Genomic DNA, 72,089 nt, shown 5'->3' on the forward strand with positions numbered 1-72,089 from the left:
TTTTAAGGAATGAAACTGGGCAGTAGAGGGGAGTGAATAGTTAGATATATCAGTTCCAGGGTTTAGCCTTTGGTCTGGTCTAGAATCATGAAAGACTCGCTGAAACGGACATCACCTGTGAGAGTAGGGTGGGCTGAATTATAAGTGCAAGACAGTCAGTATGCCTCTCCTTTCCAAGATTTCAGGTATGCTCTGCCTACAAGGAGAGGCATTTCCAGAAGGGTTCATACTGTCTTGCCTTACCAGGGCCCTTACCTTTGTAGAGATTCATGAGTCCTCCAGTAACTACCAAATTATTAGAGTACTTGTTTCAGTCTTCAATGGATGAGGGCAAACTGGACAGAGCCTTCTTCTGGAAGAGCAAATAACCCTGAGAAAGGTGCAGGTAATACACATAAACATGACCTGATGAGCACTAAGCAAACGACAGTCAGCCAAGAGAAAGGAATGCTTCCAGGTTGACGCTTTACCACAACGGCCCTTCAGTATAAGGTCCAGTCCAGAGGGGGGGGGGAAACAATATGGAGAGGGATGTAAGTGCAATGTAGTATGATACTGACACATTAATAAACAGAAGACTAAAGGAAAAGAATAGCATCAGAAATGGAACCACGTCCACCCGAATATTTAGAATCTGATATAAATATGAAATCTCTAGGCAATGGCAAAAATGTGAGTTTTAATAAAAGATGTTGAGACAAATGATAGTGGAAGAAAATTAAGCTTGAAACCATGCTTCAAAACCTTTAAAAAACGAACTCCAAATAAATCAGAAGACTAAATGTCAAGAAAGAATAGAGAAATACTAGAAGAAAACATGCAAATTCATTTATATTCTGGATATAGAGAACATCTTCCTATTATCCAAAATCAGGAGCAAAAAAAAAAATGTTAGGTAAATTCAACTACCTTAAAAAAAATGCTGCTACATGCCCCCTAAAACTCCAAACAATGACAACCAACAAACACATTCAAAAGACAAATGATAAACTGGGAGGAAATACATGCAATATATGTCACGGAAAAAGGGCTATTGCTGTTAACAAACTTTTAAAAATCAACGTTAAAAAGGCTAGATAAAACACTAGTAAAGGGGGAAAAAGACTCAAATACAGAGATGCAAAAGCATGGCATACGTGTAAGTGAATTTCCAGAAGTAAAGAGAGGATTGAAAATATATCTGAAGAAAAAAATGGCCCCAAATTTTCCAAATTTAATAAAAATTATAAACCCATAAATCCAAGAAGCATGATAAAGCCCAAGCAGGACAAATACAAAGAAAACCACACCAAAGCCCATTATGAAAATTTGTGAAAACTAGTTATAAGGAGAAAATATAAAAGCTGCCGGGAGTGAGGTCAGATACATTACACATTGTTACGGGGAATGTGTCTTCCCCTCAGATTCCCATGTTGAAGTTCTAACCCCCAGGATCTAGGAAAGTAACGGCATTTGAAGATAGAGCTTTTAAAGAGTAATTAAAATTAAGTGAGGTCATATAGGTAGATAGGCCCTAACACAATCTGATTGGTGTCTTTATAAGAAGAGGAAATTTGGACACAGAGATGCAAGAGGGGGCACACAGGGGAAAGACCACGAGAGGACATGGCAAGACGGTGACCATCTGCTAGCCAAGGAGAGAGGCCTCAAAGAAACCGACCTGCCAGCACCTTGACCTTGGACTTCTAGCCTCCAGAACTCTGAGAAATACATGACTTTTGTTTAAGCTGCCCAGTCTGTAGTATTTTGTCATGGCAGCCCTAGTGAACTAACGCACACATATGAACAGAGAAACAACGAGCGACCCCAGAATCAGCTCTTGCATTCTGTAAGGCATAGAGAGGCCTGTCTCAGGGGCTGTGTTGTAGAGAGTAGGGCAATATGAGAACACACAAAGAGATGGAAATCAGTCGTTATACCATATAGAAGGAGATCTTGTAACCATTAACATTTTCCAAAGTATGATCCCAAGAACATTAGTTCTATAGAATATTTACAAGTTTTCTTTGGAAAATAAGAAGGGCTTTAGAAAATGTTACAATTTTCCATAAACCAAGTACTTTTCATATTTCAGGGAAAATGTATCTACCAAACAGCATAAGATAATATGCGATGAACTTTCACCAAATAACCTACAAACAATTTAATTTATCTATTTGGACCTCAGTAAATGTTCACTGATAATATCTGAAAACTGCAGGAAGGAAATATATTTTCCTTCTAGTTATGTTTGGGTAATGCTGATCTAATCAAAAGCTAACCTCAAATTAAATATTTGAAATATTTTTAGTAATTCTTGATTGATTGTCTCTAAATCTTTGCTTAATTGTGACCAGAGATGTGAAGTATGGGGGAGATGAAAACAGCGTTTCTGCTTTAATTGCATCTCCATTCCCAGTCTGGCCTTTTAAGACACATTAAGACTTTGTTGATAAGCATTTTACTGATCATCTCAGAAAATCCTATCGTGACTAAATTCACAGTGATGGTGGTTTTATGACAAAAGGAGATTTAAAATGCGTATAAAAATTTCCTTTAGAATCAAACCCAATTGCCTGCTAGACAGTATTCTAGCATATCTTCACTATGACTAGGATAGCCAGTTCCATTTCTATTACCTTAAATCATTATTTGATGAAGTATTTCTAAAGATCTGTGGTAATTCTAAATTCTGTGGATTTTGCTCTTGTTGTGTTTGTTTCCCAATCCATTTAAGTTTCAAGTGCCTCAAATTCACTGTGGTTTTAATGACTCAGAATACTCCCACCTGGCACAGAATATCGTTTCTTTATTCAAAGTGACCTCCATTTTCTTGGGAAAGAATCCTATACTGATGACGTGGTTTTTCTACGTTTCCACAGCTGCTTATGAGAGCTAGTTGTCAAAGGGAAAAATTCAGACCGAAATATTTACTTTTTAAAGCAGGATAAATGTAAACAGTTTTATATGAGTTTTAGTTTCAGAAGGGTTGCACTCTCCATCTCAATTATTTAACTACGAAAAAAAGTGAATTCCTTCAAGATTGGTACAAAGCCAAATCCTTGATTGAATAAACAAACTTAAGCACAGACTTCTTTATAGGAAAGTAAATGGGGCAGGAGAGGGGAAGGAGTTGAAACAAACAAACCAAAAATCCCCATTAAATCATAGAACGTTAGAGCTTGCTGTTTCCTTAGAAACATAATTTTCACATAAATAAACTGATAACTAGATGGTTTAATTGATTTGCTCAAGATCATACAAGCAGGAGATTCTGTGGGATTGTCTTGGAGCTTGAACAATTTGCGTTCCAAATAAACACCATTACGTAATTTGTTCCATTTGAAGTATATTTCAACATCTAGGAGGCTGAGTGGTAAACTTTGTCATTAATGTCTCCTATAGCCTGTTCCTCAAGACTAAATGTGGGACTCCCTGCTATGCAATACCTCACTGAACAAGATCGTTTGTTTACAACGGGTACCCCAGCCAAGGACTTATTCTCGCCAAGCAACCGCTGCCTTCGGAATGGTCTCTTCCCTCTCTCCTCATTCTCTTTTCCAGGCTCCACAACTTACTCTCTGTTACTTCACCCCCGTGAGCCTCAGTTTCCTCATCTGTAGAATGAGAAGCATAATAATAGAACTTCCTCCCTCAGGGTTGTTATTAACTTGAACTGTGATCACATGTGTAAAGCACCTGGCATGTTGCCTGGAGCATGGTAAATGCTCAAAAATGTTTGCTCTTGATTCTGAGTGATTTTATTTAACAAGAAAGTTAATTGTGTTTAGGATTTCTCATTTATATTTGTTTCACCTTCTACTCTTGCTTGCGAGGGGGAAGAAGAAATAGTTGGCGATTGAGCACGCAGAATCTGGTCATTTGCTTTGTTATGACAGTGTATTCCTGTCTTCAACTATCTGATTATTTAAATGGACATGAATCAAAGGAAAGAAAAGAGAGAAAAAATAATTTTTGTCACTTTTGTGAGGTTTTTTAGTGGCATTGCAGCATATAAAAGATCAGTTAGAGTTACGTGTCTTATTTCAAATATCGAAATCTCTTTGCCTCTAGATATCTGTTATTTATCCAGGAAGCACTATTAGTGCATGTGTAAAAATCTAGTTCCCATGGTGATGTCTGTTTTTGCTCTTAGCTGTAACCTCTTTTCTTTATAAGTTTATCCACAACATTTTTGTAAATTTCAAATTCTACTTATTTGACAAAATAATTATTCCAAATGATGAGATAAAAATTTGTATAACTCCATGGTAAAACTCATTAGAACTTTAAAATTGATGATTTATTCTATAAGCGACTCTCATCCTCTTGATTTCAGCCATCGGACGTGGATTTGGAACTGGAGAAGGAGAAAAAAATGTGACCAACATTCGAGGTGGCATTTATTAATCTTGAGCTGCAGGATAAAGTCTGGCAGTCGGTTAGATCAAAGCTAAAATAACCATCATAGCCTATTCATTCAATTATCGTTTCTAAAAGACAAATTATGAACCTTTTTAGAAGACTGGCCCCACCCTCCTCCTCTTCACTGGAAACTTCTCAGCACCTTCGGTGCCTGGTGCCCAGCGGAGTCCAGTCAGCTTTGTGAATGGCATGTGACCAGGGAGGAGGGGAATCCAAGAACAGCAAAGCAATGAATGACCAGTGACCAACCAGAACACCTTCCAGGCGAATTTGAAGTAAGGCATCCACAGAACGGAATTCAGGGCTACAACGGCCAGAGTGGGCCATGTGAATCTTTGTGAGTAACACCAAACCAGTTTGTGGGAAAAAGTAGGAGACACACCAAGAAAGAAGCAATGAGAAGTAATGTGACTCCTGAGAGACAGAAAGAGTGGCTACTGCAGACCTCATGGCTTCACAGTTCATGACTCACTTCCACAGGCTTCTTGAGCTTGGCCCCCATATCCTTTCAGCAAATCTCCTCTTTGCTGTGATCTGAATGTCCCCCTCCAGTTCGTATGTTGAAATCCTAACCCCCTAGGTGATGGTATTAGGAGGCGAGACCTTTGGTGATTCAATTATGAGGGCAGAGCCTCCTCAATGGGATTAGTGTCCTTATAAAAGAGGCTCCAGAGCGATCCCTCCTCCCCTTCCACCATGTAATGACACAAGGAGAATTCTGTCACCTGGAGGAGGGCTCTCAACCGACCATGCTAGAATCCTGATCTTGGACTTCCAGCCTCCAGAACTGTGAGAAATACATTTCTGTTGTTTATAAGCCACCCAGTCTGTGGTATTTTGTTATGGCAACCTGAATGGACTAGGACACTCTTTGTTTGAATGAATTTCTCTTCTTTGCCCCCAAAGAAGCTTCAATACTGCTACTCTGGGTGACGCCCTTTGCTGGTGATCTAACGGAGCTTATGAATGCAGGGCGAATTCTAAAAGATGCTCCGAGTCTGTGTTGTTGGCACAGACATCCAAATGTCCTGCTCAATGGCTTAAATCATGCAGTTTGTGTGGAAATTAGCAAAATTTGGAGATATTTCTTTAGGGATTAACTCCTGGAATTAAGTCATATTACCAGGACTTTTATAAGACAACAAGATGTGCCAAATGAGAGTAATTTCCCTTCTCTAATTGGCTTGGGTGTTAAATAACAAAAGCTGACTCTGAATGTGTGCCCTTCTATTTCTCGCACACTCTTTTAAGCTGAATGCAATGCCAATTAGCGACATAAATGTTTAATAAAAGTTGAGATATATTCCTTTTAATACTGAATTTAATACAAATGTCACATCTTTCACCTTGTGAATCTCCCCCTTGCCCATAGAGTAAAACCTGGATAGAGCACAACACAGGAAACAAATGCAGCTTTAACATGCCTTTGTGGATTCAGTGCCCTCACCCTGGTCACCCTCTGAGCTGCAGTCACACAGAAGCACTTGCCACTTGCACAAAAGACTGTGATTTGAATGTTCCAATACCATCAAATAACATCCAAGTCAGTCCCAGCTCCTATCTTCTCAATCTCAAGAATGGCGCAACAAAGAGGCCAGCGTTTGAGTATAAACTACTGCATGAGGAAATCAAAGATTTTCGGGAACTATGACAGCTAGGGTTTGTGGTTTGCAAGCAGCGTGATTCACTTGGGCTGCAGACTGGGCTTATTTAGGCCCTTAAAATGAGAAAACAGGGATCACACGTTGTTCAGAGATAAGTAGTTATTTTCTTGTTCTTCTTCAGGGACCCTGGAGACAAGGAGAAGGAAAGATTCTTGCTAGTGACTGGTTAAAATCACCATAAAACACTTTTTTTAAAAAAATCTTTCTTTCTTAAACAAAGTTGTCAGGTCCAGAGAAATCTCTAGCAGAGATGAAGTGTAAAAAGATTTTTGGCATCTGTATTGCTAATTCCTGGAACTGGTACGTACCATGGGATTGCAAGCCTCCAAGTCTGGGGCTTTGTATTTTATTTTCAATGTTTATATGTGGGTTTCTTTTTCTTATCTTTTCTCCTCCCTCCCATTTCTTGAGGCTAAGAAAATGACTTGATTCTTCATTTAAAGTCGAGTCTTACTAGATCCAAAACTGAAGGGAGAGCCAGGACTTTATGATGCCTCAGGAATAAGTCCTTAAAAAGAAGAGGAAAGGCAATATTGGAGGACTAACATCTGATAGAAGGCATTGCTTCAAATATGGCTTCTAAAATTGTGGGAAATTGAGAAAAGCAGACAACTGAGCAAAGGGATTTGGCTACCACGAGATTTGGGAGCAAAACCCATGGCAGAGGTCATATTAACTCTTATTGGGCCACCAGAGGCAGAGATTATGAAGGCTGAACAGCAAAAGCACAGAGCTTCGGGTTCTACAGGGCAAGGTGAAAACACATGGTAGGAAAATTAATTGCTTAACAGAATTTTCCCCAGTTGAGTTTAAGTTATGAATTCTGGACAAATAGTATGCACAGATTGGTACCCTGGATAATGTTAAACCAAGAAAATTTTCTCTTTTCTCCATCCCCCCATTTTCCCAGAAAACATATCTCTGCTCTGATCTTTGATGAGCATGAGATATGTCAGTACAGCGAGGCTAATCTTAAGTTTTTTTTTTTGAACTCAGGAAGAGCAGATCTCTTTCTGCTAGAAGTGCTACTTTGAAGAATTTTGTACACTTGGAGCTGTTGAAAGGCCTGCCTGTGATTGAAGCCTGCGTGTAAGAAGGGACATTCCAGGAGGTGGAAAGGGGAAGAGAGAGGCTTGATGACACAGTTTGAGCCCCTGGATCCAGAAGCATCATAAGTTGTTCTGCTACATGGGATAGTACATTTCATATTTTTATATAAGCTAGTTAGAGCTGAATTCCTGGCTAATACCATCATTTTGTTTGAAATAGTTTCTTATAAGAGCTTGCATTTTTCCCATGAATTTTTTGAGTAGAGGACTAATTTTGTGATAGACTTCTAGTTTTTGTTAACCATTTCAGATATTGGAAAATAGGACAACGTGAGATTTGGGATTGAATTAATCCATGACTCTAGAGATAGGTGCTGGAAAATAAACTAAAATTTTAGCAAGTTCTTGAGTTAGAACCTATTTGCTAAGAATGGGAAAAATTGAGGGGAGGATAATTTTAGATTTTAGATTTTTATTTCTTTATATTATAATCTGAAAGAGGAATTAATTTTAAATTTAACTTTTTGTGAAATCTTAAGGAGAAGATGATTCCAATTTGGAAACATTTTTATTTAACTGGCATTGTGTTTGAGCTAAGCTACCTTGTGGTACTAACTGAAAAACCTCCCCTAGTGAGTGTGGTTAAATAATGTGGCTAGGTACTTTGCAATTCATAGTAGATTAGGGAGTGATTTTCCTATCTAGTATATGCTGAAACCTTGGAAATAAGCTAACTAATGTCTGTTCAGACACACTTCTGAGGCAAAAATGACACTTCCCATTTCCCTTTTCCCAGGATCATTTACAAAAGCAGTGTTGTAGACACTAGGGGAGTGGTCTTAGGAGAATAAGAACAGAATTACCTGGATGAACTTGGGATCTCGTTCCAGTGGGGGATCAGAGGTTGAGTTCTACAAACCCAGTGAGTATAGGAGAGATGACAGTTGTCAATCTTCTTCCCAAGCCGGGTCCACATTCCCTTCCTAGCTTTCTGTGAATGATAATAAAGGTAAAATCTAATACATGGTACTTATTGTATATATATGTATGGCATTGTTCTAAGTACTTTATACATGCTTCTTCATTTAACCCTCATAAGAGCCCAATGAGCTGGGTAATGTTATCGGGTAATTTATCCCAAATTTATGCATGAAGAAAGAGCACAGAAAGGCTAAGTAACTTGTCCAAAGCCCCACAGCTCATAAGAGGTTGAGCTGGGATTTGAAGACAGGTGGTCTGGTCTCCAAATTCTTTGTTCCTCTAAGAGTAAAAGAAGGTGCTCATCTGATGGAGTAGGGTGTAAGATGTTCATTTGGGCTACATTTCACCAAAAAGTGGGTTACTGTACTGTCTAGTTTTTTCTGGTACAATGTAGTTTTATCAGGAAATGGATACAAGGTCTTTCATGGGGCCCAGTTATCTGTCTCTCTTATCTATCTGGTCTCTCTCTCTCTCTCTTCTTTCTCTGCCCCCATCTCTCCCCTCCCCCAATCTCTCTGACTCACTTTCTCTTTACCATTAAGATACATCTGGACATGTTGGTCCCAATACTAATATTTAAAAGCAATGCAGGAATCCGCTTAAACCTTTAAGCTTAGATTATGTGTGGACTCTGTGTATCAACCAAGCCTTTACCAGAAATCTGCATTGACACCTGTTCAAATATGAATTAAAATGCCATTTTATCCCCATTCGGTTTGTGTTCTTTGTGCAGAACTATTTGGAAACCAGGTGGGATCGATCATGAGCGATTGGCAGGGCAGAATTTGGGCTCTCTATGTTGTTCAGAGTTAACACCATCAGATGGTATCAAAACATCATTTGATTTCTGTGTGATTAACTTGCCTTACATTAATGAAGACTTTATTAAAGATTTAGGGCATGTAAATAGTTGTATTCATTGGTCATCAGACTATGGGCCCCAGTTGAATATGTAAAATATCCTAAAGTAGTTCTTGCACTCAAGTATATGCATATTGTAAAATGACACAGTGAGGGGTTCCTTGATCATTTTCCGTTATCTTGCAGCCATGTCTGACTTGCTAATTAATGCAAATCCTAAATACACTTTTTAAAGCAATTTTGACTTTATTGTCTAATGCTCGGAGAGAAGGCTGTCTATTAGTGGCTCAAAGAGAATGGTTTATCTATAACAGGCCAGAGACATAGTACTGATAGATGGAAAAGTAAACCAGGCAATTACAGCCTTTCAGGTTTGGACTTAAACCTGCATGAAGAATCTGGATTTGAAACCCTTTAGATTGTATGAGGTTAATCAAAGACTATTTTGTCCTAAATAATGAAATATGCTACGCTGCTGAGGCTAATGGCATAAAGTTGGTGGCCATAAGTCAAAGACCACCAGGAACACACCTGTAGTCAAACAAACTTGGGTTTATTGATGTTTGCTGCAGCACGGGAGACCCTATACCGTGGGAACCTGGGGTGACCTCAGGAAGAAGGTAATAGAAGGAACTTTGGGCTTGTGCCAGGTGATTTTGGGGAGAGTTCAAGGAAGCTGTCGGGAAGAAGGAGTAGTTCTCCGTTTGGATATGTTAACAAATTTTCTCTGTGAAGCCAGAAGAGGCTGAATCTGTAGCTGATTTAACATTCAAAAGTCAGTCACTCACATTAGCTGGGAGAGGGAGGTATTTGGTGACTTCTGTGGTTTCACGGTGACCTAGTGTGCATCTGTGCTCAAACATCATTATGAACTGAGTTTGTTTTAGTCTTGCTTCGCCATGGTCACAGAGTGGGCTTGTCTGATGTTGGTCATCTGTGGGATTGTGTTCAACAGGAGAACACCATGGCCTCAACGTGTCCACCAGGCCAGCTCTGGGTACGACTTTGTCATAGTCAGCTCAGGCTGCTATAACAAGATCCAGTAAACTAGTGGCTTATAAACAAGAGAAATTTATTTCTCATAGTTCTGAAAGTTTGAAGTCTGAGCTCGGGGTGCCAGCATGGCCAAGTGAGGGCCCTCTTCCAGGTTGCAGACTCTGCCAACTTTGTGTACCCTCACAGGGCAGAAAGAGAGCATGCTAGCTCCGTGGCCTTCTCTTAAAGGCACTAATCCCATTCATGAGAGCCTCATCTTTACAGTCTAATTACCTCTCAAAGTTCCACTTCCAAATACCACCATTTTGGGAGGGACACAACATTGCATCTGCTGTACCTTCCTTCAAAAGAATGAGTATGACGAGTAGAAATGGGGATAATTACTATTTCCTTCTAAGAAAAATATTGGAGTTTGATGTTCCTTCAGCTCAAGGTATGGGGAAATAAATGTTTGCTTCAAATGGGAAAAGAGCTACCCTGATTCCAATTTAACCACGTTCAACAGCCCTTTCCTTCAGAAAATGGAATTCCTCTAGTTCCATAGAACCACCAAGCACCCCTACAATCACCCTTCTCTACTCCTTAGCAGGAAGTGTTCACGAGCAGTCAGATCATCCTCTTAGGAAACCAGTGGATATAACAGAGGTCTTCTGCAAAATGTAAAATATCTCATTAAGGAACTGTGAACTCAGCAATGTGATATCCTAACATTCCAAAATCTTACTGGAACTTTATATTTTTGTAGCTTATTTCTTAAATCTCTAACTTTTCCTTTCTGTACAGGAAAATTGGAAAACTTCAACAGTGAAGTCAGTTTCATTACGTACAGTACAACTTTCAACCCCTTCTGCTCTTTGTATGAGTTGAAGACAAGCTCATGGATCAGTGTAGATCAAAGTTTTATCTAGCTTAAGGATCAGGGTTTTTTTCTGTCAAGATTCCATTATCATGTTGATATTTGGAAAATGTTCTAAATACATTTTTTCAGCATTTTTAATCGTTAGCTAGAAATTCAAGAATAATAAAAAAGAATAAAATACTATTTTCCTGTATTTGGTTGAGCTGAAGAAAGGACTGTTTTTTTGTTACTTATGACTAATTTTTAAGCTTTCCTCCACCACAACCACTTTATTTTCACAGCTTTTAACCAAAGTCACATTCAGGTTGCTCAAATCCACTGAGTGCACCAGAATATATTGTTCTTCCACTGAAAATTTATTTAAACATCCATCTGGGATTTTAGTCCTTCAATCTAAAAAAAAAAAAATTTCATGTGAATGAAATATTCTTTGCCGTTATTTATAAAAGAAATATAAGGTATTCCTTAGACAATTGTCTGTTCAGTAACATGATTTGGAAAACTCTGCCTACAATTAGGTGGTCATTTCAGTGTGTTAAAATTGTTCTTCTGATAGTTAATCTCTCTGCATGGGTAGCAGGTAAAATGATTATCCAATTCCTGATAACCTGCTGGACTCACAATGTCCAGATTCTGCAGGTGCAGAAAAATAAATAATTCTTAGAAGAAAAATGAGCCCCTCAGGTTCCTAGAGAGTCTGTACTTTGTTTAAAACAATTCATTTTTTTTATGTTTGGTGTAACTTTTCCTTTGATTATATGGTGTTTTTTTCCCCAATATAAGCACTAAACCCTTAGTAAAACGATTGAGTTTTAAGTTGCCTGAGGGGAGAGAGTGCATCCAATATCTGCTAGTTTACTAGAGGCCCAGGAACAGAACTCTTCACTGGTAAATCCTCAAAATATTTTCCTTGATTTACTTAGAGGTAGTCTGAACTATTGTCTGAGTTCTATTTCTATTTCTACTCTCGTATTCAATAAACTCAGAAGACTGTGTGCCAAATTCTGCCTTATTGAGCTGCAGACATTTTCCTCACTTGGAAGTAATTTTATCTCCTCACTCTATTCATGATTAACTTTGGAAAAGTTTAAATTTGGATACTTTCCAGTCCTTTCTTAGGACCACAGTAGAATGCTACTATCTTGATTCCCTGCAACTGCAATTATAAAGATATGCTGGGCTACTAGAATCTCAGATAATGCATTAAAAAAATTTTTTAAGAACCCTAAAATTCACCATAATTTACAGGTAAAACAATAGAGCCAAGGAGAGGTTAAGCCACTTTTAGTAGGTTTTAGAATAGGATTTAGAACCGATCTAATTATCTCAGGTAAATTACGTTGTTAATTGATACATGATTTTCATTACCGTTGACCCATTCTCCTTGAATATACATAAAACATTATCATTAGGGATCACTTGAAATAATCGAGGTGTTTTTATTGTTAGTGAGAGATATTGCTATAACATTAACATTACATTTTTAACAATGAAAAGGATGTTTTACAAGGACATAGTTTGTCATAAGTAATATTACTAGAGGCCAAAATGATGGAAGAAGCAGAGATATGCCTACCAGTATATCATATAAGGGACTTACATATTAAAATATAAGCTGTACTAATGAAAAAATCAACTGTATCAGAAACTACGTACGTAATATCAGAGAGAGAGAGTGAAATGTTCACAGTTACCAATACAGGAAAGGACAAATAAAGGGTAAGTAGAAGAGAGAAAGAGAGTGGATTGGCAGGGATCTACAAATTAGTTCTTTGCTTGTGCAGAGCAGACATTAAAAAGGATGTTCTATCCTATCGGCTACTTGAAGTGGACTTTTATCACCTGCAGGCCAGCCAGTCCCAGATTTACGTTTCTGGCATAATGGGAAGCTGGCTTCCTGCTTACACAGTCCAGGTATAGCTTCCCCTATACCTGGGCTACTTAACCTCCACCAACAGGTTCAGCTCTAACCCAACCGATTGGATGATTTGGGCCAAGAGCATTAAAAAATACAAAGATCCATGGATTCACAGCTTGACAATTCAGCGTCAAATTGGCTATACTGCTTTATTGCTGAAACCCTGTCCATCTTGCATCCTGGTTCTGTTTAGTATCTCTTTGCCCTGCTCTTTGTGGCTTGGCTTAGCCTCGTAACCTGTGTCTACCGATTGGTTTTTGTCTTATTCTTCATGAAATTAGCTTTCATCTAAAAGTAACAGAAAACACAACTCATGCTATTTAAGCAGTAATGGGGATTTATTTGTTCCCATTACTGGAAGAGTCAAGATAATCTGAGTTTCAGGGATTATTTGATTGAGCAGCTCAGAGGAATCATCAGGGTCTTAGTTGCTGGTCCATCGCTACACTGTCTTGCTTGTGTCAGCTTCATTCCAAGGTGAGTGATTTAGTTAGCTGCTGCAGTAGATAAATCCTGAATTCTTGGAGGCTTTACACAGCAGAAATGAACTTCCTGCTCACATCATCATCTGAAGGACGCAGGTTCCTCCCAATTTGCGGTTCCTCTCTCTTCTAAGTCTCCAGAGTTCTCTACAGACAGGCAAAAGAGAGCTTGGGGGAGGCATACCTACTTCTCGTCACTGCTCAGAAATAACACACAGTTCAGTTTATATTGGTCACCAGAATTTAGTGACATGTGTATGTGACCTCCCTAAGTGCAGAACGTATAGAAAATGTTTTACAGCCCCCAGGAGGAAGAGGAAACAGGTTTCAGTGACCACATAGCACATTGTCTGCCATGGTTCCCTTCCCAATGGAAAAGCAAAATGGCTGTAGCACTTCCGGGATTCTCATCCCACACCACATCATCCCAAACTGAAGAGCAGACCGTTTGCTGGCCAACAAGGCAAAGGAGAATGAGAAAACCTCCTTCCCCAAATCCCCAGCATGCCACCACTTGTCTCTTATTAGCACAGATGGAGTCTTAAGTCAATTACGGAGCCAGACTCTTTTACTAGGCCAGGGAAATGCCATGTCTTGCTCCATATTCACTAAGCAATGTAAAAAGAGATGGGACCACTTTTAGCCCAATCAACCCTTCTCCTGGAACTAGGAGTGGGTCAACTTCACCTAAAGAACATGGACTGCATGCAGAAAGATACACTCCTGTACTGTGTTGTTGGTAGCAAAAGGGAAGGAAGAGCATATACTGTTGTGTTCCCCTACAATGCATACGTCTCTGTCTCTCTCTGGGCTGGATTTGCCCTTGCTCCCCTTTCCTGCATCCTTGTGCATCTCCAATCCTCGTGTGACTTTAAATCAATCCCCAAGTTTCCAGTGTAGACCACTACTGTGTTTGAATTCAGTGTGCCTTCTACTTCAAATTCTTTCAATGCCTTGTTTGACTCCTGGGAAAATGTCAGCCTGTTTTCTACTGATAGCATCTTCACTCCAAGCTCTCATCCCTCTAATTCTGCAAAACCAATTGATTGGCTGTCTTGATAGCAGAAGTCTTCTGTGGCTTTAATCCTTGCTATTCCCAGTCTGGCCTGTCAGACTCAGCACTGGCATTCTACAGGAGTCAGTTTGAAGACTGACACCTTGTCTTATGACTTAAGTAACTGAGATGCAGTCACTGCCACTTTGATAGGGAATAAGTTGAGCACAAGAGAAAAGAAGGTAGAAAGAGGAATTGAGGGACCACTATGTAATAACAGTGCTGCAATTATTTCTGAGCTCTCACATATGGTGGGACAGGCAACTTCATCAAGTCTAATTTTATTGAATTTTTATGATAGCCCTTTGTCACAGATACTCTTCATTTGCCCTTTAACAGATGACGAAGTGGAAGCTGGGAGAGGCTCAATATCTTCCTCAACGTACATAAGCCATGAGTGATGGGGTCAACATATAGACCCAGACTGTGTGACTATGACAGAAGGCAAAGAAAAAGTAGATAGGGACTCCAAAAGTAAAATGTAGCAGCTTCTCAATTTTTTCAGTAACTGGACCTTGCAACTTTTATTAAATCAAAACTCTGCTTATTCATTTACTGTTTTAAGATGCTTAATATTGCAAGGCACTATGCCAAGACGTGTGAGTGGATGAAAAGATGAATTATACGTGGGGTGACCTTACAAAACTTTTTACCTAATGTAGGAAAAGGACATATTAAATGGGATATTAATATGTTTAAAACACTCTAAATTAGGGGCCACCTGGTGGCATAGTGGTTAAGTTCGCACACTGCATTTCTGCAGCCTGGGGTTCACAGGTTCAAATCCTGGGCGTGGACTTACACACTGCTTATCAAGCCTGCTGTAGCAGCATCCCACATACTAAATAGAGGAAGATTGGTACAGCTGTTAGCTCAGTGACAAATCTTCCTCAAGCAAAAAGAGGAAGATTGGCAACAGACGTTAGCTCAGGGCTAATCTTCCTCACTAGAAAAAGAAAAACACTAAGTTAAATAAATAAAATATATTCAATATTAAAAATGTAAACATACCTAAATGTTGAAATATATGTCATGCATATATCAGAGGATCAGTGGCCCACTTACAATGCCTAAAGTATAAATAAGAGGTGGGGAAACAGCATTGAGCATAAGCTGCTTTTCTAAGAATCTTCAAAGAGAATAGTCCTAGGAGTGGTGTAGGGTTAAGGACAAGTTATTACATTACTTTATTTTATTTTAGAATTTGAGAAGATTGAATAAGTATAGGTTCAGGAGAAAGAGCCAGGAAAGGGAGAGCCTGATGACTAAACAGAAAAGGAGGAAAAAAATTCAGATGCTTTTTGTTTAGTAGATTAATATAGACTTTTAGTAGCCTACAGTTACTGGTTTCTAAACAGTACCTTCTCTTGTGTGTTTTTCTTTGGCTGTTTAATCTCTTTTGGCTCTCAGGCTCAGAGAGTTGGGTGAATGAAATGCCTCAGTTCATGCTACAGCACTATCATCATTGGGTCTGTGCAACATCCTAAGCTTACTTTTTTCACTTACATCCTTATTTCCTCTTATCTCATGTCCCCACTCCCATTTCCCTTCCTTTCCAATACTTCAAAGGCAACCATTTTATTTTATTTTATTTTTTATTATTATTTTTTAGTGCAGTATCATTGGATTATAACATTATGTAGCTTTCAGATGTACATCGTAATATACTTTGAATTCTGTGTAGATTACATCATGTTCCCCACCCAAAATCTAATTATACTCCATCCCCTCACATGTGAGCCTAGTCACCCCTTTTGCCCTCCCCTCCCCCCTTCCCCTCTGGTAACCACCAATCCAATCTCTGTCGGAGGAAACCATTTGAATCAACTTTATCTGTTTACGTTTGTTTCATCATATTGCTGAAAAATTTTGTATTATTGTTTTGTGTGTTATCACAAAAAAAGCACATCATATCTTGAAAGTCGTGCATATCGCTCTGCGTTCGCCGTTGCTTCCACCTCCTGAGTGATAGTCCTCTTACGAGTCACCTATGGCTCAAGGTGAGAATTTCCTCAGGATTACAAATAGAGAGGAAAGTTGTTGATCTCTTTGAAAAAAAATCTACTGGGACTTTAGACTTAGAAAACATTGAATATATAAATTAATTTATGGATAATTGATATTTTTATAAGATTAACTCATCTTATCCAAGAGCTTCCAAATAAAAATTTTTGTCTATAGACATCTTATACATGTTTGATTTAGGTAATGTTTAGGATATTTCTTGGCTTTTCTTCCTATTTTATCTTATTTTTACATATATCATTTCATTTTTTATTTTTTTGATGATTATTCCTGGTGTAGAAAAATGCAATGAAATTGATTTATATCCAGAAAATTTGTTGAAGTCTTACTTGTTCAAATAATCTATTAATTCTATTTTCCCCCGGTAGACAATCATATAATCTGTAAATAAGAAATTCTCTCTTCTCTTCTAATACTTACACTTCTTCTTTCTTTCTCTCTTATTGGCACTTGGACCTGGAATTCCAGTGTTATGTTCAATTGTATTAGTGATAATAGCCTTCTTTTTCTACCTCCTAAATGTAAAAGAGTACACCATTATTTTCTCAATTATGTTTAACATCTGCCATAGATTTTTTTATATAAAAATTTTCCAAGTTAAAAAAATTCCCTTCTCTTCCTGGGTTGCCAAGAATTTTCATCATAAATATCAAATGCTTTTTCTATATTGATTGAGGTATTCATTAGTTTTATCATTTAGACCAAGGATTGGCAAACTTTTCCTGCAAAGGGCCAGATATTAAATATTTTAGACTACAGACCACATACAGTCTCTGTCACATATTCTTAGTTTTATTTGTTTGTTTGTTTACAACCCTTTAAAAATGTAGAAACCATTCTCAGCTCAATGGGCTTATAAAAACAGCCTACAGGTTGGATTTGATCCATGGGCTGTAGTTTATCAATCCCTACCTTAGATTATTCATGTGATAAATTGCAGGGACAAATTATCTGATGTTAAAAATCCTTGAATTCTGGAATTCACACCACTTGATGGTGTTATATTATTTTTAAATAATACATTGGATTTGGTGGCCTAGTACTGTATTTTGCCTTTAGGTTCATAAAGTGTAATAGACCTGAGATTTTATTTTCTTCTATTATTTGTGTGGCTTTGAATCAATATTCACAAGTCTAATATTAGGTTGGATCATATGAAATTGTCACTAATAAAATGGGCTATATAGCTTTCATGTTTTTCAGTTTTCCAGAAGTTTTATAAGACTGCAATTAACTAGTAATTTACAGCTTAGCTGAATTAACCTATAAACCAAATGGGTCTAAGGTTTCTTAACAGAGGAATATTTTACCATTGCAATTGTTTAATACTTATTGGTCTCTGAGTTCCCTATTTGATCCAATTTTTGGTATTTTTTGTTTTTCTAGGAATTTATTCGTGTGATCCAGTTTTCAGATTTGTTGGCGAATGCCGGTTTTAATGCACTTTTGATATCCTTTTAATCTCTATGTGTCAGTGCTGATTTTTCCATTTCCATTCTATATTTTATTTATTTGCATCTTTTTCCTTTTTACTTCTTCTCTCTTTTCTCTCTTAATCGGCTTTGCCAGCCATCTATTTTATAAATCAGTTCAACAAATGTGATTTTGAATTTGTTAATATTTTCTATTCATTCTTTCATCTGTCTCTGCCCTTATCTTTATTTCCCAGCTTCTCGTTTCTTAGAGTTCCCTTTCTTGTTCTATTTCCAACTTCTTGAGTTAAATATTTAGCTCATTAATCTTTCTTAACTCTTGATAAAAGTATTTAAAGCTATCAGTATTCCTCCAAGTGTGGCTTTAGCTGTTTCTCATAAATGCTGAAACTATATATCTTTTTACATCACTATTATGTATCTATACTTGTCTTTATCTAATTATCTATGTATCTATCATTTTTTTCATTATCAATTTGCAAATATATTTACATTTCCTTTATAGTTTTCTAGTTTTGTTAAAGACTATTTAACAATATGTTATTTAGTTTAAAAGCATATGGATTTTTCTTAGCTGTTCTTTTTTATTTATGTCTAATTTTACTTAATTTTGGTAAAAGAAAAATGTATAAAGTACTGATCCTTTGGAATTTATTTAAGTTTCTTTTATGGCCTTATACCTGACATTTTTTTAAATGTTCTATGTGTTCTGGAAAATAATCTATATTTTATGCCTGTTGAATAAAGCAGGATAGGTAGAGAGAGAGAAGAGATATATACTAGCTCAAGATTTTTCATTGTATTCAAGTCTTCAATATCTGTGTTTATTTTGGGTCTACTTGTTCTATCAGTTTCTAAGAAAGGTATTCCAGAAACAACAACTATAATTGTTGATTTATATCTGTCTTCCTGCTGTTTAGTTGTAGCTTTGATATATTTGGAGTCTGTATTTTATTAGATGGGCATATGTTTATGGGAGATAGATCATCTGGTCCTATTGTATCTTTTATGGGAACAATGCTCTTATCATATCTTCTTACATTAAAATCTGTTTAATCAGATATTGGTATTGTTTCCTCAGCTTTCTTCTTAGTTATATTTACCTGGTATATATCTCTCCATCCTTTTATTTTTACCCTGTTTGGGTATTTTTAAGTAGATCTCTTATGGAGAACGTATTAGTGGATTCTATTTCTGAAAGTCTCAATTACTATATTTTAAATTTACTCAATATCAGGCAAATCTTTTGATCACAGTTTCATCTGTAAACCCTTATGGAGAAGTAAATCCCAACTCTGAGTTTTGCACAGGGATGTGGGTAAAGGATCAAAAGTGGAGACAATCGGTACGTGTTTCCATCACCTCCGCAGGGATTTTCCTTCCCTGGTTATTATTACACAGAATCAGCGTCAGCTGTCTGGGATGTTGCTGCCAATTTCCACTAATAAAGAGCAGGCAATAATTATCCAAAGATAACAGAGGGAGAATCAAAAGCAAAATTTTACAAAGATTTTCCTAATTTCTTTTCTCACCGCCACCTTCAGTGGCCTCCTGTGCCAATTTTCAGCCATTCATGGTTCAAATACACACGAATTTAGGAATTATGCTTTTACTGTTGGATCTACAAGAAAAAAATTGGCTAGCCCAAGGTCACAAATATTTTTCATATGTTTTCCTCTAGACATTTTATAGAAAAAAATACTTTACAATTAGGTTAATGATTCATCTTGTGTGAATGTTTGTGTTAGTTATGAGGTATGGATCAAAGTTCATATTTTTTCGTATGGTTAACCAATTGTCCTAGCACCATTCATTGAAAAGGTTATCCTTTCCCCATTGAATTGTCTTGTCACCTTTGTCAAAAGTCAGTTGACAAAAAAAAAAATCAATTGACCATATACGTATGAGTCTATTTCTGGACTTGCTTTTCTGTCCCATTGATGTATTTATCTATCTCCATGCCAATAGCACAATGTCTTAATTACTGTTAAACTTTGAAAGCAGGTTTTAAGTCTCCAAATTTGTTCTTTTTCAAAGTAGTTATGTATTTTATAGGTCAAATTCATTTTTACGAATTTTACAATCAGTATGCATATTTCTACAAAAAGATGTTCAGGTTTGTTTTGGAGGGTGGGTAGAGATTGCAATTAATCTATAGATTCAGTGGGGGAGAATTGATATCTTAATAATACTGAGCTTTCCATTTCTGAACACAGTATACCTCTTCATTTATTTAATTTTTTTAAAACTCTCTCTGAGTAATTTTTTGGCTTTCGGTTTATAAATCTTGCATATTTTTTGACACATTTATCCCTAGGAATTTCATAATTTGATGCTATTTTAAATGGTACTTTAAATTTCAGTTTCAGATTGCTTGTTGCTAATATACAGAAAAACAACTGATTTTTACATAATGATCTTGTATTATGCAACCTTGCTAAATTCACTGCTATTTTTATAAATTCCCTACTATTTTCTACATAGACAATCAGATTGTCTATAAATATAGTTTTACTTGTTCATTTCCAATCTGGATACCTTATTTTTGTTGCCTTATTGTACTAAATAGAATCTTTAGTACAATGTTGAGTAGAAATCATAAAAGTGGGCATTTTTGCCTTATTCCTGATATTTGAAGGGGAAGTAATCAGTTTTTATTAAGGTCAAGGAAGTTCCTTCTATTTCTTATTTGCTGATATATTTGTCATATGCCTTTTCTGTATCTAATGAGGTAATCATATATATATATTTTTTTACTCTGTATTTTTCTGATAATCCACATTTCATCATCATGTTTTATTCTTCTTTTAAACCATTGGAATAGATTTGCTAAAATCTTAAGAAATTTTGCATCTGTTTTTGTGAGTTATGTGGGTCCATGCTTTTCTTTTCTTTTTTTTTTTAAGATTGGCACCTGGGCAGCAACTGTTGCCAATCGTTTTTTTTTTCTTTCTTTCTGCTTTATCTCCCCAAACCCCCCCATACACAGTTGTATATCTTAGTTGCAGGTCCTTCTAGTTGTGGGATGTGGGACGCCACCTCAACGTGGCCTGACGAGCAGCGCCATTTCCTCGCCCAGGATCCGAACCCTGGGCCAGCACAGCAGAGCGCATGAACTTAACCGCTCAGCCACGGAGCTGGCCCCATGCTTTTCTTTTCTTGCATTGTCTTGGATATCAGAGAAATACTGAGTTCATCGGATGAGTGGTGAAGTATTCTCTCTTCCTATACTTTCTGGAAGAATTTATGTAAAATTGGTGTTATTTTTTCCTTAAATATTTGGTAGAGTTCATCAATGAAACCATCTGGGCCCCAAGTTTCCTTTGTGGGAAAGTTTTCAACTACAAATCCAATATCTTAATAACTGTAAGGCCATTCTGGTTATTTCTTCCTGATGGGCTTTGATAGTTCATGTCTATCAGTGAATTTCACCTCGGTTGTCAAATTTACCATCAAATTAAGTTGTTTACAACATTTCTATATTAATATTTAAACACCTATAAGACCTGTACTTATGCCATCTCTAACATTCCTGATATTGGCAATTTGTGCCTTCTTTTTTTCTGATCAGTCTGGCTAGACATTTGTCAATTTGTTGATCTTCTCAAAGAACCAGCTTTTTGTTTCATTATTTTCTCTATTGTTTTTCTGTGTCCAATTTCATTGATTTCTGTTCTTAACTTTATATTTCCTCTCCTGCTTACTTTGGGTTTAACTTGCTCTTCTTTTTCTAATATTTTAAGATGGAAGCTGATGTCATTGATTTCAAATATTCTTTCTTTTCTAATACAGGCATTTAGTTCTATAAATTTCTCTCTAAGCAGTGCTTTATCTGCAGCTCACAAATTTTTGTATGTTGTGTTCTCATGTTCATTTAGCTGAAAATCTTTCTAGTTTCTATTTCAATTTCTTCTATGACCAATGCGTTATTTAAAGGTGTCATACTTAGTTTCCAAATATTTGGAGATTTTCTAGATATCTTTCTTTAATTGATTTCTAGTTTAATTCATTGTTGTTGCTTTAAACCACTAAATTTTGGATCGTGTGTTATGCAGCAATTAGGTAATTGACAAGGAAATTCTCATAAATATCCAAGCAAAGTGAGATACCATATCAGTCAGGGTTTTGTAAAGAAAATAAGAAGAGATTTAATATAATAAATTATGTGAACACAAAAGCATTAGAAAAGCTAGAAAAACAAAGGTCAGGAAAGCCATCACTGACTTTCAGGAAATCAGGAGGTTGCAGGCAATGGCAAAGGAAACAATCGGGGTTTCAGGACACCACTGCAGACGTATCAGCTGCCTGCAGCATGGCCGCAGGTATTCACGGAACGCCTGAAGCTGCTGGAAAAACATCATGTCTGTCTTTTACCCACACACTGGCCTACTGCTTCCAGAGCAAAATGGCTCTGATTCTCTTTCACCTTCCAATTATTGTGTGGTGCCTTTCAACAGTGGAACCTAAACTAGTAGCTCGCTGAAAAGGGATCTTTGGAAAAGTAGGTCCTGGGCTTTCCATATTCTGGAGAAACAAAAGGATAAGATAATTCTTAATCCTCTTTTGGCTAAATCCTAAAGCAGGATAAATATTCTCCATCTCTTTCTTGTCTTGTTGGAGAGTTTCCTCCTGATTTATTCTGGAGTGTTGACCATAATGCTGGGAGTGGGACTAAAGTTGATGAACTGGGTACAAACCCTGACACTGTCTTTCCAAGTCTTCTAGGGTGCATCAGAGCATGTGCCCTAACTGAGTTCCCTTAATGGTGTGTGTGTGTGTGTGTGTGTGTGTGTGTGTATGCCAACTGCACGCTGTTCCAGACGGATAGTGTTCCATAATCACAAAACAATAATTTCATCACTTATAAAGTACTTCCATACATATTGTCTCATTTTATCCTTATAACATTTTTCAAGTTTGACAAGAAAACAGGGACTAAAGGAAATGAAGTAACATTCTAAATTCTAAACGTCATGTGACTAGTGATTATCAGGAGGACACATAGGTATCAGATCTGTTGCTAACCCAGTGCTCTTGTTATTTTCAACTTCCTTATCTCCAACAGATGAGAGGAGGATTAAATAATAAAAGGTCAACTTCTAATAGTATATAATTACATGATTTCCGGCAATAAGGTTCTGGGAGATACTGTTGAATGTGAGGCCATTGCCAGTTGGAGAGAACTGTGTAGTTAAATTACATGGAAACAGCTTGGTAACCAATGTTACCTAATTTAACATTAAAGCTTGTTTCATTTTTTACAATGACAAATCAGAAATATTCCACCCCCGACCCCGATGATAGGTAATAATTTAACCAATATATGGATTTCAATAAAATTTTAATTCTTTCTCCTCATCTTAACAGTATTAGTGTTGAGTTCCATGTCTCCCATTGATGAAATGTATAATTCTGTTACTTTTTTCAAGATTTAAAGTGTAGATAGATTATAGATTTCACTGCATTTTTTCCTAGAGATGATTAGCATAGCTGATTACTGCTGAAAACTGAAGTGAGTTTAAGTAATGCTTTACATCCGATAAAGTAAAACGAAAAATAATGAAGGGAAGTACCCTAAATTTAAGAAAGTTTAAAACAATTCTGGTGTTTCTGGAGCTAAATTCATTTCTGAAGGTATTAGCTTTACAAAGTCTTGAATTATTCTAGATTATTTAGAAAGGAATAACATTATAAGATTAAGAGTTAAGCTGAAAATTCAACCTTGCTGAAAGTTTTTTCTTTTATTTTTTTATCAAATACTATACATCTACTGTATTGTAGAAGAAAAATGAAATTTAATTTATGCAATAAATTAAATGGTATCTGTAAATGAATTTGGGCTTAAATAATAAAAGACATAAGCAGAATGATGATCTCTATAATAATTAGGTTTTTTATATAAACATATTTTAAAGCTTTTGCTATTTAAAAATTTTTAAGATTTTAAGGCCTATAAAAGAGTAGGTTTTATAAGACAACAAACTGAATTTTTCAGTAGATTATTATTGGGAATCTTACATGGGAATAATGATGAGTAATTGTTGAAGCATTTTTATCGATTTTTATACAATTTGATTTGTGGTGCAGGCTACTTTTGGCAAAGTTTTTGGCCCTGAACCTTCAATCTGAGCCCTCAAATTTGTAATGACAGATAATGATTGAATTAGTGTGCATCGATCCAGGTTTTAGAGATGATGCCAACTCCTGTCGTAAGAATTTATTCAAATTTTGGAAGATATTTCTAGCTGCATTTAGCTTCAAGCTGAGGTGAGGTGCCCTTCCAGGAGCCACAGATCCTTTGTAAAGGATGCTGCTGGACCAAGTCCCTCTGACTCTTTAACCACAAGGTTCTGCATTTAATTCGCAACATAAAAAAAGTTGTTCTCCAAGTACTTTTCAGAGTCCTTAAACTCAAAGTCAGTGCTACATAGTATCCCTATGAGTGTGAGAACAAGGAGACTTTACCGGGCAATTTCTCATAGAATATGCATCCAATGCCATGGAACAAAGGATTTTTATAGAGTTTTTGCTCGGGTGTTTTGTTTTGTTTAAATTTTCTGATGAAAACAATTGGAATACCGAAGGATGTTACACATATGCATTCACATAGAAAATACTGCACATAATTTCAGGGACTCGTGGACCTCCCATGAAGCCTAAAGTTGGTCCAGGGATTCCAGGCAAGGACTCTTCCTACTCAAGGTACTTCCAGATATACTGCTAACCTATCAGAGGTGCACATGAACATTTTTGGCTCCCCATAGTTTCCATTTGGTGTAAGGTTAACAGCCTATGTTGAGGATTCTGTTTATTGCTGTAAGAATGCACTAATGCACATTGTAATCCTTTACTCAGCATCTTCTTCGTAAATATTTTTGAGAGCAGTACTTTCTGATCTAAGCAGCAATCCAGTGTTGTGCTCCTCCTAAACAATTGGTGTTTATCTTTTGGATTCTGAGTTGTGTAATTGATTGTGATTTCTTCTGGGAGTTTTGTCAGCAGCTCACCATTATCAAGGAGACAGCCTTCACTTCATCACATTTATTTTGTGTATTTGCCTCATTGCTGACTCCATTTTACATTGATCCTTGTTTTTCCTTTACCATACTTTTCTCCTTGCTTCTAATGTGATTGATAGCACTGTATATTTGGACAATATCCTAAATTTTTTTTAGAAATTAAAAAAGAGTTCCATTTTAAATTAGAAACTGCATTTGTACATTTAAGGAAAAGAAGTCAACTGATTAATTTTTCTAAGTATTAAATGTAGTGGTGACAATGTGGCAGTGGGAAATACATAAGTCTTAGCATCAGACAGATGTGAGTTCAAATACTGTCTCTGCTACTTTCAATAATCCTGACAAAATTTTGTAATCGCTAGTGAGCGTTGGTTCCCTGACCTCTAAATGGAGATAACAGCTTTACTAAATGTCTCGTATTTGCCATACACCATGCTAAGATATTTATGTAAGATATGCATTGTCTAATTATTTTGATAACCTAGGAAGAAATTATTATTTATGTCTTACAACTGTGGAAATTTAAGCTCAGAATGATTAATACACTTGCCCAAGATTAATACAGCTAATAGATCCAGGTCCAAAATAAATACAGCTAATGAAATCCAGGTCCAATTTAACTACAAAACCATACATATTTTTTTTCTTTTAAAACATACTGATTTGTGAATACCAAACTTGTCAAAATCCATCTAGGGTAGTAGAATATACATCCGAATTAATGAGTGAGACTCACAACTCAAAACTGTATGTCCTAAACTCAGAGAATCTCCAACTGTTAAGGCCACCCACTTCCTGATACTATTATCACCACCACCCGCTGTTGATATAAGATGAAGGTTAACAGCAGAAAATTGTAGAAAATTTTATCAAAAGAAGTCATTCCATCTGCCCATCTCCCATTCAAATGAGTGGCATGCTTTTCCTTCTGAAAACCAACGTGGGAGACCCAAAGAGAATCCCTGATAAGTTTGGGGTACCTGTAAAATGAGGGACCTACAGTTCATTTTCTGGTTGGATATCTATTTAGCCATCAGACTTTCTGCTTTCTGTGCTACCAAAGCATTGGCAAAAAACAGGAGAGATGAAGGTTTGCTGGGATTTCCAATCTGAGAGAAGAAAGAGAGGATGATAATGTCATCTCAATGTCTGATCCCACAAGTGTCTCTGGTCTGAGAACTCACCAAGAGGCTAGCTAATACACGGAGCCATGGTTTGACAGGGGACCATAGGAGTGTGGGTCAAAAGCGTGCACTTTGCACAGGAATGGAGTATGAGGCCACTAGAAGGACGAACATGTACGGCTTACACCAATGCCCAAGTGAGCTGCATGTGAGTGCGCCTTTCACCAACAGGGCTTCACGTGTCAATATCAAGCCCACAAAAAATGAGCTAGTTGAGGAGTTTGTGCCAATTAAAGACAGGGCCATAGTTGCTTTTTTGTGTTTTTTTTTTTTTTTTTTGAGGAAGATTAGCCCTGAGCTAACATCACCAATCCTCCTCTTTTTGCTGAGGAAGATTGGCCATGAGCTAACATCCATGCCCATCTTCCTCTGCTTTATATGTGGGACGCCTGTCACAGCATGGCTTGCCAGGTGGTGCGTAGGTCCACACCCGGGATCCGAACCGGTGAACCACAGGCCACCAAAGCGGAGTGTGCGAAATTAACCACTGGGCCACTGGGCTGGCCCCAAGCATAGTTTTGTCATAGGAAGTCATTCAAGGAGACTGCCTCCCTCCCCTTCCATCCATCTCTAACTTTTCTAGAAAGGTGCACACTGGGGAGAGTGTGAGGTAGCGATTTGGGAACCAGAACATTCCCCTCTACACACACTTCCATGCCACTAAAGTTTAACCTCCTGGGGATAGGGTGAGAAGGAAAACAAGAGTGATTGTTTAATAATAGAAAGTTATTGGAAATAAATTAAGTGGATTGAGATAAAGTCATGGGAGAGGACATCAAGCTGAATGTGTCCCCTAGAGCTGTTCAGTGATGCACCTGTCACCTGTGGATGGACTGACTGCTCCACCTGGTACACTTAGTGCAGTTGTTGAAAAAAGTAAAACCCTTGAGTAGCCTTGATGCTACTCAAGTCCTTCGTTTAGTTGCCTGGGACATTAAAGGTACACAATAAACAATATATTCTTCTCTCCCAAACCACTTTCACTTCTCCAGGAGATTTTACAAATCCAAGTTTCAAGTACAACTTTACAAATTAAATATGTTCACTGAAAAACTGATGTCAAAAGTCTTCAGCCTTTTTGCTTGTTTGTATGGAGTCAATAAATTTTATTCAACAAGTATATATTGAGAGTCAAGTGGCCACATTTGATAATCTTTAGGAAACTGGATTACAAGCAGAAGTAGCCTTAAACTCTAGATGAGTTACTTGCATTTTTTTCAGAAAGTTTTAAGATTGTGAGAAAAATTTCATGCTTTCTGCCATTATTACAATTAACTGTGGACTAAATTCAGGAAGTTCAGATTTAAGAATTATCCATAAGTGTCCTAATACCAACCGTTAACAACAGAAGAGTACTCAATTTTTGAAGTTTTGCTAATTGCCAACCAACATCTCCATAGAAATTAACTCTAATTCTTACAGCACCACAAAAAGTAGGATTTATTATTCTTGTTTTTCAGTGGAAAAACAAGCAAAACCCTGAGACTTCGAGAAGTTAATTTCTTTATCTCTGTGATTGGGCAAGTTATTTAAAGTATAGCTGGTACTAGTCATAATAGTGAGAGTAGTAACAAAGTGGTGGGAATATATGGCTTGTCCAAGGTGACGAAAATGCTGAGCTTCGAAATGTTCAAGGTTAGACATTGAATTTCTTGTCTATTTCCAAGGCTCTGGCTTTTTTCACTGTAAAACACAGCTTCTCATAGAAACTGAAATGGTCACTTGGTTCACCTTTCTTTTTTCCTTTCTTCTTCTCTTCTTCTTCTTCTTCTTCTTCTTTTTTTTTTTTTGTGAAGAAGACTGGCCCTGAGCTAACATCTGTTTCCAAACTTCCTCTTTTTGCTTGAGGAAGATTGTCACTGAGCTACATCTGTGCCAGTCTTCCTCTATTTTGTGTGGGATGCCACCACAGTGTGACTTGATGAGTGGTGCTAGGTCCGTGCCCAGAATCCGAACCTGTGAACCCAGGGCCACCAAAGCGGAGCATGCGAACTTAACCACTACCCCACCAGGCCGGCCCCTTGGTCACCTTCCTTCACATCATCCTAGAGCTTCCATGACTAAGTCTGAGTTTCATAACTAGCCATAAACACTTTCTTATTTAACTCCAAATTCGAATTAGATCTCAGAACACCATTTGTTAATGGAAACAGGTCATTCTTCACCTACAGAATGGGAAAAGTAATGAAATTGACCTGTAGGTCAAGGTCCTGACTTGTTTAAAACTCATCCCAGTGGTTTGCTGATGCGAATCCAGTGTCCTGACTCCCAGGGACGTGTTCTCTAGTGGCCCCTGACCGTGTGCAAAGGCAGAGAAGGTTTAGTAAAATATTTTTCCCTAGCCTAGACTTATCTCAAAAGAGCATTTTTTAAAAAGAGTGATTAATCCTTTGGTGAAGTGATGCACAGCTCAGCCGGAGGAATAGGAGTTGTTAGCATTTGATGATCTGAGGGGAGATTAAGGGTAGAAAAACACGCCAAGTCTGCAGTACTAGAAAGTACTCAGTATCTGAAAGGGTGTTCCTATCACTGCCTCAAGCCACATGAGACTCAAATGCATCGTAACTATACTTGTTTCTGGCTTTGAACACATCCTATAACACCAGTAAGAACACAGTACAGTGTCAACTATTGCCCGACATTGAAAAATCATTTTGTATATGGGCCAAAAAATATCTCATTTGTAAATGAATAATTATAGACTCAATTAGACTGTTATGGGTAAAAGTAATTATGCCTCAAGAAGGGTGCCTACCCTTTCACATGTCAAATGCCAATGTTACTTTATACCATGCAGGTCATAGACACGGAGTAAGTGAAGTGGTCTTCCGTGTTTGGGAATTAAAGCTGTGCTCGTGCATTTGAAGTCCTTATAGTACAAAAAGTAGACATTTTGTATTTGCTTACCCAAGTGAGAAAAGTCTTATTTTAGGCAAAGGAATATTTTGCTTATACTGGCATATTCTCTCATGTGTGCATCTTTTAATAAGAAAATTTTATGGAAACCTAAAGTTTATAGAAACCTAAAAATTATTATACTTAATATAAATAATTTATTCCTGGATTTAATATTTAAACACAAATGTTGAAGAGAGAGTTTTAAGGCAAAATGCAAAGAGAAAGTTAAACCGGGCTATCGGTTGCTGTGTTATAAATAACTTATATGGCTATTGCTAATAGATTTTTAGGTCATTATTTTATCTTTAGTGTTATTATGGTGGACCCCTTTTTTTAAGCAGCTTTTAGCTTGAGTGGAAACCAGGAACTTATGGGCATAGTGTTAACTGCAGAAACCATTTTGCCCAATTTGGACAACTAGAGACTGGGAAATGAAAAACAGAAAAACCATGGATCTTTTGTGAATCTTCATGTAAATCTCTGAATTTCAGATTATTAACATAAGATTAAATATTTGAGTGGTCAGGATGCTAAGAGATTAAAGGATTAAGTGTGAGGAAGCTAGGAACTAGAACAGACTCCCAGCAGAAACCAAGAAAAAAAAATGAAAACGAATAGAAAACAGTGCTTTTACTGTCAAAAATAAAGCAGAGAGTTCCTTCACCATTTCATTATACGTGTGGCCCTGCATTCTCATCCAGTTTATCAATAATTAAATGTTCAACTGATTTCTTAACCACACTCTTACCATCTGGATACTGATAAGAAATGAACGAAGTAAGTTATTATGATGAGGAACTGTTAAAAGCATGAGGAATGACATGCTGGTAGGTGAACCAGCTCCCCAGAAATATTTCGGTCTGCTCTGAGTACAGCATTTGGCAATAATTCTGATCATTACCTGTATTAGCATATACATTTTATTTATCTTTTAATCTTCCAATTTTCACTTCTTCTCTAGAGACAAAGAACAAGCTACTGGAGTAATAATACTGACAAAGATTGAAACACAGCAGGTGAACAATAAATACTAGTTGATGGTGATGCTGACAGGAAACACAAAGAAAGCTTTTAGCAGAATAATGATGAGTGCTTTTCTCCTTTAGAAATTAAAATAAGAACTATTTAACTGAGTCTGATGATTCCATATGTACTCAAGCTGTGTTAAAATGTTCTGTGAAAAAGAGGTTATTCTAAAGACAAATTAAGCTGTGGTTAATAACTGTTCAAATGCCTTTACTTTTTACATGACTATTTCAACCCAAAACGCATGTTGTAATGCCCAGCTGGTGTTTACTTGCACAGAGCACTGTACAGTTCGTTCATACGTCCTTTCTAGCAACACCTGCTGAGACCGCACAGTGTGCTGGTCACTGGGACACAAGGTGAACAAAACAAAGCCCTCTTTTGTGGAGTTTACAGCTAGTGGAGGTAGACAAACTCCAAACAAATCTTAAGAAATACCTGGCATGTCAGATAGCAATAAGTGCAATCCAAAGAAAACTAAAGAAGAAGAAGGGGTTAGAGACGGGTGGTGGTGAGGGGTGCTGTCTTATACAGGCTGGTGAGGGAAGATCTCTCTGAGAAGATAACATTTGAGAAGAAACCAAAGGAAGTGAAGTGAGCCAGTGGATATTTGGGGTAGAGAATTACAGACAGAGGGGAAGAGAAAATGCAAAGACCCTGTGACAGAGCAGACTTGGCCTGTTGGAGACCCAGTAAGGAGGCCAGAGTGGGTGGAGTCAAGTAAGTGAGGAGCCAGAGCAGAAGGTGAGCTCAGAGTGGGGGGCAGATCAGGGAGGAATGGGCCAACCTTTGCAGGGAGGGACCCTGGCTTTTGCTGTGCATGAGATGGTGAGCATTGAATGGTTCTGCACAGGAGAGTGATGGGATCGCCCACTGAGAAGGATTACTCCAGTTCTGTGTTGTGAATAAACTATGGCTGCACGAAGATGAAAGTAAAAAGACCACTGAGGATACTTGCGATAATCCAGGTGAGGGAAGGTAGAGATTTGCTCGTGGGTGTAGTTGTAGCAATGGAGCCTGTAAGAAGTAGTAAGATGCTGAATAGATTTTGAAAGGTGAGTTGATAGTATATGCTGATAGATTAAAAGTGGGGGGTGAGAGACAGAAAGTCAAAGATGAGTCTGAGAGTTTTTGCTCAAAAACTGGAAGAAAGTAGCAGCCTTTCACTAAGATAGAAAAGGAGGCTTGAGCTTTAGGGGTAAAATTGGGGATCAAAGAGTTCAGATTTGGGTTTATCAGGTTGGGGATGCTTATTAAACATACAAGGAGAAATGTTGAGTCGACAGAGAGGTACAGAGCAGGAATTAAATAGAAATAACATAGAAGACATTGTCAAATGATTGCTGTTCACTTGGGAAGGCAAAAGAAAAAAGAACACCCAGTAAAGAATTCAGAAATATTACAATGCAATTAAAATAATAAAATTAAATAGATACATATTCAAGGAATTCCCCTAATTCAAGATATCTTCAAAATACTCAAATAAAAATTAACTTCTGAGTTTTCTTTATGAAAAGAGCTCCACGGCTTTTAAGAAAATCCTGTATCAAAAATGTAAAAATTAACCTCCAAAAATTATGAAGGTTAAGAATTTCTTCATAAGGAAATAAAAAATGAAAAATCCTATGCTTTGCTTTGAAATCATCAGCTCACTAGCTTCTCTAACTCCTTATATTAAAAAAAGCTTACATGAATGAATATGCTGCTTTGTAAGCTAATAGTTCCTAAGCCAAACCCACCATCACAGAAATTGTTCCCTCTTTCGGAAAATGTATAGGATTTTACCTGAAAATTTCCACAAAGTCAGATAGTCAGCTCTACAAAATCCAACTGAGGGCAATTAAAGGAAAATATTTTTCTTTTAAATTTGAAAGAGCCCAGTGTTAGAATCACCAGAAAATCCTGTCCAAAGTTCTATTGAATATTTGTAGCAAAGGGATACCAATATTTTTCTTAAAAGAAACATGGTAAAATAATTATGGGGATGTATCTGAGGCTTCTTTGCTACTGAAAAGGAAGAGAAATTTAAGAAAGAAATATCAAGTTTCTGGATCTCTGTCCAAATAATCAAGTCAGAAAGGGCCAAGAACATGGAAACGTGATCTTTTTTAAATGAAAAGTTCTTTTTGGAAATAGGGTTAGAAAATAGATTTAAATGGATTAAGGATGGGGGTAAAAAAATCTTTAAAATATAGAATAGCAGTAAAAAATACTTTCACATATAGAATAAATGACACCAATTGCCTGCTACAGTTATGAGCAAGCCCTGCTCCTATAGCAACAACTAAAATCAATACAGAGAGAAATGAACCATCTCTTGTTTCTTGATATAAATATTTTCCCCTTAATAGTCCAATGAAATTGCCAATACTTATTTAGCTACAGACAATAGTATAAGTAATTGCTAGTGTGTCATTCATTCATGCTTGCATGTATACATTTGTCTTAGAGCTGCCTATAATTTACCTTCAGGAAAAGTCTTAGAAAGCAGGTTAGCTATAACTAGGAACAAATCTGGACTTACGGAGAAAATATGTAACTCATCCTCTGCTCAAAGAAGCAAGCATCTCAACGTGTTATACATAATGACTCATTTTATGGCTCACTTTACATAAATATCACCATACACTACTGGAATGTAAACATAGAGATCTATTGGATCAGATGGACATAAATCTAACTTCATTTTGAATAGCCCAGCGAAATTTCATTGTTTCCTAAAGGCTATGAGTGCCCCACTATTTACCACAAAGGAAGGGACATATATTGATATACCTAATTGATGAATATAATTCACAAATTCATTTGAGGCCTATAAGAAAATGCTTTTGGAAAAATCTCTTAAGGTTACAATTATGAAGAAAATGTCCATATCCTTTCCATCTCATCTTTATCAGGAGATAATCTGAGCAGAGCTGTATAAGGTTTCGATTGGAAACAGGAATACTGCATGGTTTCCTATAATTATTTCGTGATTGTGCCTTGGTATGTGAGACCCTTTTTCTCACTTGTAGCACACTCTGAATTCACTTTCCTGATCTCTGATTTAACTGAGTAGCATCACTAGAATCACTCTAGACGAAAATGGTATTTTGTGGTTGTACCAGGTTACGTAGAGAATCATTTTCATCTGTAAACATTTGGGAGCATCCCCGTGATGTCTGTAATCTGCAGATTGACATGTGATAGAAGTGTGATGTATGGAACATAACTAGTTGGAAATAATGACACTGTTGAAAATTTTCAGGATGACTGGACTTGAAGAATTGGCTTCAAATTGAGGAAAATGCTTATCTTTGCCAAATTTTTGATTGTGAAAAACAAAAAGGAGGGTGGGGGTAGGAGGATGGGGCAGAAGAGAAAACAGGTATTTACTATCACATTTGCTGTCAAAATGAACCTTTTGTTATAAGTACAATGGTGAATTCAGGAAACTATCCAATACTGTCACTGATCCAGTCATTTTCCGTGGTTCTGAGACATTTCAAGAAAGAGATGATGGGGGCCGTCTCCGTGGCCGAGTGGTTAAGTTCAGGCGCTCCGCTGCGGGGGCCCAGGGTTCAGATCCTAGGCGCGGACATGGCACCGCTCGTCAGGCCACGTTGAGGTGGCGTCCCACATCCCACAACTAGAAGGACCTGCAACTAAGATATACAACTGTGTACAGGGGAGGTTTGGGGAGATAAAGCAGAAAAAAAAGAAAAAAAGGAAAGAGATGATGGAGTGTTAATCTGATTATGAGAAATTGCTCTTCTTGGGTCGACTTCATTAAGAAGTGTATTGGAAACAAACATCTCGACTTCAATAACGTCATGCAGGAAAAAGGAAGAAACCTCTTTTAACACATTTGAAAAGGCTTCCCCTGCAACCACAGGTGGCTCCTAAAGAAATCACTCCCAGAACATCATATCCTGTCATCCCTCGTCAACTACCCAGCCTCTGCTTTCACAGTTTCTACCGCTTACTTTACCTCAGTAAGCCTTTGAACCCTTCTAACTTTGAAAATTAAGTTAGCTCATGGAATTATTTTGTTTTCCAATGAGCAAGGAGATCGAAGACTGTCCTGCTGATTGAAATGAAAGTAAATGAGTACGGAGAGGTGTGGTGTTGGCCAGAAGAAGTCTTGGAAGAGGGTGGAGAAATGAATTAACATCTGGTCAGGAGAGCTGAGTGGCCCAGAAGGACAGTAGACATACAGGGGTACCCAGATGTGGAGTAAACCCAGAGTCCTGAGAAAACAGTCCACGTTGTTGAAGTTGAAACTATCACTCTTGGCACTGTTTGAAAACCTAAACTGATTCTCTACGAATTGTCATCTGGCTTTTTAAAGTTACAGGATGTGGTTGTCCCTATGTCCCACCTCCATTCTTTTCTCCTCGGTTCTCATCCACAAGCTGAGCTAAAGCACAAATGCTTTCCTTTTCCTCTTCATTCTTTATCTGAAATCTCTTAATAGTGCAGATTTTAAGGTGTATATGTTATGTATTTCAGAGAGAGCAACAAAAGCAAAAGAAGCAACATCAGTGACTCCCCTGTGAGCTATCCCCTCACAACTAGGTGTAATAACTTTTTGTAAAAAAAAAAGGGTACATCTGATTTCTCCAGGGTGCATTTAGCTATATCGTCTGCATGGAAGACATAACTGAGGGTTACCTTGGTTTTACAACAACTTCTATTTATTAAACAAACTTTCACTTCCTCCAATTTTCTAAATGAAATTAAGATTTTCATTGCATTTGTATGGAGGGTTCTTATTTGTCTACAGCTGAACACAATGACGTAACTTAAATATCAATAAGTAGAACATATGACCCAAGGCTAACCTTTTGTTTTCCCTTACCACAAACGAAAGTAAATGACAACATTAAACCCACACTAAATATAAAGATTTACAAAGAATACCGTTTATTGAACACTTACTATATGCCAGATACTGTGCCAAGTGCTTTAAACAGGCTATCTCATTTAATCCTGACAATGGCCATGTGAGGGATGAGTCCTTACCCCCATTTCACAGATTGGGAGACTGACACCCAGCGAGGCTAAAGAATTTGTCCAAAGTCAACCACAGTAAGTAGTAGAGTTGAGATTGGAATAAAGGTCTGCTTTTCAAAGCCGTTGCTTGAAACAAGTGCATTAAGTTATTTTCACTAAAGAGGTTGAAGAGATTTTAAATGTCAAGGAAGCCTACTAAATTATGTAAAATAAAACATTAGGAAGAAAGAATGTTATCTGCCTGGCTTGAATCTCTAACTGCTACTTTAAAAAGGACACTTTTTATTCATTTTAGTATTTCACTGAGTCTACAACGATTCAACTATAATAATGAAGATTTGCTTATAATTCTGTATTGAACTTATACTATCCTAGGATGGGAAAAAATTGTCAATTTTAGTCCACCATTCTGTTCCTGACTTTGTTAGTGAGCTCCATTCCAGACTGAAGACTATTAATTAAGTTATCTTAATCGCAGAAGATGGGCTCTACCTATGCCATTCCTGTGATAGTTTTTAAAGATGTTGTGTTTTTTAAATGCGATGTATTTTAAAACATTTTAAATATATTTAAATAGCAAAAACCACATTTTTATTATTTACATTTTCCACAATTCAATTACAAAAGAAGTCCCTAATTTACAAATTCATTTTATTCCACAAGGTTTATTTGTGGGTCAGTTAGAAACGTGGAACATATTCATCCTTATAAACAAAGTTGCAAATGGGAGTCTGGTTCTCAGGCCAGTCATAAACGCCTTATAAACCCAGAGTAAAAGCTGAACTACGGCACTTGGAATGTTATGGAGTTCCCAGTCTTCAGAGTAGGTCATTAGTGATTCAGAAAATTTAAGGTGGAGGAGAAAGATTCAATTAAACACAAATACTTAATAGGAGTTCTCTATTTATAACAAGAAATAATACATAAAAAACAACCTATAAGAATATTTCACTTCCTCTTGTTATAAAACTGTGCTCAGTAAGTGTGATAAAATGGTTGTCAATAAACGTAGACTTCCGCTTCTGATATAACACTCCTGAGGGAGCTGGACCAGAGAGGAGCACTTGGGGTAACAAGAACTGAGGGATGAACTTAGTGAGAAGATGGTCCCCCAACCCATGACCAGTGTGGTATGCAGGCTTGATTCCACGGGTCACTCACATGCAACAATGGTCCCCACAGTGGACTGTGCACTTCCCAGGAAGTGTGCCATGGGATCCATTGGAGTGGAAGAAGAAATGCTTATATGTTTTATGTACATATATGTTTGGATATAAAATAGAAATTAAGCTCTCTTGACACCCAATTGAACCTGGAATCCTCATTTGGTCCAGATGGTTGCCTGCCAAGTCTAGTATTTGGAGTATTGAGGGAAGAGTGGGAGATAACAGTGGTGGTGTTCTGCTCCTTCTTCTTTTAAAGTAACTCTTTGTTGAAACGTACGTTAAGTGCACAAATCATAAGCATACAGCTTGTGAAGTTAACACACCTGGATTGATAAATAGCCTGTCACCAGCAGCTCAGCAGCCTCCTCAGCTGCCTTCCTCAAAGCTGAACACTCTTCTGACTTCCATCACCATAGCTGTTTTGCCTGCTTTTGAACTTTACATAAATGGAATCATGCAGTCCATACGCATTTGTGTCTAATTTTTTTGCTCAACATTATGTTTGTGAGATTTCTTTCAAGTTGTTCTAAGTACTTTGTTCATTTCAGTGACTGCATATTATTCCATTGTGTAAATATGTCATTATTTATTCATTTATTATAGTGCTAATGGAAATTTATGATGCTTCCAGCTAGGGGTTTTAAGAAATGATGTTGCTCCAAACACTTTTGCATGTGTCTTTTTATGTATGCATTTCTGATGAGTATATATCTAGAGATGGAATTACTGGGGTATAGAACATGTGATTGCTCCAATTTACACTTCTGCCAGCAGGTCCTGAGTGTTTCAGTTGTTTCATGTTCTCACCGAAATTCATTATTATTTTCTTTAATTTTAACCATTTTGGTGGATATGCAGAAATATGTAACTGTGATTTTGGTTTGCATTTTCCTGATTGCAGACCCAGTACCATTTATTGAAAAGACTATTCGTATCTCCACGAAATGTTCCTTTTTATGTATTTGCTTTCATCATTTTTGGACACATTACAGTTTACATATGCCAAATTAAGAGGATTTGTGGATTCCTTTTCTTAAAGAGAAGCATAGTACATACTTCATAAGAAGACGTAGATGATTGGGAAAATCTCTAGCATTTATAGAAGTTTACTGGTTGTTTCATAGTGAAGGACTAAAGATGAACCAAACAGATTTATTTTCAAAAAAAGATGAGTTCCAAATTTCTTTTCTTTTTCTGTGATGACCACTGGCTGATGCTGTCTTGATATATTCCAAGACAGTATTTCCAATTAAAAAAAAAAAAACTTAATCTTTCCCTTCCAAATGGAGGTGAATTTAAACAAAAAAACCAAGTAAGCAAATGTTTTTCAAGCAAAAAGTAGAGATAGCAAAGGGATATGCATATTAGAAAATATTCACGTTACATGATTTTGCTTCTGAAAACATGTCACAAATTTTAAAATAACATTTAAAAATGTAAAAACTTGGCAAGAGAATTTTCTAACTGTTTAAAAATTGCATAAACAAAGAATTTTAGTTAACTTTGAACACATTTATTATAAATACAAAAATATAATAGCTTCTGATTAGTGTCACGGATAACTGATTAACATTAGGAAAGATAAAATTTGCTACCTAAATTTCAGCAAAAGCCTTTGTGTAATGGATGGATAGACTAAAAAATAAGTATCGTTAATTAGTCAGTTCAGTCAAGATTTGTATAGCCCTGTGAAATATCTTTATCAGCTATCAATGATTAGCCCAGTATCAAGTAAACCAAACTCAACCAGATCTTCTAGTCTCTATATGACAAAATGTGAAAGCAAGATTTAAAAAACGAAGTAGCATTCAGTCACATTCTTCTAACAATTTCATCAATACAGCTTTTTAATGAAGGTGTATTAGTTTTCTATTGATACACAACAAATTGCCACAAATTGAGTGGCTTCAACACTCATATGTTAGCACTCAGTTCTGTAGACAGAAGTCCAGCACAGTGTGTCTGGGCCCTCCCTCAGGGGATTACAAGGCTGATATCAAGATGTTGGCTAGACTGAGTTCTTAACTGGAGGCCCTGGGGAAAAATCTGCATCCTAGTTCATTGTGTTGATGGGGGCTATAGAACTGAGCTCCCCCATTTCTTTCTTGGCTGTCAGCCGGGGCTGCTCTCAGCTCCAGAGGTGGCCTGCATTCCTTGTCGTACGGTCTCATGTGTCTAGAAGCCAGCAATGAAACAAAGAATTCTTCTTATGCTTCGAGTCTCCCACTTTCTCTTTGACCAGCGCTCTGCTTTCAAAGGGCATATGTAAATAGATCAGGCCTGCCAAACAATCTTCTATTTGAAGGTCAACTGATTTTGGATGTTCGTTATATTTGCAAAGTCCCTTCACAGTAATACCTAGATTAGTGTTTGGTTGAATGCAATAACTGGGAACCCCTGGTACACAAGGCACTAGGAATCTTGGAGGGCCATCTTAGAATTTTGCCTGCCACAGGGGCAAAAAAATTACATGAATTTCTTGATTATTACAGAATAGTTATTTTGCTGTATGTAAGACAAGAAATAAATTTTATGGGATAAATATGAAATTATTTATAAATCATTAATGTTCTATTTATTACTCAAACATTGCTGTACTGTCAATAAAAAAATCAAAAGGTGGACAATAATGATGGATTTACTTGTCTGATTTTTTGTGCCAATTTTCAGCAATATAAAAACAATAATTTTACACATATTTTTAATTTTTTAATTATGGAGATATTTGTCTAAACGGGAATATTTCATTTAACAGTTTGTTATTCTAATTTATCATTTTTCCTGTTTAAATATACAGCATATGGGATGGCCTTATACATATGGCATATGGAATATAGGGATGGGCCTGCTCTTTTCCCAATAAATAGATTTCTCCTTTTTTTTTCAGGGTAAGTAATTAAAGGGCTTACTAATATTAGTATATGTGGGGCTGTTATGGAGGATTAAGAGAATTTATTTCTCCATATTCCTTGATTTCCCCCAGCTACCTTATGGTCTCTGGGCCTGATAAATCACAGATTTATTGTATTTTGTTACATGCACAGAGCAATCCTATAGCAACTCCTGGTCTCCCTCTTCTAAGTTATACCACTGAACCTCCCCACTCTGGACCAGAGAATAAATAAAATATTCCGGCTGCAAGTCAGCTTTCTGAGTAACTCCCACTCTTTACATTTGGCCCTCCCCTTGCTCCCAGGTTCAGATGATAGGACAAGCTCTTGCTACAAGAACAATCTGGTTGAAGTACTTTTTACAAGCTTATTGTACTGGTAGTTTTACTCTGCTGAGAAGATTTCCTATTATAAAACAGAAAAGGTTTTTTTTTGCCCAATAAAGTTCTACCTGGTAGCATCTCAAGCATTGTCATGAAATGATGAGAATATATTGGGCAGTCTAAGAGAGAGTCAATTTGAGGCAGGGTTTCTGAGGTAGCTCCCTTAAGCGATCCTTTTTTTTCTCCCCCATAATCTATCAGCAGGAGCAGCAACTGTGATTTGTATGGATGGGTTCCTTTGTGTTCTTGACCTCATACAAGGAACTCATTCATACAAACCAGATTAACCACATGTCAAATCTTAACAGCACAGTATTCAAAGTGGGTGCAGCATGACATATATGCAATGACAGTCCTACGTTCTTTATTTGAGACATTAAAGTTGTGATATTTGGGTCAATTAGACTTCTGAAAACAATTAAAGTAATTCCCAATCTTGATTACATTTTAAAAATGCAATTATCTGGAGAAGAGAAAGGAAATAATACCAACAAAGACCTTACGTTTGTCCTGATGGCCATGTGGTGAGAAGCTGGGAAGTATTTAAATTCAATACCCATTGGCAATTCACAGAGGAGGCCTGAACTTAGTGCCAGGATCTCTAACTCATGGCACTATTTGATGCTTCCATGAGCAAGTGTAGGTCTCTATTCTCCCCTGTTCCCTGGCAGGGGAGGGGAACGCAACTTTGTTTAATTGTGTATCATTTCCCAAATTGTATGTTACCATTCCCCAAGATTCGATGAATCCAAGAAATAATAAACCAGCCTATGAGGAGAATAAGCAGCTGGATTTTCTTTTCTCAGGGGCATGGTCATAACCTGGTTACATGAGAACCAAATAACTCTGGAAGCATCTAAACTTTATTGTATCTTTAGTCCAAGAAAGATAATGAAAACAAAAAAAAAGATATGTTTGTATCTCTAAAGTGTTTTCCATTTTAGCTAGCCAGAATATTGGGATATGCCATTCCTAAATGTTGCAATAATGGCTTACACTTTAATGCGTACCTGGGCAATGTGGAGTAAAAGGAAAAAAAAGAGAAAAGGAAAATCGTACTATACACCAACGCTATTCATGAGAACTTCCTGAAGATGGAAATGCTCTGTATCTGCACTATCCAATATGGTAGCCACTCACCAAATGAAATGTGGCTAGTCTGAATAAGGAGGAAAATTTTAATTTTACTTAATTGCAATTAATTTAAATTTATATTCAAAGGGCCACATATGGTTAGTGGCTTTCACATTAGACAGCACAGTTATAGACATAAAACGGAGACATGATATTTTGAACTTTTGTTCAGAAGGATATTTACTCAGAAATACCAGAAATTAGGGGCTAATTAATTTCAAACTCTTACTGTATTTTCTGATTCCCAGTCGAGAACTAGCCCTGTGTTGCAATTTCACTATGGTCCTTCACTCTTTCTAGGTAATGATTAATAGTACCCAGGCTGGGCTTCCCTAATAGGTTGTAAAAGCTCCTGGAGAGAAACAACATGATCTTAAAATGTATTTCTAATGTACTTTAACCCACCTTAGACATTGAAATATTTATTATGACAATTCGCTTGGGAAGAGCATGATGTATGTCTTTAATGGATAAGGATAATTTAGACCAGAAAATGTCTAAATGTGCATATTATAAAAATAGCGAGATGGTTTACAGCACAGACTGCATATCTTTCTTTCTGAAGTTTTTGTGTGTCTGTGTGTTTGTGTGTACATGGTTAACTGTGCGGATCCCAGGCAGCAGACACTTCCTTTCCAGAGCACCCTAGATTTTTGTCTTTTATCTGGCTTTGGCAATCTTATATTACTAAATTGGTCCCTAAAGTGATGAGTAAAAAAGTAAAAACTTTACAGCAATCTCAGACTTCTGAAGTGATCTTGAACAAATCAAGAAAACAATGTGAGTAAAATTAATAGAATAAACAGTAGTTGTATAGTCTATTTATTATAATTTAAGTTGTAACTTGTGACCTCCCCTGTTAAGAGTCATCTTTCTGTGATATAGTTAGCAGTAAAAAAGATATATTTCACACGTCTAGAGTCAAACCAAGTGGCAATTGCAGCTCCACACTGCCCTCTTCTGCCTGCCACTCTGGGCGCCGCCTGGGGCCATCGCTTACTTCACTGTGATTACCCCCAGAACACCGGTATCACTGTCCTCCCATTATCATGCTCCTATTGTCATTGGGGAAAGCCCTACTTCTCTCTACTGCCCTCTGCTATAATTTCCCATAGCCCCACCAAGAACAGAAGGGTACAGACTCATGATAACCAGAGGGAATTTTAATCTGGAGTAGTGGTCTGAGGAATGGATGGGAAGCTTAAGACTGGATGGTAACATTCAAGAAAAAAGAGGTTATGACCTTGAAAAGATCCTGCGTGGGCTCACTGTCCTGCTAGCCTTGTTTCCGTCTGGAGTGCAGTCCTCGTGTCACCTTCTCAGAAAGAGTGACTCTTTACATCTTCACTCCTAAACTCAGAGTTGTCCTCAGGCTCTCAAGTCTATTTTCTTTCCTAACTAGGGCAACCCTCAGGTCCCCCAAACCCACACGGTCGTGTTTATTTCCCTTTGTCAGAGATACTCAGAACAGTCCAGGATGGACTGTGGACAGGACAGGATGACCTTGCCCAATCAGGTCCCTTTGTGGTTCCACCTCCACTGTGACCAGCTTTCCCTGGGATGGATCCAGTTCTTCCGCGGGTTTTCCCCCTCCTCTAGTTTCTCAAGCAAAAATGAAAAGAGCAGATCTCTGCATCTGACAATGTCTTCTGATAATTCTACTGCTTGGTTTCTGAAATCCCCTGCTAATCCTCAGATCCTTGCTAACTTACAACTGAAGAAAAGAAAAAAGCTGTGGATAACAGAGAAACAAATAGTAGGACAGCAGTAACAAGTGACACATCATGGAGAGAAGACCGGTGAGCAACTAGAACAACGTAGCCGACTGGCAGAACTTTTGGTAAAAAAAAAAGCAAGATATGCCTTATACATAACATTAAGTCAAGGATTGGGGGAGGGGAGAAGAGATGTTTCCATGTTGCAGTCTATAATTGATGTAAAATAATTACTCTGAGTTAACAAGTAAAGGCTTAATCACATTTAGTGTATTTTCATTATTAAGGCAGGGAAGAATATAATAAACTTTATGAAGCTGTTTATATATGTTTCATATTCTGACCTCTCACCTAAATTTTGCATAATTTGGTTGTTTCTGAATTAATTTATGTGATTATATCACAATATCAGCTAAGTAACTTCTGAACTAAAGTGTTTTTTTCTTACTCTGACTCATGCTGACATTCAACTATGGAGTAGAAGAAATGATCATTTTAAGAAGCAAGTTTCACGTATTTTTCTTGTAATATATTTGATAAATTACTGTTTAGTAATTACTAAACACTTAGATAATTGAATTGCTAAATTGCTATTAGAAATTTTTAAATTACTAGGTAATTTTTGCTAGTTTAATATCTTTCTATTAAGTTGATTGTAGTTTAGTTCCGTAGTTGCGTCTGCTGGTTCTGGATTTCACTGGCATATCAAACCTCTCAAATCACTTACTTTCTCAGCCTGATCTCGACTAGAAACATAACTGAAATGGAAAGCAGCTATTGACTGTAAAGTCTTCTGATGTATTAAGAAGCAGACTACTAGTTATATCTTAATATTATCACTAATTATCTAACATGGAAATTATTTAGTTTCCCTATGTCTCAGTTTGCTGAGCTGGAAAAATAGGAAAATTTTCTCCCTTAATTTCAAAATTGATATGAAAAAGTATTTGAAAGAGCTGTATTTGAAACTGACAAAAAAAGATAAATTGTATTTTTATTATTTTCATGTTAAAAATTTTGTATTATTTTGTATTTCATATTAAAAAGATTATTGTATTTTTATTATATTTTATTATATTATTTATTATTTTATATTCATCATAGGAATATAGCTGTTGTCTAATGAGAAAGGAACTCTTCCCCATCATTTTCTTACGCCAACTCTTTTGTCATAATAGAAATAGCACAAAATATGGCTTCAGAATCCTGATAGATGACATGGAACTTATTCCTTTATAGAAATATAGCAGTATCTGCTAGTGACATTATCAGGATTGTCTAATCCGTATGAACTCCTAATGGAAAAGAATTCCCCACCTACACTGGAAAGAGAATTTTCCCTGATTCTACCACTTTTGTATATTTTTGAAGTGGGGCATAATAACAATCCTGAGGGATGGAGAATTATTATCTGATAATAATTCTGCCATTTAAATAATAATAAATTCAGGGATTTCCATTGAAAGCCAGATACTGCTAAATGCTGTAGAGGATATTATTATGAGTAAATAAAGATATATCGATGTAGAACTAACAAGAGGAAAATGTTAAATGGTAAAATTGAATGAGTTTTTCATTCTACTTCAGGGCATTGAGGAAGACTGCATTTGAGGGAATTTGAGATTTGAGTCTTGAAGACTGTGTTGGATTTTAAAAGAAGAATAATGAAGAGAGAGATTTTCTAGCTACCTGTGACAGAACTACATACAATGTGTATTATATATTCCAGTTGTATAGTTAGGTGTAGATACAACTATACGTGTACATGGATGTGCAGATATATGTATATGTTTATACAAGAAGAGAAGTAAATAGCATGCTTATGGAATCATGGGAAATTCAGTGGATTTAGAAATTCAGCGGAATTATGAAGGAGGGTTGTGAGAGAGAGACTGGAAAGGTGGACTGGGGGAGAAGATTGTGAAAGTACTCTGAATGCCATATATATTTTGGACTTTATTTTATGGATAGTGGAGAAATATTGGCACTTTTTCATTATGGGAACAAAATTTATGTGTAACAAGCAAGTTGGTATTTTAGAAATTCAGTCAAAGCCTGACTGGATGAGGATGGGGAGAGATAAGACCATCAGTGAGGAGACAGAGACTGAGCTGATTGCTCTGGTCAACAGGGAAAGGAGGAGACGTGGTTAAGCGTGTTACAAGGAGATGGTGTGCAGGACTTGTTGGCATACTGAATTCAAGGTAAAAGAGAAAAAAGAATCGGAGATGACTCTGGGACATAATCGATTAGATAGATGAGGTCAATGGTGACGTAAGTTAGTGAGATGAAAACTCTAGAGAGAGGAGCATGTTGTCAAGGGCTCTTATGTTGTGTTTAAGTGTACGTATCTAGTACTAAGTTTGACTTTTTTCAAGTGGAACTGTTCTGGGTGCTGAAAAAAATCCATGTTGTGGCTCTGTGCTTGGGTTTCTGAAGTAGGGCAGAGACACAGGTTTCAGAGCAAAGTTGAGGATGTCAGATGGCTCATCAGTATTGAGTTAACCAATTTATTTACAAGGTAATAGCAGGAGATAGGCTGGAAATGGAGTAACATTTTTCCATAGGCAATGATTTTTGAAATTTCCACCTTTGAGTCACATCCTCCAAGGTTGCATTTCTCAAAGCACGGCCACCGGAGCAGCTGTAGCAATTTGGAACTTGTTCAAGATACAACATCTTAGGCCCACCCTTTACCTACTAAATCAGAAATTCTGAGCATTTGGGGGCTAGAATCTGTGTTAAGAATCCCCAGCAGGTGATTCTGATTTGTGCTAAAGGGTTTTAGCCTTGATTGCACGGTGGAGTCATCCGGGGATCTTTAAAATCTACTGAGGCCTGGACCACCTCCCACGATTCTGATGTCGTCAGGTGTGTGGGCTTGGCATCAAAACTGGGCATTCTGAAAGTTCCCCATGTGATTCTGATGTAAAGCTGGGCTGAGAACTCACGGAGGAGCTACAAAGACATCCCCAAAGGAGTGTTCCGCAAACTAAAGCACAAGCCAGTCCCCTGGGGCCACTCTTAACAATGAGGATTTTGATCCCGGAGGTCTGGGGTGCAGCCTGAGATTCTCCTCTGTGAGCACGACCAGAGCCCACACCTCAAAGAGTTCCCGAGCACACTTATCAGCACATGTGGCACATCTTCCACAGATGTAAAGAAACAAACGATTAGCGAGGAGATGACTCATCTGGCACGGGAATCTGTTATTCAGGAAAAGAAATCAGAGCTGGAGTAGGAGCTGATCAAATTTACAAACATAGCCAATTTTAAGAATATTTTTACATTAAATTGTCCAAAACTACAAATTCTTTTAAAGAATAGTGATTCTTTAAAATAAAATACTGGACCAAGCTAAGCTGAAGTGGTCAAAGTTGAGTTTTCACAGATAGGCTCCGAGGGAATCACTGGATTACCTTGTTTCTGACCACGCTTTGCTGGAGAGGACACAGGTGTAAGTTCCTGATATAACTTTGAAAGTCCTATTAGCCATTATTCTGGAAGGATTAACCCACACGGGTTCATATTAATCCACTCACAAGTCAATGGGAAAGTATCTTCTATTTGTATGTCCTCACTTATTAGTAAAAGTCAACCTATAATTTTGGAACTTTGGGGGAAAAATAATTCCCCAAACGGGACTGCACAGTCTTTTTTTTCTTTATTTTTTGCCATTTTCAAAGAAATGCACCTTTGTGGTTTTAATGAAGATTCAGTTTAAAACGTGGTGAAGGAAACCAATTTAACTGTGCCCTTTCACCAATGACAGCAGTAGAATCATTACTTGTTTAACTGGGCTCAGCAATGTCCTAAATTAGCAAAGCGTTGACCTGAGCCTGAGGTGACAGCTTGCCCTTTGGCTCTTGGAATTCTAGCTGCTGCTTCTTAATCAAAAGAAAAATAATCACGCATGTTAGAATGATTAAATTCTGCCTTTCTATTGAATCTTTAGGCTTCTAGAGTTAGGAGACACAGACATTTCCTGTTGTAAATTACATTCTAGGCTTGTTAATTGATCAGTGAATGAGCAAACTGATCTTAGGTGGGGAAACGAATGAGACGTTAATAGTAGTTAGTAAATATTAAAGAAAAATGGTTGAGAATAGAGTTAGATACTACACATTCCTACTATGAGTTAACCAAAATATAAAGCCATCTCCAATTTTCCCAAGGAGAAGATCCAAAATGAGGGTTTGTTTTTTTTTTACTAACCATACCATATTAACATTTAATTACATATAAAATTATAAAATATCAACTTCTAATATTTAATTTATAACTTCTAAATGTTATAAAAATATATTCAAAATCACATATGATCACATAATTACTTTATTAATATAGAAATACGCTTTTCACATTTCCTGACAATCTTTTATTCAAGCTCTCCATATGCATCTTCCAAAGTAGTCTCATCACCATCAGAGTTGCTTGTTGAATCCTCTGATGCATTTGTCAAGAGCACATTAATTTGTTGGTCCACATTTTTTGAGATAAAACATGTTTTGGGTCTGTATACCATGTTCTCACTGGAAAATTTATCCTGAGAGAAGACAATCACAAAACATTAGTACATTTGTTCTTTATATTTATATCCTATGTACATGCATTCATGATTTCATGATCTTCCCAATGTAACCACTTCCTGCTTTGCTTTTTAAGTAAACTTTAAAAGCTTGTTTACAGTCACGCACTTGAACAGTGGAGTCATGCCCGTGAGAATAATCTGCATTAAAGTTTTTTCTTGCTTTCTCATCAATTTAGTCAATCACTTACTACAAGCATTGACACACGTGGTTTCAGACTAGTCTGTCTTCTACCTCAAACAGTACTTGATTAGTCAAACTTTAATAGATTTAGTAAAGAGAGAGAGGACCAGCAATAAGTAAGACCTTGGATATAAAGTAACTCGACCCTCTTATCTGAGGGTTAATATTTTAGGAGAAAAAAACCCTTTACCTTATACTTAAGTATGCCCAGCAATAATAAGGTTTAGTTCATAGAAATTCTACCATTATTTTAAAGCAAATTCATGCTAATTATCATCACTTCTGAATTCTACATTCAATTGTATTTGTATTTTTACCTAAAACTGATTATAATTAATAAAAAATTATAACATGCAACTCAGGAAATTTTCTAAAGGTGTTCATATATTACGTAAAAAGTGATATACACACTACTCACTCTATTTTATCAGTCCAGGGCCCCTGTGGAATATACTTCTTTCACAATAAAGTCTTTCCACTGGGAGAAATAAATTACTAGGGAAGGTGTCTGGAAGCAAAATGAATTCAACCTTAATTTAATCTTACGGATTTTCCTTTTAAATTTTAGTAATTTCTAAATTTGACCCTACTTTAAAAAAAATTGTGTTTACTTGTATATTAGCCAACTTGTGCTAATGGCAGCAAAGTCAAAATTGCAGCGGCTTTCCACAATACCCTTGTTTTACTGTTGTGGATGTAACTTGAAGGCTGATCTCTACTAGGCTCCTCTGGGCTCAGCCCAGCTCCATGAGTTCTCTCACTCCTGGATCCCTTCTGGGAGGACCCACCGTCTGAGACATGATGTTCTCATGGCAGAGGACAACTGCTCAGGCGGGACAGAGCCGACACATAAAAGGCATTTAAAGCTTCTACTTGAACAGGTATATATCACATCTACCCACATTCCATTCACCAAGCAATTTGTACGACTAAGCTAATGTCAACAGGGCTTGAGGATCTATTTCCTGCCAATGGGGAAGCATGACAAGGCTGGGGAGGACATGAATAATTGTGATAAACTACCTTACCTTGTTAACTGACAACTTAATCACTTTGCTGAGTGTCTGGTAATTTGTTAAATTTGCTTAAGCATCATTAGAACTAAAATTAATGTCAGCAAGTTTGAAGGACACATATTGCTTTGGGGTGCCTACAATGGCCATGAAATTGGATGAAGATCAATCATGTGAAAGTTGAAAGAAGATATTGAATATGTTTTCTATCGCACTTACAGTTTCTCATGATGCCATTAATAATAATTTCTCTTATGCTTTTTTTTCCCTCAGAATAACTTCCATGTCTAAGGTCTATTTTGGAGTTTTTCATTCCTATGCTATTCCTGACCGTGTAGCATCCAAGTCTGGCTCTCCTCCAGCTCTCCCAGAGATTCTAAGAGATATTTGATTTCCTTTAGTATTTCTGCTAAACTCTTTTCTATATGTATCCTATGGAATAGATGTGTGGCTTTAAGAAGTAATATATAAGAAGGTAGCTAGCATATAGTAAGCATTTTAAAAAGTCACATCGTTTTTCAGTCTGTGGTTCCGTTTTGAAAATGTTGATACATTTGCTTCTTTTAAAAAATAATTTATTGTTGATTTTTTTTGTCATGATGTCCTCAAATTCCTAATAATTTCTTATCCTGATTTTTCTTGTTGTCTCTGAAAGCCTGGGGATGGTAATGAACATAAGAAAAAAAGCAATTTTTCACCCACTTTCTGAAGATGTCTCTAAGCCAATCATATGTCAGATTATCAGAGGCAACTTCAGTTTAAAATATGCTGTTTCACTGTCGCCATCAGTATACTTTTATATATGACATCTATGTTTCATGTTTTGGTTCATGAAAATGCGTTATCTTGGAGCTTCTGGGTTGGTGAACAAGTGGCGATTCGGGGAGTGGCACGCTAGGAAAGGGCATGGAAGCTCCGAGCCATTTCCCCATACCATGCCCTATGAATCTCTTTCATCTGTCTATTCTTGAGTTATATATCCTTTTATAATAAACAGTAATCTAGTTTTGGGTCCTGCTCCCAGGTGGTGTTCCTTCTTAGAAAACTTGACAGAAGAATTAGAAGAGAATCCAGAAAGCACGGTTTACAATGATTACAAATTTGTCACCAAGAAAGACGTTGAAAATCTAGGGCTCACACATCTCATTGGATCACCTTTTCAAAAGGCATATCTGCATGGATTTTTCATGGATATAAGACTCTATCATGAGGTGAAATTGACGGTAAATCCACTTGCTTATGAAGAATATAGGAAAGATAAGATCCGACAGAAGATAGAAGAAACACGTGCACAGGGAGTCCAATTAAAGTAGTTGCCAAAAGTTAACAAAGACCTGGCTCTTAATTTAATTGAAGAAGAGGAAGAGAAGCAAAAATCTACATTGAAAAAGAAAATTAAAAGTCTTCCTAATATTCTCACCGATGATAGATTTAAGGTTGTTTGAGAACCCTGGCTTCCAAGTAGATGAAGAGAGTAAAGAATTTCGGCTTTTAAATCTACCTGTTCGAAAAATCAGTGAAAAAAGGAAGAAGAAACAAAGACTTAGAGCAATAAGACTTCATGAAAAAAGATGAAGAGGAGGACTGGAAGGAAAACCAAGTGATGCAGAAATTTCTGAGGGTTCAGATGATGAAAAGGTCTGAGCTGAAGAGATCGGGAAACAGCACAGACTTCTCCACCAGGAGGAAAATGTGAAGCAGCAGAAACGACTCAAGGAGGACCAGCAGCCGGTCCTCAGGCCCGCTTTTCTGAGATCAAAGCAGCAGAAGAACTCAGAAGCTTCCAAGGTTCTCACACAAAGCAGAAGCTGATGAATGAAACCCTTGAAGATCATTTGAAACTTGAAGCTAAAAAATGGGACATTGAGTGTATCAGATGCCATAGTTGGCAGCAAACAATTGACATTCGTAGTTAAAAGATCCGAACAGCAGAAGAAGCAACAGGAGGCTGAGAAACCACTGGCAAGAGAGGAGAACACTTCCTGGTTCAGCTGGTCACCTGAAGTGAAGACACAGAAGAGGACAACCATTTCACTGAATCTGGAAATGGCATCCTACATGTGATTCAGAAAGAGCACTTCTCCCTCAAACTAAGCATCCTTAGAGTACATTAAACCCAGACAGGGGAACACACATTTTAAAAGCTTCATGTAAATCCTTGATATATCTACATAGGCAAAGATTTGACAACTTGTTCCTATGCCTGATGGGTCAGACTTTGAAACTGGGGCCTCCAACTGGTCAGTGTGGGGCCCCCAGGGTGCTTTTTGTAAGTTGTTGCTCCCCATAAACATTGTCCTTTTCTCTCTGGTTTTAATCAGGTAAATCAGGATGTTGTTTTTTAATATTGTGAAACCATGAAATGAAAGGTTATCCTGTGTGAGAAAGGAAGATTGATCATGTTCTGGGAACTGTCATTCTTGCAAAACCTGCTGCCATTAAGCCACCCAGAAATATCATTCCTGTTTTGCCTAACGTGTGTGTATTGGTCATGTTTGTGTTTATACATATATGTTGACAGGCTGTTGCTTGCTTATGTGTTTGGAATTTTTTTAAAAAATATTTTCATACCAAGAGAATATAATTTAATGGTAATAACATCCTAAAACGAGAAATGGAAGCTACTGGTTATTCTTCTAACTTGGCACAAGATTAATACAGATTTTTTTCTGTTTAAGTGCAATTAGAGATAAACTGGCTGGAGAAAACATTTATAAAAATAAATACTTCCATTTGAACAACAAGAAGAAAATATGCTATCCTTAAACATAACTGCTTCTGTTGAATATGAGTAAAACCTAACTCCCACATCTGTCACTCCATTAATCATCTGGATTGGTTTGGCATTTGGCTTATCTGGTTGACATTGGATATGTCTTCCCTGAAGCTGCATGTTGAGAAAGCAATGGAACCAAATCCTGAAGAACTGTTATGCAGCCAGGGTGTCTGTCCTCCTTGCTGGAGCCTCCAGACTAAGTGAGTTGTGTTCCTTCAATAACCCAGATCAGTGGGGGTGGAGGGAGGCAGGGGCTGGGAGAGAGAGGGGGAGCGGGAGGGAAGTAGGGAGAAATGACAGCAGAATGGGCTACCATGTTTGGGATCTGTGGGGTTAGGCTGGTCCTCAGCGTTCTCTATAGCTGTTTAGCTGTTAATTTGTTTTGTTACCTAACACTGTATTTTGAATATGTTGCCCAGTCTACAGTATATTCTACTGCACCATTGTGATGATTGCGTATGGTGTTCTACCATATGCAGATTATACAACTTTTTTAACTAGCTTCTTATTTATTTTTGTCTAATATTTTGTTTTTCAGTCATAAATGTTTTTCAGCAAGCATTTTTATAGATAAATCTTTGGGCAAATGCATGATTATTTCTTAGGAAAAATTTCTAAAAGTGAAAATCCTAGATCAAAGAGCATATACGTTTTTCAATTTTACAAATATATATGGAATCTTTCTCTGGAAAGTTTGCATCAGTTGACATTCAGTCCAATAGTGCTTGTGAGAGGCTCTGTTTCCCCACTCCTTCACTGATAATGGATATTATCATTCTTCCTTAATCTTGACCAACCTGAGAGTCAATTAATAATGAGCTGTAATTTTTTTTTTAGAAACCATTTATTTTCCATCACCCTTATTCCCATTTTCTGGCTAAGCGTCTGTGGAAGAACAGCTTAGGACCACTCCATGGCTGCTCCTACCCATTCAGTGCCCTGAGCAGTGGGAGCTGCAGACCAGTCTTTGGTGGCAGACTGAGTGCTCCAGTCTTCAGAAGGGAACTGCTGGATAGGCGCAGAGGGCACCTGCACACATTCAGACCAGCCTGCGACTTTGGATTGAGTAGCAGTAAATTTGAGAACTGGAGCAGTCCATTCATCTGAAATTCCTCCTTTGGCACAGCCTCTTCAGCAGCAGCCTACTCTTCCTTTGCAATCTCTTCAGGATGCCTGTAGAGGTAGAGACCAGGCATGACCTTGGATGGGTGTTCATGGAAGACGGTGTCATGCGTGTACAGAGCTTCCCAGGCCAGCATTTACGTCAGACCCACTGAGTGAGTTCCCTTAGAGTAGCAGGAGATGGCAATGTCCACATAGCGCTGAGCAGAGTCTGTGTTACACAGAGAAATGGTAGGCAGGTCAACATGAGATGCCTCTGTGAAAGGCTGGTGGTCAGCCCTGGGATCATTAACCACTGGAAGTTATGGCTCCCTAAAGGCCACCTGGATCTGGTTGGTAAAGTTCCCAGGAGTGAAGTGACAAGCAATAGGAGTGGCTCCAGTGGCGCATCAACCTTCAGCACAACTCACTGGCCAGTATTCCTGGAGCATATGTTACTGATACCAGCTGGGTTTTCAATGGCACAAGCTGCCAGCTGAAGCTTCTCCCAGGTTCTTTTCAGATGTATGATGTAGATGTCATCATTTTCCCTTTTATAGATGTATCGTTCCATTTGGAAGTCAAAGTTGGTGCCACCTAAGTGAGTTCCTGCTGCAAGGAATTTGAGGACTTCCTCCTCCTCCATTTGCAGGACATCAGGGGCTCCAGACGCTGTGAAAGTTTCCATTTAAGTCATGACAGGAACCCAGAACAACACTGCATGGACCCCTCTCTGGGTAGTGCATAAAGGTAATGAGTTGTATTTTAATTTGCACTTTTATTATTATCAACTTTAGGAATTTTTTTGTGTGTACTTTTTGTTTATATTTTTTTATTTGTGAATTACCATTTGATGTTTTCCCATGTTTCTTTGGAGACTTGGTCTTTTGCTTACTCAGTTGCTAGCATCCGTTATGTAGTAGCTAAATTAAATAGTAATCACTCAAACATGTTGCAAATACAGTTTGTCAGTTTTGGGTTTCTTTTTAAAATTGTTTAAGAGTATTTAACAAGAAACATTTATTTATATTTTTATAGTTTTGGGGCAAAAATGAGGTATTGAAAGTAGATTTTCAGGAAAACCAGTCCAGCAGAGGTGGGCAGGCTTGTTTAGACAGGAAAAGCTGTTAGGGCATCAGTCCACAATCAAGGATCTGCAAAACAAGGGTCTGCAGTCAGAGCCAGAGATGGAAACAAAGTGTAATGAATAACCGTCAGATGCGGAAGAAGGATGCGGATTAGTTCAATGCAGGATCTGAAGAGATGTGAGCATCACAGATGATTCTAAAGTTAGAGACTGATAAAAATGTAACAGTGCGAGAAGCATAAACATTGGCACACTGTTCCTTTATTTCTTTCAAGGTTTGTTTTGTTTGATTTTAAATAAATTGAGTTTAACGTGACAGCAATCTGCATATATGAACACTGAAGAGCTCTTAGAAATTTTTTTCTACCATCTCTTTGATAAGCATTTTTTTTTTAAAGATTGGCACCTGAGCTAACAACTGTTGCCAATCTTCTTTTTTATTTTGCCTGCTTTTTTTTCTTCCCCAATCCCCCCAGTACATAGCTGTATATTTTAGTTGTGGGTCCTTCTAGATGTGGCATGTGGGACGCCAATTCAACATGGCCTAATGAGTGGTGCCATGTCTGCCCCCAGGATCCGAACCCAGGGCCTCCGAAGCAGAGCATGAGAACTTAACCACTTGGCCATGGGGCCGGCCCCTGATAAGCATTTTGAAATAATCAAATTCATGCTTTGTTGTATTTTACTATTTAAATGATATTTGTGTTGTCAGCTAGTGGCCACCAGGTAAAGAGGATTTTCACAGTCTTCTCTCTAAATTCCTGCTTTGGTTGTGATAATCCTCACGTCCCATGTTGGTCCAGGGTCTTAGGTGAGTGGTTATAATTATCTGCTGTGACATGAGACACTCGTATCTAATCTGCTTCTGTCCCTGCCCTATGTTTCAGAGTCACCACCTACTGCCATATCTAAGCTCAAGTTTAGTATATATATGGAGTCATGGGCAATGGCAAATGGCTTGACTGATTGAGTGAGCAGATTCAAGGAAGGCTGGGGCAGAGGCCTGAGGGATGGACATATGAGAATGGGCACCACCTGTGAGAACGAAGAGTAGCACTGACACATTGCCGTCTCTGAGTATAGAATGTGACACCTTGTTTACAAAAGGTTGTCACAAGAATCCCATAGACAGGATTCTCTGGTACTTTCTTTGTCCATCTGAGAATCCCTTGTCCACAATTCCAAAATATAAAGATTTTGGAGATCCAACAGTTATTTTTTTTTTGCAAACTTATTTGGCAGCAGAAATTTACTTGAACTGACAGGATATTTATAGTTTTAATTATTCATTTTTTAAAAATTGAGACATAATTAATATATAATATTGTATTAGTTTCAGCTAGACCATATGATCACCACGATAAGTCTGGTTAACATCCATTAGCACACGTAGTTACAATTTTTTTTCTTGTGATGAGTACGTTTAAGATCCACTCTCTTAGCAATTTTGAAATACACAGACAGTGTTATTATCAATAGTCACCATGCTGTCCATCATATTCCATGACTTGTTTATCTCATAACTGGAAGTTTGTACCTTTTGACCCCCTTTACTAGTTTCACTCACCTCCCATCTCTGGCAAGCACTAATCTGTTCTCTGTATCTATGACTTCGGTTTTGCTTTTTCTTTTAGATTCCACATATAAGTGAGATCGTACAGTATTTGTCTTTCTCTGTCTGACTTATTTCACTTAGCATAATGCCCTCAAGGTCCATTCATGACCCATGTTGCCGCAAATGGCAGCATTTCCTTCTTTTTATGGCTGAATAATATTCCTGTCTGTATCACATTTTCTTTATTTATCCAGACATGGACACTTATGTTGCTTCCACATCTTAGCTATTATAAATAATGCTGCAATAAACACGAGGGTGCATATATCTTTTAGATTTAGTGTTTTTGTTTCCTTCAGATAAATACCTAGTAGTAGAATTGCTAGATTGTATGGTAGCTCTATTTTTAATTTTCTGAGGAACCTCCACACTGTTTTCCATAGGGGCTGCACCACTTTACATTCATTCCAACAGTACAGGAGGGTTCGCTTTTCTCCACATTCTTTCCAACATTTGCTATTTCTTGTCATTTTAATAGCAGTCATTCTAACAGGCGTGGGGTGACATCTCATTGTGGTTTTGGTTGGCATTTCTCTGATGGTTAGTGACACTGAGTGCCTTTTCACGTTCCTGTTAGCCATCCGTATTATCTTCTTTGAAAAATGTCTATTCAGATCCTCTGGCTATTTTTTTAATCAGATTGCTTACTTTTTTTTTGCTATTGAGTTGTATGAGTTCTTTATATATTTGGGAGATTAACCCCTTATCAGATGCATGATTTGTAAATATTTTCTCCCACTTGGTATGTTGCCCTTTCATTTGGTTGATTGCTTTTTTTGCTGTGCAGAAGCTTTTAAATTTGATGTAGTCCCATTTGTTTATTTTTGGCTTTGTTGCCTTTGCTTTTGGTGTCAAATCCAAAAAAATTATCTCCAAGATCAATGTCAAGGAGTTTATTGCCTATGTTTTCTTTTAGGAGTTTTATGGTTTCAGGTCTGATATTCAAATATTTAGTCAATTTGAGTTAATTTTTGTGTATGGTGTAAGATAGTGGTCCATTTTCACTCTTTTGCATGTGGATATCCAGTTTTCCCAACATCATTTATTGAAGAGACGGTCCTTTCCCCATTGTCTGTTCTTGGCTCCTTTGTTGTAAATTAATGGACCATATATGTGTGGGTGGGTTTACTTCTGGGCTCTCTCTTCTGTTCCAGCTTTAATTATTATTAACAAAGCCATTAAACTGAAGAGCCCAAATGCTACATGGTTTTCCAACACAATAAGGATTACAATGGTGAGAGGAGAAACAACGTTGTTACGAATGGAGGTCACTCATTTCCATTTTCTGGCTGAGTCTGTGGAAGAACAGCTTTCTCACTACAAATATGTAAGCATTTGCCAAAGAGTATACTCCTTAAATTTCCATATTTTTCTATAATATTTCTATATTTTATCTAAAAATAAAAATTAGCAAATTATCCTCCATTAACAGCTCAGGATTATTATATAAAGTTTTCTCTTTCACATATTAAAAAAATTGCTTGGTGAGAACAGAGAGTAATCACTAGAATGACCCCAACTAATAATTAGAATTATTCATTTTATCTACATTTCTCCTAAAGATTGCTTCCATGTAAACCCTATGGTTTTTGAAGGGTTCTCTGGCATTATAGCTCCATCAAGTGGTAACATTGACATGAAGCTTCCAGTTTAATTTCCATACTAGAATTTCTATCAAGGCTGTGTTTATAAATAATTATTTCTTTGTTTCAAAGCACAAACTGAGCCATTTTTAATTTGGAAAATGTAATGATTTTGTTTATAGACAGAGATGGAGTATTTAGATTTTTTTGGTATGGAAACTAAAGAATCACTTTTTCCTACTATTTTCAATTTGATGCTTTGAGTATCTTTCAAGTATCATTTGCTTCTGGAAATACTATTGTCCGCCCTCAGGTCCTCACTGACTTTTGGCAGGAGACATCAGTCCCTTACCACATGGGCCTCTCCATACAGCTGCTCACAACATGGCGTCTGCTTCCCTCTTGGAGAAATGGATCCAAGAGAGAAGGAGAAAGATTAAGGGAGGAAGAGCAAAAGGGAAGTCACAGTCCTTTTGTGACCTAATCTCAGAAGTGACATCGCATCACTTTTGCTGTTTTTTCTACTCATTAAAAATGAGTCACGCGGTCCAGTTGCGCTCAAGGGGAGAGGGTTACGCCACAACGTGAGCACCAGGAAGCAGGGATTCCTGGAGGCCTTCTTAGAGGCTGCTGACCACGTGAGCTTTCCTGAAGTTAATGTACAACCTCTGAAACGCTCATACTTTATAAAAATTCACCTATATTATTGTTCTCCTATGGAAACCAATCATTTTATTATCAGTAATAGGGTTTACTATGCTCCAGGTACTATTCTAAATGTTAGCCACATATTTACTTGTTAATCGTTAACTCTCTAATCCTTTAACACCCCTCTAAGGTAAGCACTGTTATTATTCCCATCCCACAGATGAGGAAATTGAGGCACAGAGAAATTAAGTAATTTGTCAGGATTTGAAACTGGGCCCTCTGGCTCCAAGGAGAGTATAAAGTTGAACATGATTTCTATTTGCCATACAACAGAAATTGTAAATTGAAAATGAAAAACACCATTGAAAATAAAAGTAAAAACAGAATTTTAGCAATGATTCTCAGCTTTCCACTGCTCCAGCTCATACGTCTTGTATCTAAATACTGTGACCCTACTTCTGCTCTGCCTGCCAAAACCCTGGGTTAGGCCGGTATCCTGGTATAATTGTTAATAACAATTCTTTCACCCTCAAAAGTGTCCATATTTGGATGATAAATTATATGATAACTTTCAAAATAAGGCTATCAAAGTGTTCCAACACATCTAAAGAATACCACACATTTCATTATCAGAGAAAATTTAATCGTCCCATCACGCCTCCAGGTGCTTCTGATGTGGCCCTAAGGGTTGATAACCACTGTTCTAGATGGTGAAAACCGTAAGAACATTAATGGTAAAATAATATCTCAGTACAGTTTGTCTCCAATAGGGAGCAGCAGAAATCGTTTAGCCAGCTCGCACACATATGTGGGGGCAGAAACTCAAATATAGTGAATAATTAATTATAATAATACCAAGTTGTTTTAGAACTTATCTATCATTTTGTCCTTTAAAAGTACAATGTAATACAGGGATCTGGTAAATGGATTAATTTTATCAATAAAAAATATCCCAACTAGATAGATTATATTTCAAGATTTGTTTAAAAATTATTTTAAGCTGCCCAAGTTTATTAAGCTAAGTTGTTAAGCAGGTAAACGCCTACATCATTTATAAAACACATTCATTTTTGAAAGTGATAAGGACTAAGCTGATTAAAAATTGTCAAAACATATGTTGCAGAGCAAATGTACAGAAAAGAACTAAGAACATGCAAATTTCCAGATAATGCCATAGCCCGGAGACAGGTTGCGCTTCAGTCTTTAGCCAGAAGAGGGCATTACGTGACTGCCATATGATGGTGTATTAGTATATATTTTTAAAAATTTAAAGACTAGATCTGTGGGGAAAAAAAAGTGATGAATCATAGCATCCAAAAACTATACAGTGAAATCTTTTAATGAAAATAATTTTCCAAATGATTCTGCTTAAAGCACTCACCTTTCTTTCTACCTGAGAATTTAATAACCTTCTTATTTCATTATACGTATGGTCACTATGTTTTATTACAATGAAGGGTTTAAGATGGAGGAGGATCATTGTTAAAACTTGACACTAAGAGCCCCTATTGTAAGTTCCTCATTTTACAAATGATACAACTGGAGTTCAGAGATACTAGGTGGTATGCCTCAGACCCCCCCAGGGCTGGCGCTGTCATCTCCTCTAACTGCCCCTCTCAGAGCAGCCCTTCTGTAGTCTCCAGGTCACCACCACATCAGAGCATCACCCTGAACATGGACACACAGGGCTTACTGATTCACGTCAGAACTTCAGGCAGCACCGGCAGCACCAGAAGAAGCAGCAACTCATTCCTAAATATTGAAGTTAATACAATTTAAATAGAAACATTTCGTTGTGGCCATACTTAAGAAATTTTTCTAGTAAAACACAATTCTCTCCTTTTCAAAGAAAAATTGAAATGGTCCCCGGGGAAAGAGGGACAGTGCAAGAGAAGACTACACTAGTCTTCCTGCTAGCCCAAATAACGTCAGTCTCTGGTCACAGAATGATAGCATTATAGAACTAGAACATGGGCAATCAAATTGTCTCTCTTATTTATAAATGCTTTATAAATGAAGAATCTAAGGCCCTCGGAGGTTAAATGATAGGCTCAAGGACACAAACCCGGCAAGTGCCAGAAGTGATGGATCACTTAAGGTCTGTGGAAAGCTGAATTCTATGATGACCTTCTCCCCTGGTGTTGCTCCTGGTGATTAAATTAACTTAAGAGGCAAAAGAGATTTTGCTGATACAATTAATGTTACTAATCAGTTGACCTTAAAAGAGGGAAATTATCCAGGTGGGCTTAACTTAATCACATGAGCCCTTTAAAGAGTAGAATTTTCTCCAGCTGTGGGCAGAAGAGGACATCAGAAATTTTCGAAGCATGAGAGGGATTGGACCCGAGGAACAAATGTTCTCCGTTGCTGAGATGGAGGGGCCAGGCGGTGAGAGAAGCAGCCTGAGCGGCCCCCAGCTGACAGCAGGCAGGGAAACGAAGAGCCGTAACTGCAAGTAACTGAATTCTACCAACAACGTGAATGAATGTGGAAGCTGATTCTTCTCAGAGCATCCAGATAAGAGTCCAGCCCCAGCTAGCCCCTTGATTTCAGTCTCGTGAGGTCCTAAACAGCAAACCCAGTCGAGCCCATGTGAAATTTTGACCTGGAACTGTGAGATGATAAACTGATGTTCTCTTGAGCTGTTAACTTTTAGTAATTTGACGCATAGCAACAGAAAACTAAAACTAAGTCTAACCTGAAAACAGGAAGCATTTGAGAGTTTAAGGAAGAGGGACTTCAGCATAAGGTTTTTGTTACACAAATGATGGAAGAGCAGAGAAGCTAAATGGAAGATGAGAGGCAGCTCTGATTAGCAGCTGCAGAAAGCTACTACCACCCCCAGGTCAGAGGAACCGTGAGAAGAGAGTTACCAAAGCCCAGGGGTTGGACTCACACAGAAGTTGGAACCACAGTAGCCTGTCCAGGGCACACAGAGCCACTGGGTGAGCTGTGGTAGTTCCAGACACACAGCCTGAGGCACAGAGAGGGGTGCATCTTCCTTCTTGCCACTTTCCAGTTGTCCAGGAGTGCCTCCCCTTGGCCAGGTCCTGTTGGATATTGGCTGACATCGGAGTCAAAGAAAGACAGCCTGATGAGGGCAGCCTCCTGCCACACGGAGCAGAGCAGGGAACCGACAAGAGATGGATCTTAAGGCAAATAGTCCCAAGACAGGCCCAGATGGCATCAGAACCTTCAAGAAGACAAGGCAGTTGGAGTTCAGGCACTGTGCCAGACAACTTATTTATGTTCTCTCTCTCTGTTCATAGTTGATATTAATATCTTATTTTTGCATTCCTGCTTTACTGACTAGGAAATGGAGGTCCAGGGTGGTTAAAAGTTTTGCCCAAAATTATATTGCCTTAAATAAAAGACCTAGATAAACCCAGGTTTGTATAACAATCACGAGCCAACATCCAGGAGTCACAGTGAAGGCCTGCAGATCCCACCATTTGAAGTGGTAGGAAGACATGAACAAGGCAGATGAATTACCTGCAGTTTTATATTTTACTGCCCTACATAAAGAACTTTCATTTTTACTGAAGACAAAATGCATTTCAGATCATTATTTTCAATAGCTCAACAGTTTAATAGATTTTGTGTTCACCTATTGGGGTTAAGGTTACGATTCCTCCAGGCCTAATATGAGAAGTTTCCTGTTATAATCACAGAATCAAATCTGTGTGAGCCTCACAAGATTAATTTGTACACACATTTCCAGAGTTATTTTCTGAGATTTACGTTCTGAAGATCTATGTGGCAGTAATCTTATTTAACGTGAAAGAACTACCTGCTTCTTTTTAGTTTAAATTTAAAAATAGATTAATAATAAAATATGCTGTGATAGAAACACAAAGATAGAAGGAGAAATATTTATAGGCTAGCACAGTAGAACAATGATCTCCAAGTCAAGTAGAAATAACATTGGCTGGAGTGGGGAAAATATTTGACCTTCTATTTATATTTAATTTTTTCATAAATTGAGAAACAAATTAGTCTTTTCTATTCCTTAAGATGTGGATTGATGTGGGCACCTTCGTCTGCTCTGCAAGTCAGATCCTTTCATTGTTCCCACATCCCTAAAACACGCAGGATGTCCTCACATGTGGAAGGTATCGTTCTTACTTTTTGGTCTTGTATAAAATTTTGCTAAGTATTGAAAACTTTCTGTTCCTATTAGATGTATTCATAGATGATACTATATCATGTAAATTGTACTAATCCTAAAAAAATAAACAAGTATCATAAAAAAGATCCCTTCAATAAAATTGTCATGTATGTAACTCTGATAGTGCAAGTATAAAGAAAAAGGCATTAAGGAAATGACAGAGCTGACACCTCCCAAGATTAGCCCTTTTTCAGCCACAAAAAAGTAAAATGCATGGTGATTTAATTGAATAAAATATGTTCAATCACATTATTCTCATAAAACAATGTTCTTATTAATCATATTTTTACTGAGAGCAAAAATGATTTCTGTACCATTATTAATAAGCTAGAATTAATTATTTGAAATAGTATATTTTGTATATTTTTGTCTTTGCCACCTATTTTTATCTTTCTAATTTTCTGTATGTTTTAAGATGCAGACAGTACATGAGTACAGTTGCAAATAGAAACTAAACAGGGGTACACATATCAGGGGGCATGCTCAAAATTTGATGGGAGTGCCTGATCTGTCAAATTTGGAGAACCTCGCTTAGACAATCTTAAGAATGCAGAAACACAAAAGAACAATTTGTAGTTTGCATTTTCATGAACCAAGGGTTAATTCATTAGTGTGATCTTGCCCAAGGTTACATAACTATTACGTAGTGGATCCAGAATTTGAACCCGAGCAGTCTTACTCTAGAGCACAGGCTATTTCTCCCCTTTTTACCAACACTTCCCACATTTCCTAACTTACAAAAGTGTTTTGAGGTAGTATTCTGACTGCATGGACAGAAGAGTTCCTATATAGACTTATTTCTATTGTATGATGTAAAGCTTAATCAGAAGTTAGTGATGAAATATTGTCTAATAGTATATCTTTTTATCTTCAGATGAGCCTTTTGTGCACAGAGCCCATAAGTTAATTAGGGGTGATTTCCTTTCTTCATATATATATGAAATGCTTTACAATACATAATGCAGTCATTCATTTTCACACATTCAACAAGTACTTACTGAATATGTAATGTCTAAGAGCCAAGCACTGTTATAGGTACAGACGAGAAAGGAGTAATCAAAATAAAGTCCCTGGTCTCAGGTAACTTCCTTTCTAATGTTGGACACCATCTAGTCCATTCGGGCTGCTCTAACAAACTACCGTAGCCGGAATGTCTTAAACAACAAACATTATTTCCCATAGTCCTAGAGGCTTGGGGAGTCCAAGATCAAGGCACTAGAAGATTCAGTGTCTGGTGAGAGTCCACTTCCTGGTTCATAGACAGTCATCTTCTCGCTATGTCCTCAGGTGGCTGAGAAAAAAGGAGGGAGCTCTCTGGGGGTCTTTCATAGGGGCACTAATCCCATTCATGTGGGCTCTGCCCTCATGACCTATCACCTCCCTAGGTCCTCATCTCCTAACACCATCACATTGTGGGTGGGGATTTCAACATATGAATTTTGGGGAGACGCAAATATTCAGTCCATAACACACACTAACATTTACTATGTCAAGCATGGGAAGAAGGAATAAGCTAAACATAAACACAGATTTTTCTCTTCTTCAATTCTTTCCATTTATGCTCTATGATTGACCCGACAAAAACAAGCTCTAAGCAGAGTTGAAAAAGAAGAGCTGTTTTTCATCAGCTCCATTCGCTTCCCTTTTGCAACCTCTCTTTATTCTCATTTGCCCCAATCCTTATCCAACCTGAACCCTTGAGCCTCTGGTCTGAAGGGCTGCCAAGGTCACTCATCATGTCACTCCATTCTAGATCTCTCTCCCTGGCAGTGACAAATGCTCTGTGTGATTCTTGATTCCTTCCTGATTTTAAAATGTACCTCTCTGTCCTTCTCTCTTAAGATGATTCTGGATAATATTTTAACTTGATACATTGTTTTGATAAGAATGTTATGAGCTAAAAATGAATTAATAACTAACTACTAAGGAACATAGAATAATCATTCTACTAAATAATTCTACCTGAAGAATTTTGATATGCATTAGATTTGAATATAATGCTAGACTCTGCTCAGACTCTGTTCATAATTTACAGACTTTTGCATGTACAGCAAATCTGTCCCAGTAATTTCAAGGTAATCAGTCTCCTGGAAACCAAAGATGGACTCACCAGATGAGGAGTAGATTGAATAAGCAGGAGTTTGTCATCCACTGTTTGTGACAGAGTCACCAATGAAGGGCTGCTCTTAATTGCCAGATCAAGGATGCGAAGTGCAACACAACGTGGAAAAGTTATTCTAGCATAAACACATACAGGAAATATTCATGCAAGATTTAATCTTGCCATGGTGAAAGGCCTTAATACCTCTTATATAGAAACCCTGAGGATGGAGCACCATGAGACTTTCTCCCATCTGCCCTGTGCCACCAGAGGGTGTTAATGTCTGCTCCGTTGCCGTCTCAACTTCCCCGGACACATGCAAACACACACACACACACTTTGGACCTTATCCAATAACAGAACTAGACAGGGCTGACTATTCAACAGTCCCAAACACAAGCCAAGTATAAGACCTAATGGGAAGATGCAAGGTAATTAAAAGGATGAGGCTCTAAGGGAGACAGTCTGTGATGAAGATGACTGCCAGAGGTTAGTGGGTGACCACATGAGGTGCTCCAAGAATTTAAACCTAAAACCATGTGCATTTTGGATAAAATTTAATAGAATATAAAATCATTTCCATACTTCTACCCCTCTGTGGCCACAAACACAAAGTAAAGGCTTACCTGTCTATGTCGGTTTTCCCGGCTGGTTCGCTCACATGATTATGGACTTTAATTCTCCTCTTTCTTCAATAAGGGCAAACGGGCTGGAAGCACAGGCAGCAGGGAAGCAGATGCTCCCATCCAAGCCTGTGAACCTGCATATATCTAAATCCATATCTGTATCTAAATCAAAATATCCATTATTCTGAAGGAAAGAATGTTCCACCATATCATTTAAGTTGTTAACAGAATGTGCCAATGAGGAAAAATGGACTTAGCACAAATTATAATTTAGTTTCGAAAATGCTTTCAAGTGAAGTGCACAGTACGCATAGTAATGATTTCACAGCTCGAGTCCTTTTGTGAGAACAGTATTTGAGATAAATTCTTTAACCAGAGAACCAGAATTATGCTATGCTGGAAATTTACCTCGTTGGTTTCCTTCCAAAATCTCCCACAGGGGATGTCACCTGGGTGGTGTTTTGGAAGTTCAAGTTATTTGGCAAGAATTCTTAAAAATTCTTAAAGGAAGATGAATTACTTTTGGAAAAAATGAAAGCCGTATGCAGGAGTCACATGGTAGAGTGGTAGATGGGCCAGAGAAGATGCGATTAGGAGGTACCCTCTTTTGTATCCTAGGCAGATGACTTGAAACCACTGGCCCTAAATCAGTTTGAAACCCCTGTGTTCTTTGTTACCCCAGGTGCTAAAAGCTAAAGTGTTTCTGAGTTTTTAAGAAGAGGCCAAAGTCTGGGGATGATAATTTTGAACCATGAAAAATGTATTAGGCAAATGCTTTAAGTGTGAAAATTGAGAAACAAAACATAGGTTTGTAGGGGAGGAAAAATAATTTTCCCCTTACCATTCTGATTTCTTGGCTGAGACCCCTGTAATAAAAGACAGCTTAACAAGAGAAAAACAAACAGCAGTTTATTAGCATGTACACCTCATGTGCACACGGGAGATACCCAGGGGAAAAATGAGTAATTCAAAGAAGTGGCTTAGAATTCATGCTTAGGGGGCCAGTTGAGTGGTTAAGCCTGTGGGCTCCGCTTCAGTGGCCCAGGGTTTTGCCATTTCGGATCCCAAGTGCAGACGTGGCACCACTCATCAGGCCACGCTGAGGCGGCATCCCACATAGCACAACGAGAGGGACCTACAACTAGAATATACAACTATGTGCTGGGGGGCTTTGGGGAGAAGGAAAAGAAAGAAGATTGGCAACAGTTGTTAGCTCAGGTGCCAATCTTTAAAAAAAAAATTCAGGCTTAAATACCATCTTAATAGGGAAAGGGAGGTAGGCCTTTTAGGGGAGAGTAAGTGATTTTTAGGAAAAATGATTGTGCCCTTAAAAGAATCAATGAAAGGTATGATGGTTTGTGACAGTTTGTCTGGCTGTGGCGTCGACTTCTAGTCTTGTCTCTTCCCTGGTTGATGAGACTCCCGGGGAGGAGATTGATGATGATTGAGTTCCTCTTGGAGGATCTGTCTTTAGGCAGATATGGGGAGTTCAGAGAAAGCCTCTTCCTGCTTTCGCTGTTTTCCCAGTGCCTATAGCTCTAAATATCAATTTATGAAAGCAGTATATTTTGAGGTGGCATGTCCTGATCTCCTACAGTCATATTTTGGAGTGGCATATTCTGCTACCCTTCAGGTTCCAGAGAGTTTCCAGAACACTTCTCTGAAAGTGAGGTATGAGCTGAAAGTGAAGGATGTGTCAATCTTGGTGCATGATTCAATACTGGTTTTTGAGTAAGTCTTTGGAAGAATGGAAGGTGATAAGGACATGTATGCCAAGTTTTCATCACTCATTCTACTAGAGGGCTGAAAGATTTTGAATTAAGTAATGGGTTTATTAAAAATGTATGCAATGTAGAGGGGACCATGGAACTTGACCAGAAAACCGGTATAGTTCAAAGAATTGTTTGCGAGGAAGCATTTATTGCCAGAATCTGTAAATCAAAATCAATGATAAAATTAACTTGAGTGCCCTCTTAAATTTCTCACATAATGCAATTAACTTGGGTGGAGGAGAAGCTGAGAACACAGCAAATTTTTGAAGCCAAATAGATTGACGGGAGTGGTGACTCAGCACCAAGCTTGTGCCTTAGTGAGTAGAGCAAAACTTTTAGAAAGACAAGTCAGTGGGACTTGAGAACCTCCAAACTCCACCTTGGGAAGGGAGGTCAGGCATCAAGACAGAAGACTTTGTCTAAATTCCAGGCAAAGATGGTCCAGTTCTTGTCACTAACGTGAGTAAACTCATGTGGTCTCCAAGTACACACTGCCAGGTAATGGCATTTGTGTTGCAAATTATGGGGAATGTTTAGAGCAATCTCCAAAAGAGCGTATGGCCCTTGCCTGGGTCTTGCAGATCACTGGTTCAGCCTCACTTCACAGCTCTGTGACCCCACCCCAACTCCACTCTACCCTCAAGGTTCCTTCCCCATGGATTGGTAGAATGTGCTGATTCAGACAAAGTGAGTACCTTGTCAATTTATGGGGAACATACCAAGTCACTATAAATTTTTCAGTAATTTTATCAGTATATCTCACCAATTTCTCCTGACAAAACTTGCTAAGGTCCAGCCTCTGTGGCTTGAATGCAAAGATAAAAGTACAATAGTTGATTGTGGTCAGCATGGAATTTCCTGGGAAGGTTTTGAGGGTGGTGGAATGAATGCTGAATACTTTTGTGGGGTATGACTTTGAAAGCCTTCCTGAAGTAGATACATATTCATTAGCACCAGTTTCTTTCAAGAGTTTGCACACTACTATCACAAACTAGTTATGAGAAGAATTTAGCCACACTCCCAAAATACTCCAGCAATGCTAAGACATACCATATCTAGATGTAGGAAAACAAAGGGAATCCATTTGCAACTCAATAGCCAATGGCTTGTAGCCAGCCTTTCCCACTCAGGGGCCCTAGGAACTGAGTATGAACAACTTTAACTTCATGGTTTGCCAGCTCCTGAGCCACAGAATTTTCTCTCCATGAGGGAACACGTGCTGTGCAAAAGAGGAGTGTCATCAAATAATACAAAACCTTGAATCCACGCAGGAAAGTTCAAAGATCAATTATTTACAAAGAGATCAGTAATTTGAGATTTTTTAAAATAAATATCCATAACAGCTAATTCTCCAAGTTGGTGTTTTTGTTCATTCTTGATGATAAAAGAAATCCAGAAATTCAGAGAAGCAGGGATGGGTGTGTTATATACTTAAAACAAACAAAACAAAAGAACTAATAAAGATAAATACAATGCAAATGGAAAGGTTATTTGGGGCACCCTAAGCAAATAAAAACTAGTGGCCCATGTCTTACAGAGTTTTCTCTAGAAGCAAAGCCTGAGATGACAACTCTTGTTCAAATAATTTATTAAGAAATTGCTCTCAAGAGAAAAGGATCTAGGAATACAAATTTGAGTAAACAAAAAAAAGCCCAAGCAAGAACATGTCCTTAGGTGGAAACTAGCTTTAGTCAGATCCCACAGGAAAGCTCTGGAACAGCTCTTGAGATCACAAGCTCAATCTTACCTTAAGGAGAGAGGGGGTAAGAAGGACATAGCCAACTGATCAAGGTTGCTCCTATTTAGCCAAGGACAATTCTCTGGAAAAGGAGAACCTATTCATCATTGTCACCCAACCCTCACATCGCCGGAGGGCTGGGTGCACTAGCTGGCAAAGGAGATCCCAGCAGAGCACCAACTGTATCCACGATTCTTCACCCCTTGTCTACGTGCTTCTCACATTAAGTTCACTCCATCCGGGAAGAGTGTCTCCAGGACTATCACTAGTCACAATTCCTGGGGAAACTTCAGAGGAGAGTTAGTAGGTTGAACTATGGTTCCTAAGGCTTTGGGTGGTCCTGAGATAATAACCGATAGTCAACACGGCACGTTCTAGCTTCCCTTCCCCTTTGGCTGGTACTATGTGACTTGCTTGTTGGGTGAATCCAGACCCTCACCACTCATCTTGAGGTCCTGGGTACTATGTCCTTATCAGGCTGTAGTTGTAGAACCTGACTATTTCCAGTTTCCACTGGGCCTAAGGGACCAAGAGATAGCCTAGTAGATCACTTTAGTGCCCAAAATACTCCCGCTTGTCACTCTTATTTAGTAGCAGCCCTACCTCCTATTGATGACTAGGTCTAATATCATGCCAGTAAGGTAACTCTTTTCTCTACTCACTTTCTTCCCGGCACAAGAAGTCCCAAGTGACAAGGCAGCAGCAGGAGACACTAAGGTGGCTGCCTATGATCCCTGCCAACTGTGTTCACGCCTTTGTGTAAATTTCTCTCCTTGGGTGTGAATGGGGCCTGTGATTTGCTTTTAACTAATAGAATATACCGAAGTATTGGCTGTGTTTTTGTTTTCTAGGGCTGATACAACACATTACCGTAAACTGGATGGCTTAAAACAGCAGGAATTTATTCTCTCACAGTTATAGAGTCTAAAAATCCAACAGCAAGGTGTTGGCAGAGCCATGGTCCCTCTTAGGCTCTAAGGAAGAATTCTTCCTTGCCTCTTCTTGGCTTCTAGTGGTTGCCAGCAACCCCTGGCATTTGTAGGCTTGTAGCTGCATCACTCTAATCTCCGCCTCCATCATCACATGCCCTTCTTCTTTATATGCGTCTCTGTGTCTTCACATGACCTTCCCATAAGGACACAGTTATTGGATTTAGGACCTACCCATATCCAGCATGACTTCGTCTTAACTTACTGCATCTGCAAAGACCCTATTTCCAAATAAGGTTATACTCTGAGATTCCAAGTAGACATGAATTGGGGAGGGGCACTATTCAACCGAGAACAGTTGTCATTTCCATGATTATGCTAGAGAGATTATGCTCCTTGATGGCTTGATGAAGTAAGCAGCCATTTTGGAGAAGCCCAGGTGTCAGGAAACTGTGAGCAGCCTCTAGGAACTGTGGGAGGCTTCTAAGAGCTAAAGACCATCTCTAGCTGACAGCCAGCAAGAAGCTGAGGACCTGAGTCCTACAACCACAAGGAAATGGATTCTCCCAACAACTTTAGTGAATGTTATGGTTGAATCGTGTTCCCCAAAAAGGATATGTTGAAGCCCTAACCGTCAGCACCCCAGAATGTGATGTCATTTGGAAATAAGGCTATTGCAGATGTAATAGTTAAGATAAGGTCATGCTAGAGTAGGGTAGGCCCTTAATTCAATATGACTGATGTCCTGAGAAGAAGAGAAGAGAGACATGCAGGGAGAAGATGGCCATGTGAGTACAGGGGCAGAATTTGGAGTGATTCATCTACAAAACAAGGAATGCCGAGGATTGCCAGGAAACACCAGAAGCTAGAAGAGGCAAAGAAGGATTGTCTTCTACAGGTTTCAGAGGGAGCACGCTCTGCTGCCACCCTGATTTCAGACTTCTAGCTTCCAGGACTGTGAGACAACACACTTCTGCTGTGTAAGCCACCCAGTGTGTATATTTTGTTATGCCAGCCTTAGGAAACGAATATAGTGAGCTTTGAAACACGTTCTTCCCCAGGCAAGCCTCCAAATGAGGATGCAGCCTGGCTGAGACCTTGACTGAAGCCTTGTGAACTCTAAGCAGAGGACCCAGCTAACCCATGTGTAGACTCCTGACCACAGAAACTGTGAGATAATAAATGAATGCTGTTTGAAGTTGCTCAGTGTGTGGTAACTTGCTATGCAGCAATTCTGAACCTACGTCTTCACCAATTGGAGATACTGTACCATATAATGGCCATTTTAAAAAATGCACATACTTCATTTTGAAGGTTAAAATCCCATTATTAAACCATGTTATCTCCAAGCTGGTGCCTCCACTATGTCTTCAAGAGGTTGGCAACTTCTAGATAGTGTAGTTTGCGGTAGAACCAGCGGATCTCACGGTGCACCTTTGTCGTAGGGCAGGCCTCTTAGTCCACAGCAATGTTTTACAGGATCTTGTTGGAGGATCAGATCCTGAGAGCCCTTGCATAGTAGTTCTGGCTGAGAAACTAAGCAGGGAAAGCAAATCCATATGTGGAATATGTGTCAAACCTGGCCAGTATGAATCTTTGCCTTTCCAGAATAAAAGGGATCTGATATAATCAACTTGCCAGTAGCTGACTGATTAGTCTCCTTGGGGTATGGTACACTTTTGAGGGATCACTGTTAGTCTCTGTTTCTGGTAGATCAGATGTTCAGCAGTGGTATTATATGAGTCAGCCTTAACAAGAAGGAACCCATGCTGTTGGGCCTGTGCTTTGCATCCATCCCTGCCTCCATGTCCACTCTGGCCATGAGCTCTTAAAGGAACTGGCATGCTCCAGGACAGAGGCTGTGACATGAACTGGCCAAGTCCTTCTATCTACTTATCTCTTCCACAGTGAGCACCAATGTATCTGTTCAGTTTTTCTTATTTTTGTTTTTATTATTTAGCCTGCATTCCTACGAGTTGCTTCTGTGCCTTCGTGGCTTAATGATCGGTCAATGATTTCAGCCTTAAGACTTCAACCTTTTGCCAGTTCCTCTTTGTGAGTTGGTGAACACATTCAAAATTGAAGCCAGCTACAAATCCTTCAGAAGAATATGGACAGCTAATGTGTTGCCCATCTTTATCTAGTAGACTCAGTCAAGCAGACCCATTTCTTTGAGCCTTTAGAGTCCTTCTTCCACATTTTGCCTACAGCAGTCTAGTATCTCTACTTCATTTACTGCAGGCCATTGCTTTCAAGAGCCTTCTTGCAGCATATTGGAATCAAATCCTGGAGGTCTGCCTAAAATGTAAAGTCTCCATATTGACAAACTCTCCCGTATCTAGCTTCCTCTTGACCCAACAGCTCATGTATACACTCTCAGGCATTCTCTTCTGGTTCATCCCAATGCATAGTGCCTGTCTTTTGAGAACCCTCATGCCAGTTAATCATTGTCTGTAATCAACAGTGAGCATGAGCATGAGCATAGCCTCCTGAGTGAGGTGGCTTCTATTTGGGTGAGATTAATTCTTTCAAGAAGGAGGCAGCTGACATCATTACACTTGGCTGATGAGTGCATCTGAGAAAATGGCACTTGGGCGGAGCACCAACAGCATTCACTTTATCCTCTACCCACTGGGGAAGCTTGCAGGGAGCTGCATGGGGTTCAGACACTCCCCAATCCCCACTCTGCTGTGTACTGTGAATGCTCCAGAATCATTATTTGAAATTGAAGTTTTGAACTGTTTGTGCATTATGGATTCCATGTTTGTGCTTACTATTACAAACACTGAGGCTGTGTTAAGACAAACTGCACCACACCTCCTTGCATATTGTGTCATATTGAGAGAGTTGTCTTTTTCTGTTTTTAAAATATCTAAATTGCCTTTCATTTGTCCTATCTAAGGCCAGAAAATTCCCACTGAAAAGTAATCCCTTTCTGACGTACAGAGTAGAAGCCACCTTACAGAGTAGCCCAAGATGTAAGTTGATTGGTTATTTGAAATTGTTATTTGAAGTAACAAAAAAGAAAGGATATGTAAATCTCTTAAACATTTTATTTTGGTTTAAAACATATAAATGTACATTTATTTGCCAATTTGGGAATAAGACCTTTCCTTTTAGTGTGGGGTCTGTGTCTGTCTCTCACACGCAAAATACATCCAGTTCTATGTTCCCAAAAATAGAATGATGAGAGTTCTAATTCAGAAATTCCTATATTTTATAAATTTTCCAAGCCTTTAGAGTTGCCTGTCCACTTTAATTGAACAGCAACTTTTTTAGCAACTCATTATTATTGACACTTCAAAAGCATTTATAGCAACAACCCTTTTCCATTATATACTTGCTCATTTGTTTATGCAATATTTAGTTGAATTACATAATTACAGTGATAATTATAGTGATGTAATGGGTCTTGGGAAAAGTGCAACTCACCCTTGGTAAACACGTGATTCAACCGATAAAAGCAACAGAGCACAGCATAGTGGAGATCAGGCTCCTGGCCAAATGTATTCACCAAGTCAGCATTGTCTGCTAATCTGTACAGTACGTTATTTGGAGGTCAAGAGAGCATCTGTTGTACTCTTCTCTTTACCATCTTGGAAAACAAGGGGCATGTTCTGACCTGACATTTACATCCTGAGGTCCCATGTACACTAACAGGAACTCCTCCTCAGTGGAGACCTCCCCCAGTGTCTTCTTAACCTCACTTTCCTCAGAGTTACATTTTTCACATTTATTTATTTATTTATCTAGTTCAGTGCTGGAACATTTTTTTTTCATTCAAAACCTTATAAACAATCACAATAGATTAAAAAGAAAATTCTGATTAAAGAAGGGACTTTGCATCTCATTTATTTTAAGTCTCATTTGCCGAGGAAAGCGGCCACTGAGTTGTAGGGGAACCACTTTGATACCACAGCTCTAAAGGATAGCTTTATTTCATAGTTCTTCAAGTTATATTATGCTGTCGCCTGTAGAATATTACTCATTTTATAGACTCCAATCTCTTATACCAAAAGTGGG

The 72,089-nt window shown here is 38.0% G+C and overlaps 2 pseudogenes; one reads left to right on the top strand and one right to left on the bottom strand.

The window, feature by feature from the left end:
• Window positions 1–26,041: 26,041 nt before the first annotated feature.
• LOC106840374 (nucleolar protein 10-like) lies at window positions 26,042–49,960 on the top strand (annotated as a pseudogene).
• Window positions 49,961–51,598: 1,638 nt separating this feature from the next.
• On the bottom strand, window positions 51,599–52,487 carry LOC106840305 (small ribosomal subunit protein uS2-like; annotated as a pseudogene).
• Between the last annotated feature and the right edge of the window lie 19,602 nt (window positions 52,488–72,089).

Source organism: Equus asinus, chromosome 3 (genome assembly GCF_041296235.1).
Source record: "Equus asinus isolate D_3611 breed Donkey chromosome 3, EquAss-T2T_v2, whole genome shotgun sequence".
NCBI classification, from domain to species: domain Eukaryota; kingdom Metazoa; phylum Chordata; class Mammalia; order Perissodactyla; family Equidae; genus Equus; species Equus asinus.